This window comes from Zea mays, chromosome 7 (assembly GCF_902167145.1).
Source record: "Zea mays cultivar B73 chromosome 7, Zm-B73-REFERENCE-NAM-5.0, whole genome shotgun sequence".
Classification (NCBI taxonomy): Eukaryota; Viridiplantae; Streptophyta; class Magnoliopsida; order Poales; family Poaceae; genus Zea; species Zea mays.
Window position 1 is genome coordinate 143,871,360 of NC_050102.1, and position 71,733 is coordinate 143,943,092.

Here is a 71,733-nt window from a genome sequence, read left to right on the forward strand (position 1 = left end):
AGCGCGCCGGCGTCGTCTTCTTGCTCGGGGTCAGCGTGTCGCGGGGGGACGGCGCTTGCCTTCGTCTTGAACACGAGGTCGACGTCCGACGTGCCTTCCGTCGGGGCGTCGGGGGCGTCGATTCGCTCGACGGCCAACGAAGCGCGGCCTCCCGCTTGGCCTTGATGGCCCCGCCTCCTCCTCCGTTGGCGGGGGAGAGAACGGAGCGAGCTCGAATGTTGCTCTTCCACCACGCGGGGAAGATGTCGTCGATTCTGCCGCCGGCGGGCGGGTTGTCGGCCGCCATTGTCGTTGTCGCGCGGCGGTGGAAGAAGTATCATGTCGTAGCTGCCGTCGAAGGACATGAACTCAAGAGTCCCGAAACGAAGCACCGCCCCGGGCCGGAGAGGTTGCTGGAGACTGCCCATCTGGAGCTTGACGGGGAGCTGTTCGTCAGCACGCAGCGTGCCCCTACCTGGCGCGCCAACTGTCGGCGTTTTGAGACAGGGGGGTCCCTAAGCCGACGAGTGAGTGTGCTGCGTGCCCCAGCCCAGATGGGTCGAGCGCGTGGGCGAGCGCGAAGGGGGGAGAGGCGAGGTGGCCGGAGCCGAGCGTGAGAGAGGTGGAAGTCCCGCGGCCTTCGTGTTCGTCCCGCGCCCAGGTCGGGTGCGCTTGCAGTAGGGGGGTTACAAGCGTCCACGCGGGTGAGGGAAGCGAGCGGCCCCAAGAGAGCGCATGTCCCGTCCTCGGTCCCGCGCGGCCAACCTTCCCTCAGAAGGCCCTGGTCCTCCCTTTTATAGTCGTAAGGAGAGGATCCAGGTGTACAATGGGGGGTGTAGCAGAGTGCTACGTGTCTAGCGGAGCGAGAGCTAGCGCCCTAGGTACATGCCAATGTGGCAGCCGGAGAGGTCTTGGCACCTTGCTGGCGTGATGTCGTGGCTGTCGGAGGTGCGACGGAGCCTGGCGGAGGGACAGCTGTTGGAGCGGTCGAGTCCTTGCTGACGTCGCCCTGCTTCCGTAAGAGAGCTGGGGGCCGCCGTCGTCACAGAGCTTGTGGAGCGCCATCATTGCCCATCCGGTGGAGCTGGCCGGATGGGACGCCGGTCTTGTTCTCCGTGACCCGAGTCGATTCGGGGTAGGACGATGATGGCGCTCCCTGTTGACGTGGCGGGTCTGTGCCCTAGGCAGGGTGACGTGGGGGGCTCCTCCGAAGCCGAGGTTGAGTCTGTCTTCTGTTGCCGAGGCCGAGTCCGAGCCATGGGGTCGGGCGAGGCGGAGGTCGTTCGGCCGAGGCCAGGGCGGAGTCCGAGCCCTGGGGTCGGGCGAGGCGGAGTTTCGTCGTCTTCCGGGTCTTAGCCCGAGTCCGAGCCCTTGGGTCGGGCGGAGCGGAGTTCGCCGTCTTCCGGGTCTTAGCCCGAGTCCGAGCCCTGGGGTCGGGCGGAGCGGAGTTCGCCGTCTTCCGGGTCTTAGCCCGAGTCCGAGCCCTGGGGTCGGGCGGAGCGGAGTTCGCCGTCTTCCGGGTCTTAGCCCGAGTCCGAGCCCTGGGGTCGGGCGGAGCGGAGTTCGCCGTCTTCCGGGTCTTAGCCCGAGTCCGAGCCCTGGGGTCGGGCGGAGCGGAGTTCGCCGTCTTCCGGGTCTTAGCCCGAGTCCGAGCCCTGGGGTCGGGCGGAGCGGAGTTCGCCGTGGCGCCTTTGGCAAGGCCTGACTGCCTGTCAGATTCACTCTGTCGAGTGGCACCGCAGTCGGAGTGGCGCAGGCGGCGCTGTCCTTCTGTCAGACTGGTCAGTGGAGCGGTGGAGTGACGGTGGTCACTTCGGCTCTGCCGGGGGGGGGGCGCGTGTCAGGATAAAGGTGTCAGGCCACCTTTGCGTTAAATGCTCCTGCAATTTGGTCAGTCGGTGCGGCGATTTAGTCAGGGTTGCTTCTGAGCGAAGCTAAGGCCTCGGGCGAGTTGGTGATGCGTCCGCCGTAAAAAGGGGGGCCTCGGGCGAGACGGAAGTCTCTCGAGGTCGGCTGCCCTTGGCCGAGGCTAGGCTCGGGTGAAGCGTGATCGAGTCACTCGTGTGGACTGATCCCTGACTTAATCGTACCCATCAGGCCTTTGCAGCTTTATGCTGATGGGGGTTACCAGCTGAGAATTAGGCGTCTTGAGGGTACCCCTAATTATGGTCCCCGACAATTCTCAACTTTTTTTTTCTAATAATATAGTTTACTTTCTAAAATACATGATTTAGGACTTAATTGTTAGAGCCCAGTTTGTTTTTAGTGCCCTAAACAAGTTAATGTTGTAGTATTTAAATTTTGAGACACTATATTAAGTCACTTTGTTGAAGATGCTCTAAGTGTTACTTCATTCGTCTAAATCATAAGTTGTGTCACTAGGTGTGTCCTATTTTATTTTGAGTAGATATACTGTTCTAATAAAACCCGCATCTAAAAAAATTTCTAAGGCGTTATACCTCTAGAAATCGATAAGGTTGTCCAGTGGACCTCTCCATTTTTGAAAAATCACTATCTTTTTGTCTAATTTATAAATTCTAGAAAATTATTTTTACAATCAGTTAGGATTCAACGTTGTCTGTAGAGATGACTGGTGTCGTTCAGCGCTAGTCTCTATAAACCAATAATGGCGACTCGATCTGGAGGACACCTCTGCTACAAGTATACTTTTAAAACCATCAATCCTATGTTCCCAAATACACGCAAAACATGACTACTTTTATCTATTGGAAAAAGTTGAAGTATCAAATTCATTTATCGTGAGAAAAACGTGGTCTCTCTCTCTCTCTCTCTCCATGTATACTACTGTCATAAGTATATATACCTTAATTAACCGTCCCTGCAGCTTTCCCGCCAATTATGGAGTTCACCACTGGTGACTATTTCCTCTAAATTACTAGCATATCGGGTGTTGCTGTCAGCTGCCACAGTATGCGCGCGTGTGTATCATTTGAGTCTTTCCTCCGCAAAGATGCTTTATTTGCGAGTGCAAGGGCGGGAAGCAACGGCCGGCATGGTGACTACGCTCAGCTCCTAGCCATGCGTCTCTCGCTCGATCGACGCGATTTGATTTTCTTTTCGTGTTGACGAGAGGCAAAGCGCCCGCGCACAACCACAGTATCCCAAAGCTACTTCTGAAAGCTAAGGGCACTTGTAGCATCTCTTTGAGTATGAATCACACGGAAGCGACGACCAATAAATAAAAGCGTTTTGGTTAATGGTGGGGATGGACATCACCATGCATGCATTATTCACCAGCCGGCTAGTGATGCAAAACCAACGGCGGATTTCGATCTATGGGGATCCGGCCAGGAGAGACAACCATCACCATGCTGTGATGGATTGGAGTTTTCTTCACGTAGAAACCTAATACGCGCGTTTTAGAAAATTAAAATACAGTAGACTGTTGAGGTGTCATTTAAATTTAAAGTAGTTATTTTTTATATAAATACTTTACCAAGTCGGGAACATCAAAATTTGATACTACACATACACTTTGACTTAGACAGTGTTTGAATGTACTATAGCTAAAATTTATATAAATGCTTTACCAATTGGCTAAAGAATTGCTAGTGAAATTAGGAGTGTTTGGTCTCTAGGGACTAATTTTTAGTCACTCTATTTTATTCTATTTTAGTTCCTAAATTACTAAATACGGAAACTAAAACTTTATTTTAGTTTTCGTATTTGACAATTTAGGGACTAAAATGGAATAAAATTGATGGACTAAAAATTAGTCCTTAAAAACGAAACACCCCTTAGCTAGCTAACAAATAACTAGCTAACTATTAGGTAGACTGATGAGATATCTTTAACTATTATTAGCAGCTAATTATTAGCTCTAGTGCATTTAAATACGTCGTTAGATTAAGCATAGTATGAAGATTTTCGAGAAAATAATACAGTTTAAATTTGGGGCTCTAATCAGCTATATATTTTACAACTGAAAAACGGCAAAAGACGCCTCCTCATCTCACCCATGCTCCCTCGTAAGGCATACTTTGGGTACTCTAGTATTGATACCCAATTTACATATATTGAGGTGGATAAGGTGTAACTTAAACTACTTTACACTTCAATCCAACTTAACATATATGGATCGATGTTAATACTAGAGTATCCAAACAAAAGCTAAGGCTAGGTCCTGACCGCTACGACCGTCGGTCGGTGAGCCTACCGATCGATGGTATGGTCGGTACCCACTACGTTGGGACTGTCGAATGGTATGGACCACCGCTCATTAGAGTCCGGGTCAGTGCCGATTAGAGATGGCAATGGGTACCCGAAACCCGAAACCCGATGGGTTTTTACCCCATTAGGGTACGGGTTTGGGTCAATTTTCATACCCATAGGTTTGTTAATGGGCATAAATCTATACCCGACGGGTTTTATGGGTACGGGTTTGTTCCTATAGTACCCAAACCCGTGAACCCGTGGGTTTTTTAAACCCGACCAAACCTAGTGCATATTGTCATTTTATTTTATAAACGAACAACAAACTTGTTATTCCTTATTTACTTCATAATTTTTATCAATTGGTGAATGTATCGGTAGTCGGTGATAGTGTTGCTTGCTTGCTATTATAGTTTTACTAGCGTTATATATGTGGTGGATGGATAACTTAGTGCGAGGTCACATAATTATACAACTTATTATTTGTATTTCATTCTCTATACTAATAATTTTTATACCAAATCATGAACTCATTGTTCATTATATAGATTTTGGATCATGATATTATTAATCATTACGATACTTATTGATTATGAGAAGAACAAGTATATTGGAGATGAAACCCGCGGGTAACCCATGGGTACCCGCTAACCCGATGGGTACGGGTTTGGGCAAAATCTCAAACCCGTCATGGGTACGGGTTTTTTAATGGGCATAGATATTTTTCACGGGTACGGGTTTGGGACGGCAAAACCCAGCGGGTTTGTACCCGTTGCCATCTCTAGTGCCGATTAAGCCAAATCAATACTAATCGTCTCGTGCTGACATGACTACCGATTGCTTCACATCATTTTATTCATTTAGATTTTAAAAATATACATTTTTGAATTAACCCTATAAATAAAGGGGATGTTTGTGTTTATTGGCACTCATCACTCTATACTCTACAAGCCTTCTTCTCTATTTGTATCATTCCACTCTCTGCCTTACTATATATAGACCCAAGGTGGTGCCTAGCCTAGATATGTTTACCGACTTGCTCAACGAGAAATCTTCATAATGTCTCAAGACTCCTACCGGTGCGGGGCATATCTTCTTCGATGGTCTTTCCCTCGTTCATCATCAGCGAGTTGATGTTCCTACTCGTCATCGTTCCCTGATTATGCAACCTATGTTTCTATATCCGTATCGCAGGAGCATTTAATGCAAAGGTGGCCTGACACCTTATCCTGACGCACGCCCTTCAGTCGACTGAGCCAAAGTGACCGCAATCACTTCGCCGCTCCACTTACCAGCCTAACAAGAAGACAGCGTCGCCCGCGTCGCTCCGACTACTGTGCCACTCGACAGAGTGAGGCTGACAGCGGCCAAGTCCGGCCTCGGGCGCCATAGGAAGCTCCGCCTCGCTCGACCCCAGGGCTCGTACTCGAGCTCGGCCCCGGAAGACGACGAACTCCGCCTCGCCCGACCCCAGGGCTCGGACTCGGGCTCGGCCCCGGAAGACGACGAACTCCGCCTCGCCCGACCCCAGGGCTCGGACTCGGGCTCGGCCCTGGAAGACGATGAACTCCGCCTCGCCCGACCCTAGGGCTCCGACTTGGGCTTGGCCCCGGAAGACGACGAACTCCGCCTCGCCCGACCCTAGGGCTCGGACTCGGGCTTGGCCCCGGAAGACGACGAACTCCGCCTCGCCCGACCCCAGGGCTCGGACTCGACCTCGACCTTGGAAGACAGACTCGACCCCGACCTCGGAGGAGCCTCCGCCTCGCCCGACCCAGGGCTCGGACCGACCGCGTCACAGGGGGGGGCCATCATTACCCTACCCCTAGCTAGCTCAGGCTACGGGGAACAAGACCGGCGTCCCATCTGGCTCGCCCCGGTAAAGAAATAATTATGGCGCCCCGCGTGCTCCATGATGACGGCGGCTCTCAGCCCCTTACGGAAGCAAGGAGACGTCAGCAAGGACTCGACAGCCCCGACAACTGTCCTTCCGCAAGGCTCCAACACTCCTCCGACGGCCACGACATCACATGAACAGGGTGCCAAAACCTCTCTGGCTGCCACGACGGCATGTACTTAGGGCACTAGCTCCTCTCTGCTAGACACGTTAGCATACTGCTACACCCCCCATTGTACACCCGGACCCTCTCCTTACGCCTATAAAAGAAAGGTCCAGGGATCTCTTACGGGAGGGTTGGTCGCGCGGGGGAACGGGACGACGCGCGTAAGCCTCTCGCTCTCTCCCACGCGGACGCTTGTAACCCCCTACTGCAAGCGCACCCGACCTGGGCGCGGGACAAACACGAAGGCCGCGGGATTCCCCTTTTACGCCTGTCTCCCTCCGGCTTCCCCCTTCGCGCTCCGTCTCGCGCCGACCCATCTGGGCTAGGGCACGCGGCGACAGTTTACTCGTCGGTCCAGGGACCCCCGGGGTCGAAACGCCGACAGTTGGCACGCCAGGTAGGGGCCTGCTGCGTGTTGACGAACAGCTTCCCGTCAAGCTCCAGATGGGCAGTCTCCAGCAACCTTTCTAGCCCGGGACAGTGCTCCGTTTCGGGAGTCTTGAGTTCATGTCTCTCGACGGCAGCTATGACATGATACTCCTTCCTCCGCCGCACGACAGCGACAATGACGGCCAACAACCCGCCCGCCGGCGGCGGAATCGACGACGTCTTCCCCACGTGGCGGAAGAACAACATTCGGGTTTGTCCCGTCGCCTCCCCCGCCGACGGAGGAGGAGGCGGGGCAACCAAGGCCAAGCAGGAGGTGGCACCTCGTCGGCTATCGAGCGAGTCGACGGCGCCGGTGCCCCAACGGGGGACACGTCGGGCATCGACCTTGCGTCTGAGACGAAGACGAGCGTCGTTTCCCCGCAACACGCCAACTCCAAGCGGACGGACGACGCCAGCACGCTCGCAAAGGACTTGCTGGGCGTCACCCTCGTACCCGAGACGACGGTGCAGTCTGCCCCTGACGCGACTTCGTCACCGCCTGTCGACCAGGAGGTACCGACCGATCCCCATCTCGTGCCTTTTGGATTCAGCCTCGACCCACCAAGCGACGTCGCTTCGGTGGAAGCCTTCATAGAGGCATGTTCAAACCCTCCGGGGTATCGTACGCGGTCACCCTGGGACCGGCTAACGGCCGTCTCGACCTACGGACCCTTGGGTTCCGAGGAAGATGACGAGCCCGACTTCTGTTGGGATTTCTCCGGACTTGGTAACCCCAGTGCCATGCGAGACTTCATGACCGCATGCGACTACTGCCTTTCCGACTGTTCCGACGGTAGCCGCAGCTTCGGCGACGAGGACTGCGGCCCAAGTCGTGAATGTTTCCACGTCGATCTAGGGGGTCCCGGCGAAGGCAACCATCTTGGTATACCGGAAAACGGTGATCCCCCTAGGCCTGCGCCTCGCGTTGACATCCTTCGGGAGCTAGCTGTGGTCCCAGTCCCTACAGGGGGTCAGGACATACAGCTCGAGCAAATCCGCGAGATGCAGGCCAGGCTCGACGAGGGAGCAGGAACACTTGAGCCATTCCGGCGGAACATCGGGCAGGAATGGGCAGGCCAAGTTTCGGCCGGAGAAGCGCGTCATCTACCCCAGGGCATCCAGCACCGCATCGCCGACGATGTCAGGGCACACTACACGACGGTTGATCTTTAGCGACCCTTATTAGGGACCGACGGTTGGTCGCTAAAAGTTATGGACCGACGGTTGGTCGCTAAATGCTTTTATAACGACGGTCTGTGGGTCGCTAAAAGTCTAGAAATTTATCGACTTATGGTCGGTCGCTATAGAGGTAAGTGTGGGACTGATGGTGGGTCGCTATAGGGGTACGTGATTTTTGTGTTTCTTATTTACTCCACTCTAAAAAACCGAAAAAAACCGGAAAAAACTGAAATACGGCCTGGCCCACGTGTCAGGCAGCAGATGAACCCTAAATCCCTAATAGCAATCCAGCACATACCCTTCTGTCCTTCAGTCTTCACGGCTTCAGCACATCACCGTGGTCCGTGACCCGTCTCCCCCAGCCGCCCAACCCCACCCTCGCTCGCTCGCCCCTAGGCCCCAGCCGCCGGCAGCCGCCCAGCCCCACCCGTCTCCCCCAGCCGCCCAACCCCACCCTCGCTGGCTCGCCCCTAGGCCCCAGCCGCCGGCAGCCGCCCAGCCCCAGGCCCCAGCCCCGCGGCCAGCCGCCTCCAGGCCCCACCGCGGTCCGCGCCTCCGCCGGCCGCCGCTCCGCGACACCGTCCAGCGCGCCCACTGCCGGACTGCCCCAGCCCCAGGCGCCCCGCCGCCCCCACCACTCCATCAGGCCACCACCACCAGCCGGCAGGCACCAGGCACCACCGCTACATCGGCTACATCGGCTACATCAGATTCAACTCCCACGACACCGGCTCCCAAAGACGGCTACATCGGTTTCTTCGTGCAGTGTAAGTGCTCCATATCAATGTCACTTAGCCAGATCTGTATTCTTGACTATTGTTTGCTGCCCACACTAGACACGTTGCTTTTTTTGTTTGCTGCCCACACTAGGCACATTATTATTTGGTGCTAAAATTATTATTTGAGGTTGTTGGAATGTTAAATTATTATAAATTTCTGTTACTATTGGATTGTGTGAGAGGGTCGATCGATCAGCTAGTAGAAGGGCATGTTAATGGTACATAAGTGCTGCCCTCATTGCTTTGCTAGCTCTTGCAGAACGCATCATATACTACGGTCGTGTTAGCCTGAGTTAGTGAAGGTTGTGCAGGCACACCTAGGTATGGATAAATCCTACATAAAGAGTATGGATAAATCATGGATCACAAGTGAGGCTAGGTACAAAGCAACTTTTCATAGCAACTCTTATGTTTTTCTATAGTTATATTGATATGTAACATAGGAACTGTATGTAGGGAGACAAAGGTTTATAAACAAGGGGTGAATGGTTTTCTAGCTTTTGCATTTAGACATTCAGCAATAGGAAACAAGATACTATGCCCTTGCAAGAAGTGTGTTAACTCGTTTTGGAGAGAGGCCGGTGAAGTGTGAGAACACTTGATATGTGATGGTTTTCTAAAAGGGTACACAACATGGACCTTACATGGAGAAGCTTCGTCCTCTTTTGTGAATCATGGTAACAATGATGATGAGTTTAGCGAGCATCCTACAGAAGATGATGCAATATCTGAGTTGTTAAAGGATTTAGCTTGTGGTTTAGATGATGGAGGGGATATGGAGGATGATGGGTCTTTTGAGGAACCTAATGAAGACACAATAGCCATTCGTAAGCTAGTAGAAGACAATAGTCAAGAATTATATCCGGGTTGTCAAAACTACTCAAAGCTACGTTTCCTAGTTCGTTTGCTTCACATCAAACTTCTTGGAGGATGGACAAATAGAAGTTTTGATTTGTTGGTAGATTTACTTGTTGATGCACTTCCAAAGGGTTCAGCACTTCATAGAAACTTTCATGAAGCAAAGAAAGTGGTCAAATCTGTAGGAGTCGGGTACACTACAATTCATGCATGTGAAAATGATTGCATTCTATTTTGGAAGGAGCATAAAAAACTTGATTCATGCTCGGTATGCATTCTCTATTGTTTGTGGACTGAAAGAGCCAAAAGGATATGTTCGTGTTTTGGGTTTAGGCCCTACTCCTCAAGATATTGGCACTCCAGAGTTGAAGTCTTATACTGCAACAAGACTACAAATGGAGATTCTTGCTCGTACAAAGGTTCAAAGTGAGAAGGCTGCTTTAGAAGAGCGTGTACTTGAGCTACAGACTCAAATTGAGCAAAGGGCTCAACCAGACCGGGCAAGTGAAGAGCCCATGTCACATCGCGGCTCTACTTCATTTCAACATAAGGTATTCAATATTTTCATTCATGTTGCTTTATCCTAATTTTCTAGATTCCTTGTACTATGCTATGAAATTGTGTTTCTTAAGGTGATGAGGAACAAGTTTGCTGCTGAGGATGAGGAAGACAATGAAGAATATTGTGCTTCTAAAGATGAGGAATTAGATGATGAGGATGATCAAATATTTCATCAGATGCAAGGTGCAAACTCACCAAGATCTACAAGGCACTTTGCTGAAGCTTCACACTCTAAACATGATGATCTTGTAATGCTCTCATTCATTTCATACATTTTCTAACCTTTATTTTCATAAACCCTCAAAAACATTGAAGTAAATTATTCTTAATCATTTGCACCAGGTTGGAAAAGATGTCATATTATATGCTATGTTGAGATCTGATTTGCCTGTGGCTAAAGGGACAATTGTTTGTACTAAACCAAGCACCACAGTTGGAGGCCAGATCCTTGGAAGGCAATATTGTGAAGTTATTGTAACTTGTGTGATAAAACGAGATACAGTTTTGCCTCGCCCTTGTGCAAATGTGGAAACTATGGCTGATGCTTACATGATGTCAGTTGCATGGCCGTACAAGAAAGTAATATTCTATATCTTATCTTGTTTATATTTAGATTTATATGAGCCATCAACTTAATGATGATTAATCTTGATTGCACCAGCTGAAGTTGGTGCATAAGGCTGCAACACCATCTAGTGGAGGTAGATAAGGCATCAAAACTGTATTTTTATTTGCAAATGTAGCAACAATATACTAATTTGATGTACTTTTTTCTAGGGTGTTCTGGATAAAGAAAGCTTGTACCTTAAAACAGGAGGATACAAGAAGCTGGAGTGGTTGTCTGAAGGCTTTTGAACTGCTTGAAGCATTAGTGTAGCTTTGGTGCTTTTGTGACTGATCAGCTCTGGAGCAGCTAGAGTGATGTAGTTGTGGGCTTTTGACCAATAGCTGGAGTGATATGAAACATTAGTGATGTAGTTGTGGGCTTTTGAACTTCTTCAAGCTGGAGTGATGTCGCTGTGGTGCTTTTGTGACTGATCATCTCTGGAGCTTTTGTGAATGATCTAGCTATTTGTAAATGATCTAATTGTGAATGATATTATAATTGTGATGCTTTTGTGATCATATAATTGTGGTTCTTTTGTGTTTATGTGATGGATCTATGACTGTGATACTGATTAAATGTGTATGTCTTTATGATTTGTGTATAAAAATCTGTGATTTGTGGTGCTTAATTAAATGTATATTATTATTAACAACAACTGTAACAAGGGCGACTTGCTGTTGGTTGCTAAATATATAGTATGACGACTTACGGTTGGTTGCTAAATCTGTAGTACAGCAACCCACGGTTGGTCGCTAAATATACAATATTAGCAACGGACGGTCGATCGCTAAAAAGATGTCGGTCGCTAAAGCCTTTAGCGACGGCACCTACAGCGACGATCCTTATGGGTCGCTAAAGGTTTTTAGCGACCAACCGTAGGTCGCTAAAAGCCGCTTTAGCAACCAACCGTAGGTCGCCGTAAGTGAACCGTCGTGTAGTGGCAAGGCCACCACCGGCTTCCAGCGAGGTCGGCCAGAACCTGGCTGCAGCAGCAATACTTCTCCGCACGATGCCAGAGCCATCAACCACCGAAGGGCGGCGTATCTAGGGAGAGCTCAAGAATCTCCTGGAAGACGCCGCGGTCCGACGGGCCGAAAGCTCTGCCTCCTGAAGGCAGGGGTACCCCTCGGAGCATCGCGCCGCGACTTCCCGATTCATGCGGGAAGCCTCGGTCCACACCGGGCGCACACACAACACAGCGCCTGCGGCCCCGGGACGCCTCGGCAACGAGCACCATCACCGCAACCGTCGAGCCCACCTCGACGAGAAGGTGCGCCGAGGCTACCACCCCAGGCGTGGGGGACGCTACGACAGCGGGGAGGATCAGAGTCCCTCGCCCGAACCACCCGGTCCGCAGGCTTTCAGCCGGGCCATACGACGGGCGCCGTTCCCGACCCGGTTCCGAACCCCAACTACTATCACGAAGTACTCGGGGGAGACGAGGCCGGAACTGTGGCTCGTGGACTACCGGCTGGCATGCCAACTAGGTGGAACGGACGATGACAACCTCATCATCCGCAACCTCCCCCTGTTCCTCTCCGACACCGCTCGAGCCTGGTTGGAGCACCTGCCTCCGGGGCAGATCTCCAACTGGGACGACCTGGTCCAAGCCTTCGCCGGCAATTTCCAGGGCACGTACGTGCGCCCTGGGAACTCCTGGGATCTCCGAAGCTGCCACCAGCAGCCGGGAGAGTCTCTCCGGGACTACATCCGGCGATTCTCGAAGCAGCGCACCGAGCTGCCCAACGTCACCGACTCGGATGTCATCGGCGCGTTCCTCGCCGGCACCACCTGCCGCGACCTGGTGAGCAAGCTGGGTCGCAAGACCCCCACCAGGGCGAGCGAGCTGATGGACATCGCCACCAAGTTCGCCTCTGGCCAGGAGGCGGTTGAGGCCATCTTCCGGAAGGACAAGCAGCCCCAGGGCCACCAGCTAGAAGATGTTCCCGAGGCGTCCACTCAGCGCGGCACCAAAAAGAAGGGCAAGAAGAAATCGCAAGCGAAACGCGACGCCGCCGACGCGGACCTTGTCGCCGCCGCTGAGTACAAGAACCCTCGGAAACCTCCCGGAGGCGCCAATCTCTTCGACAAGATGCTCAAGGAGCTATGCCCCTATCATCAGGGGCCCGTCAAGCACACCCTTGAAGAGTGCGCCATGCTTCGGCGCCACTTTCACAAGGCCGAGCCACCTGCGGAAGGTGGCAGGGCCCACAACAACGACAAGAGGGAGGATCACAAGGCAGAGGAGTTCCCCGAGGTCCACGACTGCTTCATGATCTATGGTGGGCAAGTGGTGAACGCCTCGGCTCGGCACCGCAAGCAAGAGCGTCGGGAGGTCTGCTCGGTAAAGGTGGCGACACCAGTCTACCTAGACTGGTCCGACGAGCCCATCACCTTCGACCAGGGCGACCACCCCGACCGCGTGCCGAGCCCGGGGAAATACCCGCTCGTTGTCGACCCCGTCATCGGCAACGTCAGGCTCACCAAGGTCCTCATGGACGGAGGCAGCAGCCTCAACATCATCTACTCTGAGACCCTCGAGCTCCTGCGGATCGATCTGTCCTCGGTCCGGGCGGGCGCGGCGCCTTTTCACGGGATCATCCCCGGGAAACGCGTCCAGCCCCTCGGACAACTCGATCTGCCCGTCTGCTTTGGGACTCCCTCCAACTTCCGAAGGGAAACTCTCACGTTCGAGGTGGTCGGGTTCCGAGGAACCTACCACGCAGTGTTGGGGAGGCCATGCTACGCCAAGTTCATGGCCGTCCCCAACTACACCTACCTCAAGCTCAAGATGTCGAGCCCCAATGGGGTCATCACCGTCAGCCCCACGTACCGACACGCGTACGAATGCGACGTGGAGTGCGTGGAGTATGCCGAGGCCCTCGCCGAATCCGAGGCCCTCATCGCCGACCTGGAGAGCCTCTCCAAGGAGGCGCCAGACGTGAAGCGCCATGCCAGCAACTTTGAGCCAGCGGAGACGGTTAAGTCTGTCCCTCTCGACCCCAGCAACGACGCATCCAAGCAGATCCGGATCGGCTCCGAGCTCGACCCCAAATAGGAAGCAGTGCTCGTCGACTTTCTCTGCGCAAACGTCGACATTTTCGCGTGGAGTCCCTCGGACATGCCCGGCATACCGAGGGATGTCGCCGAGCACTCGCTGGATATCCGAGCTGGAGCCCGACCCGTGAAGCAGCCTCTGCGCCGATTCGACAAAGAAAAGCGCAGAGCCATAGGCGAAGAGATCCACAAGCTGATGGCAGCGGGGTTCATCAAAGAGGTATTCCATCCCGAATGGCTTGCCAACCCTGTGCTTGTGAGAAAGAAAGGAGGGAAATGGCGGATGTGTGTAGACTACACTGGTCTAAACAAAGCATGTCCGAAGGTTCCCTACCCTCTGCCTCGCATCGATCAAATCGTGGATTCCACTGCTGGGTGCGAAACCCTGTCTTTCCTCGATGCCTACTCAGGGTATCACCAAATCAGGATGAAAGAGTCCGACCACCTCGCGACTTCTTTCATCACACCTTTTGGCATGTACTGCTACGTTACTATGCCATTTGGTTTGAGGAATACGGGTGCGACATACCAAAGGTGCATGAACCACGTGTTCGGCGAACACATTGGTCGAACGGTCGAGGCTTACGTCGATGACATCATAGTCAAGACGAGGAAAGCCTCCGACCTCCTTTCTGACCTTGAAGCAACATTCCGGTGTCTCAAGGTGAAAGGCGTAAAACTCAATCCCGAGAAGTGCGTCTTCGGAGTACCCCGAGGCATGCTCTTGGGGTTCATCGTCTCCGAGCGAGGCATCGAGGCCAACCCGGAGAAAATCGCGGCCATCACCAATATGGGGCCCATCAAGGACTTAAAAGGCGTACAGAGGGTCATGGGATGCCTTGCGGCTCTGAGCCGCTTCATCTCGCGCCTCGGCGAAAAAGGCCTACCTCTGTACCGCCTCTTAAGGAAGGCCGAGTGCTTCACTTGGACCCCCGAGGCCAAGGAAGCCCTCGGGAACCTGAAGGCGCTCCTCACGAACGCACCCATCTTGGTGCCCCCGCTACCGGAGAAGCCCTCTTGATCTACGTCGCCGCTACCACTCAGGTGGTCAGCGCCGCGATCGTGGTTGAGAGACGAGAAGAGGGGCATGCATTGCCCGTCCAGAGGCCAGTCTACTTCATCAGTGAGGTATTGTCCGAGACCAAGATCCGCTACCCAAAAATTCAGAAGCTGCTGTACGCGGTGATCCTGACGCGGCGGAAGTTGCGACACTACTTTGAGTCTCATCCGGTGACTGTGGTGTCATCCTTCCCCCTGGGGGAGATCATCCAGTGCCGAGAGGCCTCGGGTAGGATTGCAAAGTGGGCAGTGGAAATCATGGGCGAGACAATCTCGTTCGCCCCTCGGAAGGCCATCAAGTCCCAAGTCTTGGCGGACTTTGTGGCTGAATGGGTCGACACTCAGCTTCCAGCAGCTCCGATCCAACCGGAACTCTAGACCATGTTTTTCGACGGGTCGCTGATGAAGACCGGGGCAGGCGCAAGCCTGCTCTTCATCTCGCCCCTCGGGAAGCACCTACGCTACGTGCTACGCCTCCACTTCCCGGCGTCCAACAATGTGGCCGAGTACGAGGCTCTGGTTAACGGGTTGCACATCGCCATCGAGCTAGGGGTCCGACGCCTCGACGCTCGTGGTGACTCGCAGCTCGTCATTGACCAAGTCATGAAGAACTCCCACTACCGCGACCCGAAGATGGAAGCCTACTGCGATGAGGTTCGGCGCCTGGAGAACAATTTCTACGGGCTCGAGCTCAACCACATCGCCCGACGATACAACGAGACTGCGGACGAGCTAGCTAAGATAGCCTTGGGGCGAACAACGGTTCCCCCGGACGTCTTCTCCCGAGACCTACAGCAACCCTCAGTCAAGACCGACGACACGCCCGAGCCCGAGGCACCCTCGGCCCAGCCCGAGGCGCCCTCGGCTCAGCCCGAGGCACCCTCGGCTCAGTAAGAGGCACCCTCGGCCCCCGAGGGTGAGGCACTGCGCGTCGAGGAAGAGCGGAACGGGGCCACGCCTAATCGAAACTGGCAGACCCCGTACCTGCGATATCTCCACCGAGGAGAGCTGCCCCTCGACTGAGCCGAGGCTCGGCGACTGGCGCGGCGCGCCAAGTCGTTCGTCTTGCTGGGGGACGAGAAGGAGCTCTACCACGCAGCCCCTCAGGCATCCTCCAATGATGCATATCCATCGCCGAAGGCCAGGAGCTCTTACAAGAAATACACTCGGGGGCTTGCGGTCATCACGCAGCGCCCCGAGCCCTTGTTGGAAACGCCTTCCGACAAGGTTTCTATTGGCCGACCATGGTGGCCGATGCCACTAGAATTGTCCGCACCTGCCAAGGGTGTCAATTCTACGCAAGGCAGACCCATCTGCCCGCTCAGGCTCTGCAGACAATACCCATCACCTTGTCGTTTGCTGTGTGGGGCCTGGACCTCGTCGGCCCCTTGTAGAAGGCACCCGGGGGCTACACGCACCTGCTGGTCGCCATCGACAAATTCTCCAAGTGGATCGAGGTCCGACCCCTAAACACCATCAGGTCCGAACAGGCGGTGGCGTTCTTCACCAACATCATCCATCGCTTTGGGGTCCCGAACTCCATCATCACCGACAACGGCACCCAGTTCACCGGCAGAAAGTTCCTGGACTTCTGCGAGGATCACCACATCCGGGTGGACTGGGCCGCCGTGGCTCACCCCATGACGAATGGGCAAGTAGAGCGTGCCAACGGTATGATTCTGCAAGGACTCAAGCCACAGATCTACAACGACCTCAACAAGTTCGGCAAGCGATGGATGAAGGAGCTCCCCTCGGTTGTCTGGAGTCTGAGGATGACGCCAAGCTGAGCCACGGGCTTCACACCATTCTTTCTAGTCTATGGGGCCGAGGCCATCTTGCCCACAAACTTAGAATACGGTTCCTCGAGGGTGAGGGCCTACGACGACCAAAGCAATCGAACAAACCGAGAAGACTCACTGGACCAGCTGGAAGAGGCTCGGGACATGGCCTTACTACACTCGGCGCGGTATCAGCAGTCCCTGCGATGCTACCATGCCCGAGGGGTTCGGTCCCGAGACCTCCAGGTGGGCGACTTGGTGCTTTGGCTGCGACAAGACGCCCGGGGGCGGCACAAGCTCACGCCTCCCTGGGAAGGGTCGTTCGTCATCGCCAAGGTTCTGAAGCCCGGGACATACAAGCTAGCCAACAGTCGAGGCGAGGTCTACAACAACGCTTGGAACATCCGACAGCTACGTCGCTTCTACCCTTAACATGCTTTCAAGTTGTTCATACACCTCATTCACATACAAAGTCTAACCATCAAGGAAGGGTCAGCCTTTCCTCGGCAAAGCCCGACCCTCCCTCAGGGGCAAGAAGGGGGGAACCCCCTCTGCGTCAAAATTTTCCTCAGAAAAGATCTTTTCTGCCAGAACGTCTTTCGTGCTTTTCGGCTACTTCGAAAGTGGGATCCTGAAAACGACGGAGTACACGTAAGCAGCCAAGGCTGACCGAGCCGAGGGACTCCTACGCCTCCGGGATACAGATACCTCACTCATCACCTTCTGCGATAAGTAACTCACGCTCGGATAAGCGATTCCGCTGACCGAACAAGTCTTAATGCTCGAAAACTCTTCTGCCGAAACGATTTTTCGGGCCTTCTCGGCTACATCGTTAGCAGAATCCTATGGATGAGTAAGAGTGCACGTAAGCGGCAAGGCCGACCGAGCCGAGGGACTCCTACGCCTTCGGGATACGGATACCTCACTAATCACCTTCCGTGAAAAGTAACTCTCGCTCGGACAAACAATTCTGTTACCGACAAATAAGTCCGGATACTCAAAACAAGAGGAAAAGAAACGCAGCTTTACAACACAGCGACAGTATGTTTGGGCCTCAGCGGCCGAGGAAAACATACGCACACTACAAGGTAAACCGATCCTGCAGGCTCGGACCTTGACGGAAGGGGAGCAGCAGCACCCTCGGCGTCAACTCCACCTTCGGCGAAGTCCGACCGAGCCTCGGACGGCAACGCGGTCGGAGGATCTCCACTCCGAAGGACGACGTCAGCACCACGCCCGGGCCATCGCCGCCAGGGTCTCCTCCAGGAATCCGGCCCGAGCAAACGGCTCGGCCAGCCTGAAGCCTCAGCCAGCTGTCCCCCGAGGACATCAGCCCGGCTCATGGCCTCGACAACTTGACTCCGGCGCTGGTCCCGCCAGTGGACGGCCCGGCCAGGCTCCGGCCGACGAAGACTTCTTTTCGAGCCGACTCCGCCTCTGTCCACACTGACACCGCTGCCCCCGGCTTCGGCTCGTCGAAGAGCGGCCGAGGGTTCCCTTAACTAAGCAAGAGAAGCCTCGGGCGGCAAGGCCGACCGAGCCGAGGGACTCCTACGCCTCCAGGATATGGATACCTCACTCGTCACCTTCGCACGAGGCAACTCACACTTGGTTAAGCGGTTCAGTTAGTCGACAGGCAAGTCCTAGTGCTCGAAATGAGGAGAAAACATGGCTCCGTGCCAAAAATACATACATGTTTAGGCCCCGACAGCCACAATGAACAGACACCGGCACTCAAGGTGCCATTATAAACGGAGCTCCGGTTCCACCTCCGCAGGTACGAACAACCCCCCACGATTGGAGGGCCTGCGGAGCAACAGAAGGCCGACGGATGGCTCGCCGCCGCCCGCTCCAGCAGCAGCGACAACGACTTCTGCTCCGAGCGGCCGAACAGCAGCAGCGATGACCTCAGGGCCGATGCTGCTGCCATAAGGCCCTCGCCCACGTCCCCACTCGAGGGGCGAGGACGAGCAGAAGGCCGTAGAGTTGGAGGTCAGTCCGCGGGCGGCACCGACTATATCGTCGGCGGAGAAACCTCTTCCGGCTGCCGCGGCGGAAGGTGGCACCGGAAGCAGTGCCGAAGCCGCTCGGACCGGAGAGCCGGACACGCGGCAGCTGCCAGCGCCACGAACGGCGAACGCCCTTCCCCCCGATCACTAAGGGAAGGAGCGGGCCGCTGTCCGCGCGGAGACCGACCCCAACTCGGCGCACTCCCCTCCCCAGCACTGATGATGAAAATCCTTGAAGCTGAGGGAGGGGCAGAGGCCGCAGCCCGATTTGCTTCTCCCCACCATCGAACTGGTGGTCACCGTCTTGGGTGACCACGGCGAGGGGATGCAGCCGGGCTGCCTGATGAAAATCCTTGAAGCCGAACGATGGCTGAAAGGTACCAACTTCCGCGAAGTTGCGTTCCTCCAACGACGACAAGGCAGAAGAACTGCGAGTGTTCCCCATCCGGGGGCTCGGAAGGTGGAAGGACGCGATGCATAAGGGGAACGCGAAGACATGGTTGCCTTTCAGGGGGGTCACCCTCCTTTTAAAGGCAACTCTCCCCACTTGCGTCCTCAGCCGTCGCGGACTAAGTCTTCTCCAACACGCTCCAAGGTTCTCCCCCTACGACACGGGGGCTGGGTCCCACGCGTCATGCAAGCTGGTCCAGGGCGGAAGAAGCCAAACCGCCGCGCGCGGTGCGCGCAACTGCCCAGCGGTTACGAGCATTCCTCCACTTTCGCCCAGACCAGCGGGTGAAAGGGCGGACCGCCATGCAGGCGGCATGCAACCGCACTAAGGGGGCGCACTCTTTCGACTTCGACGCGTCCAGCATGGAAGCCCAGGCCCACACGTCATGTAACCGGCGCGCCGGTTACCACGTACAAGAAACTGCACCGCCACTCGCGCCACTACCGTGCCTCCTCGACTGCGGAACCGGTACCGCTACTCGAGGCGACCCTGCGCATGACCCAACAGTGCCAACCAGGCACATCGGTCACGAGTCAGTCAGCCACGGGAGAAGGCGCGACGGTCGATACGGCCAGAAATGGGCCGGCAGTAATGACGGTGGCGGGCGGGCGGAAGCAGCCGTCACATCGTCAGCAAGCTCACGCCCCCTCCTGGGACAGCGAGAGGACCCTCTCCCACGGCGTGAAGACGGCGCGCCCGTGCTCCGTCCCTCGAATGGCTCGCGCACGCGCAACGGCTGCCCCGCGAACCACTCGTCCCGTCGCATTTACTCCGCGGCAGGGCAGGCGGCACCTTTGGCAGGCGAAGCAGGCGACACTTCACCTCCGCCATAATGACCGCGTCAAAAAAGGTGCGCCACGTCGTTCGATTTCGTATCCTTTTCCTCTTTCTCTCTCTTACAACAGGGACCGGGAAAGGGGATACCCCGAAGGGCATCCTTCTCCGCGAAGGAAGCGAGCCCCGAGCCCCCTACTGATCAGAGGTTCGAAGGCTGGCCCCTCGGAAGGATTCAACAGCCGCCTCAGAGCACTCGGGCTCAGCGCCCACTACTGGTCAGAGTTTCGAAGGACGGCCCCTCGAACGGGTTCAACGGCCGCCTCAGGCCACTCGGGCTCCGCGCCCACTACTGATCAGGGGTTCGTAGGCTGGCCCCCGAAGGGTTCGACAACCACCTCAGACGCAGAGCGAGGGATTACCCTGGGTACGTCCGATACATAACCAAGGCTCGGGCTACGCTCCCGAGGTACCCTAGGACATTTCTGAGACCCACGGGAACGATCTTGTAACGGAATCCCACCAGAGGGAGGCATCGAGCCCTCGGACCCCGTCGAAAGGGGACCGGGTCCGGCAAATCACCCGCAGGTACTTTTGGAGCGCGCCTCCGGGCCACTAGCCGACCCCTAACGAATGGGGCACGGGCGTCCACTCGGATTACCCGTTAGCAGCTCACTGGAGACACCATGTTCGGCGCCCTCCAAGGGCAACATGGCGCTTTTCCCCCCTCCTCCTTGCGGAAAGGCGACGCAGGGGCGTATGTAAAAAAGTCAAGTCTGTCCTTGACCGTCCTCTCGCTCCGTGCGGAGGCTCGGGGGCTGCTCTCGCAAAACCGACTCCGGCCAAACTTTTGACAGCGTCAACAGACCAGCCCGAAAACTCGGAACCCGACCATGCACCCGGGCTACCATCAGATCGCATGAGGGAACAACCAGACCGGCCAAGGCATCGCGAAAGGCATTAAGACCTCAGAGGAGTCAAACCACTCCTCCGAGGCCTCGGGGGCTACACCCGGCGGGTGCGCTCGCGCGCACCCACCTGAACGAAAACGCAACCGAGAAAGGCTGGTCCCCTTGCAAAAAAGTGCGATAAAAGCCTCCAAGCGAGTATTAACACTCCCTTCGAGGTTCGGGGGCTACTGTCGGGGACCATAATTAGGGGTACCCCTAGGACTCCTAATCTCATCTAGTAACCCCCATCAGCACAAAGCTGCAAAGTCCTGATGGGTGCGATTAAGTCAAGGCTCGGTGCACTCAAGGGGCACGACCTCGCCTCGCCCGAGCCCAGCCTCGGGCAAGGGCAGCCGACCGCGGAGGATTCACGTCTCGCCCGAGGGTCCCCTCAAGCAACGGACACACCTTCGGCTCGCTCGAGGCCCAGTCTTCGCCGAGAAGCAACCTTGGCTGGATCGCCACACCGACCGACCGTATCGCAGGAGCATTTAATGCAAAGGTGGCCTGACACCTTATCCTGACGCACGCCCTTCAGTCGACTGAGCCAAAGTGACCGCAATCACTTCGCCGCTCCACTTACCAGCCTGACAAGAAGACAGCGCCGCCCGCGTCGCTCCGACTATTGTGCCACTCGACAGAGTGAGGCTGACAGCGGCCAAGTCCGGCCTCGGGCGCCATAGGAAGCTCCGCCTCGCTCGACCCCAGGGCTCGTACTCGAGCTCGGCCCCGGAAGACGACGAACTCCGCCTCGCCCGACCCTAGGGCTCGGACTCGGGCTCGGCCCCGGAAGACGACGAACTCCGCCTCACCCGACCCCAGGGCTCGGACTCAGGCTCGGCCCTGGAAGACGATGAACTCCGCCTCGCCTGACCCCAGGGCTCCGACTTGGGCTTGGCCCCGGAAGACGACGAACTCCGCCTCGCCCGACCCTAGGGCTCGGACTCGGGCTTGGCCCCGGAAGACGACGAACTCCGCCTCGCCCGACCCCAGGGCTCGGACTCGACCTCGACCTCGGAAGACAGACTCGACCCCGACCTCGGAGGAGCCTCCACCTCGCCCGACCCAGGGCTCGGACCGACCGCGTCACAGGGGGGGCCATCATTACCCTACCCCTAGCTAGCTCAGGCTACGGGGAACAAGACCGGCGTCCCATCTGGCTCGCCCCGGTAAACAAATAATGATGGTGCCCCGCGTGCTCCATAATGGCGGCGGCTCTCAGCCCCTTACGGAAGCAAGGAGACGTCAGCAAGGACTCGACAGCCCCGACAGCTGTCCTTCCGCAAGGCTCCAACGCTCCTCCGACGGCCACGACATCACATGAACAGGGTGCCAAAACCTCTCTGGCTGCCACGACGGCATGTACTTAGGGCACTAGCTCCTCTCTGCTAGACACGCTAGCATACTGCTACACCCCCCATTGTATACCTGGACCCTCTCCTTACGCCTATAAAAGGAAGGTCCAGGGCTATCTTACGGGAGGGTTGGCCGCGCGGGGGAACGGGACGGCGCGCGTAAGCCTCTCGCTCTCTCCCACGCGGACGCTTGTAACCCCCTACTGCAAGCGCACCCGACCTGGGCGCGGGACAAACACGAAGGCCGCGGGATTTCCCTTTTACGCCTGTCTCCCTCCGGCTTCCCCCCTTCGCGCTCCGTCTCGCGCCGACCCATCTGGGCTGGGGCACGCGGCGACAGTTTACTCGTCGGTCCACGGACCCCCCGGGGTCAAAACGCCGACACCACTGCAACACCCCTCCCACGGGGCCACTGCCCCGTCATCGTGCCACCATGTTCGCGTTGCTTCCCCGCCCGCCACACCGTCACCGCGCCAGGACGTCGACCCCATTCACCAGCGCCGCTGTGGCACTCCCCTATCGGCATGCTGTCGTGCCACCCCGCTCTGGACATCCGCTGCGTCGCTTTCTTGCCATTGTGTCGTTGTGGTCGTGTCACTGCACCACCATGCACCATTGCACCCCTAAAACCAACGGCTACCCGGCGTCTCGGCCCAGTAACCCGTCCTCGACCACCACCTCGTCCCACCTTGACATTTGTTGGTAATGGTTTTTGTTTATTTCGGTATTTTTAATGGGTGGATATAGATTAACTAAAAGGGAATAGTGGATTAGATTTTGATGGAGATGACAATGAAACTAAATGGAACAATGTACTCATTTTTGGCTTAAGAAAGATTTGGTAGAACATATTTAGAATAAGTTTGTGTTGTCGTCGATCTAGACTTTGAGATACACTATATGTAAGCATTTTAATGTGTATGGTTTATCATTTAAATGTATGTGACTATACTCATAAATAGTGAAATTAATTAGTGCACATTTTTGGTGCCACGATCGCCTTTGATCGCTCCCAGCTACCCTCACCCACAACGTTTGATCGCCCTCACCTCTGCTCGTGCCCGTACCATGTTGCCCAAGTACGTATCCACCCTATGACGAAGTGTTTAATTGTAAATTTTTGTGTTAATATTACATTGTTAGAGTAACAAAACTCACACATCACCCGTTTCGGATCGACACTTCTCACGTGAATAACACATTTGAGATTTATCGGTCCGAAATTGAACCTTATTTGGATAGCCTAGGAGTGACTTAGGGATGAAAACGGTCGGAAACGATATTTATTTGGTAAACAGATTTTTGGTCATTTTACTTTGATTGCGAATAAATAGGATATAGAATCTACTATACAAATTTGTATTCTTGTTTTTAACATTGAGCTTGTAAAGATTCATAAAAGGTAAACCTTAAATTCATCCTATATTTTCTCAAATGATAGTGTCGGCGTTTCAAGACAGGGGGTCCCTAAGCCGACGAGTGAGTGTGTTGCGTGCCCCAGCCCAGATGGGTCGAGCGCGTGGGCGAGCGCGAAGGGGGGAGAGGCGAGGTGGCCGGAGTCGGGCGTGAGAGAGGTGGAAGTCCCGCGGCCTTCGTGTTCGTCCCGCGCCCAGGTCGGGTGCGCTTGCAGTAGGGGGGTTACAAGCGTCCACGCGGGTGAGGGAAGCGAGCGGCCCCAAGAGAGCGCCTGTCCCGTCCTCGGTCCCGCGCGGCCAACCTTTTTTAAGAAGGCCCTGGTCCTCCCTTTTATAGTCGTAAGGAGAGGATCCAGGTGTACAATGGGGGGTGTAGCAGAGTGCTACGTGTCTAGCGGAGAGAGAGCTAGCGCCCTAGGTACATGCCAATGTGGCAGCCGGAGAGGTCTTGGCACCTTGCTGGCGTGATGTCGTGGCTGTCGGAGGAGCGACGGAGCCTGGCGGAGGGACAGCTGTTGGAGCGGTCGAGTCCTTGCTGACGTCGCCCTGCTTCCGTAAGAGAGCTGAGGGCCGCCGTCGTCACAGAGCTCGTGGAGCGCCATCATTGCCCATCCGGCGGAGTTGGCCGGATGGGACGCCGGTCTTGTTCTCCGTGTCCCGAGTCGATTCGGGGTAGGACGATGATGGCGCTTCCTGTTGACGTGGCGGGCCTGTGCCCTAGGTAGGGCGACGTGGGGGCTCCTCCGAAGCTGAGGTCGAGTCTGTCTTTCGTTGCCGAGGCCGAGCCCGAGCCCCCGGGTCGGGCGAGGCGGAGATCGTTTGGCCGAGGCCAGGGCGGAGTCCGAGCCCTGGGGTCGGGCGAGGCGGAGTTTCGTTGTCTTCCGGGTCTTAGCCCGAGTCCGAGCCCTGGGGTCAGGCGGAGCGGAGTTCGCCGTCTTCCGGGTCTTAGCCCGAGTCCGAGCCCTGGGGTCGGGCGGAGCGGAGTTCGTCGTCTTCCGGGTCTTAGCCCGAGTCCGAGCCCTGGGGTCGGGCGGAGCGGAGTCCGTCGTCTTCCGGGTCTTAGCCCGAGTCCGAGTCCTGGGGTCGGGCGGAGCGGAGTTCGCCGTCTTCCGGGTCTTAGCCCGAGTCCGAGCCCTAGGGTCGGGCGGAGCGGAATTCGCCGTCTTCCGGGTCTTAGCCCGAGTCCGAGCCCTGGGGTCGGGAGGAGCGGAGTTCGCTATGGCGCCTTTGGCAAGGCCTGACTGCCTGTCAGACTCACTCTGTCGAGTGGCACTGCAGTCGGAGTGGCGCAGGCGGCGCTGTCCTTCTGTCAGACTGGTCAGTGGAGCGGTGGAGTGACGGCGGTCACTTCGGCTCTGCCGGGGGGCGCGTGTCAGGATAAAGGTGTCAGGCCACCTTTGCGTTAAATGCTCCTGCAACTTGGTCAGTCAGTGTGGCGATTTAGTCAGGATTGCTTCTGAGCGAAGCCAAGGCCTCGGGCGAGCCGGTGGTGTGTCTGCCGTTAAAAGGGGGGCCTCGGGCGAGACGGAAGTCTCTCGAGGTCGGCTGCCCTCGGCCGAGGCTAGGCTCGGGTGAAGCGTGATCGAGTCACTCGTGTGGACTGATCCCTGACTTAATCGTACCCATCAGGCCTTTGCAGCTTTATGCTGATGGGGGTTACCAGCTGAGAATTAGGCGTCTTGAGGGTACCCCTAATTATGGTCCCCGACAGTAGCCCCCGAGCCTCGAAGGGAGTGTTAGCACTCGCTTGGAGACTTTCGTCGCACTTTTTTGCAAGGGGGCCAGCCTTTCTCGGTTGCATTTTGTTCCGGTGGGTGCGCGCGAGCGCACCCGCCGGGTGTAGCCCCCGAGGCCTCGGAGGAGTGGTTACACTCCTTCGAGGTCTTAATGCCTTGCATAATGCTTTGGCTGGTCTGGTCGTTCCCTCATGCGAACTGGCCGTAGCCCGGGTGCACGGTCGGGGCCCAAGCTCTCGGGCTGGTATGTTGACGCTGTCAACGGTTTGGCCGGAGCCGGTTTTGCGAGAGCAGCCCCCGAGCCCCTGCACAGGGCGAGAGGACGATCAGGGACAGACTCGGCTTTTTTACATACGCCCCTACGTCGCCTTTCCGCAAGGAGGAGGAGGGGAGAGCGCCATGTTACCCTCGATGGGCACCGAACATGGTGTCTCCGGTGAGCTGCAAGCGGGTAATCCGAGTGGACGTCCGTGCCCCGTTCGTTGGGGGTCGGCTAGGGGCCCAGAGGCACGCCCAAAAGTACCTGCGGGTGATTTGCCGGACCCGGTCCCCTGGCGACGGGGTCCGAGGGCTCGATGCCTCCCTCCGATGGGATTCTGTTACAAGATCGTTCCCGCTGGTCTCGGAAATGTCCTAGGGTACCTCGGGAGCGCAGCCCAAGCCTCGGTTATGTATCGAACGTACCCCTGGTCATCCCTCGCTCGGTGTCTGAGGCGAATGTGAACCCTTCGGGGGCCAGCCTTCGAACCCCTGATCAATAATGGGCGCGGAGCCCGAGTAGCCTGAGGCGGCCATGGAACCCTTCGGGGGGCTGGCCTTCGAACCCCTGACCAGTAGTGGGTGTCGGGCCCACGTGATCTGAGGCGACTGTTGAACCCTTCGGAGGGCCAGTCTTCGAACCCCTGATCAGTAGGGGGGGCTCGGAGCCCGGTTCCTTCGCGGAGAACGATCCTTTTCGGGATATCCCCCTTTCCCGGTCCCTGTTGTAAGAGATAGAGAAAGAGGAAAAAGGAAAAGGATACGAAATCGAACGACGTGGCGTACCTCTTTTTGACGCGGTTATTACGGCGAAGGCGAAGCGTCATTCGCTTCTCCTGCCAGAGGCGCCGCCTGTCCCGCCGCGGAGTTAATGCGACGGGGCGAGTGGTTGGCGGGGCGGCCGTTACGCGTGCGCGAGCCGTTCGAGGAACGGCTGTTTCGCTTCGCGCTTTTTGAATCCCGCGTCCGGTCCGGGCGGTGTGCTGGAAACGGTTTCGCCCTGGCCTTCATATACTTGAGAGGGGGTCCGGTGACGGTTCTTTGCTCTGCTCCCTTCTTTTCCCTTTAGGTTTTCGCAACCCGGGAAACTTTAGTCGGAGAAGAGAGAAAACCGCCCTCCCTGCCCCCCGCGCCGCCATCTCCTCCATTTTGGTGATGGCGGATCGAGTGACCATAATCCCCCCACGCGATCCGTGGCCCTTCTCCACGGTGACGGCGAGTGATCTGGAGGAGCTGGTCGGCGAGGGTTTGCTCCGCCCCCTCACCGACAAGCAGCGGCCAGAGTGGATTCCTCCCGTGGGCGGAGCCGCTCCGTCCCCACCGCCGGGGTACGTCGTGAGCTTCGTCTCCTTCCATGAGCGGGGATTTGGTGTGCCGACGGGCCGCTTTATGCGGGCCATCCTATTCCACTATGGGGTGGAGTTGCACAACCTCTCCCCCAACTCCATCTCGCAGGCCGCTATCTTCGTAGCGGTATGCGAAGGGTACTTGGGGATCGCCCCTCATTGGGATTTGTGGACTCATCTCTTCCTCGCCGAGCCTTTCGCCTTGTCGACGGGGGAGAGGAGGATCCGTGCAGCGGTGCGGGCCGGCGGCTGCATTCTCTTGTTGAGGCAGTCGCGGGCGTTGCAGTACATTCCTGCCATTCTTGCGTCTTCGAACAAGGGGTGGCAGCGCCGGTGGTTCTACCTCCGGAATGACGGTGAGTTGCTCCCACCGTTCTCCCAGCGAGTAGTTACTGCTGCCACCGACGCCTGGCGCCACGGGACCCCGTACGAGAGGCAGAAGAATCTCGAACCCCTTCTCCAGGCCCTGAAGGAGTTGCGGGAGGGGGGACTTACCGCTGCGGGAGTGATCGCCGCTATCCACCGTCGGAGGGTGCTTCCATTGGCGGAGCGGCGGCTGCCGCTCTGGGAGATGACCCCGGAAGCTGACTGGGAGGGCTCGCGAATGTCCCCTAATCCTCTCCCCTTCAACGCCCTCCAATGGCGGGTGTCGGCTGCGATGGGGAAGCCGGACCCTCACGCATACTCCCAGCTTCGGATGCGCCCCGACCAGGGGTGTGTAACTTTGGTGAGTGTTCGCTCCTTCCTTCTTCGTATATCGGGTCGCTCCGGGTCCTTATGATCGGGTTCCTTTCTCCCCTCCTTTTAGGATGTGGGGTGGCACAAACCCTCCCAGCCACGGGTCCCGGAGGACGCGGTGGACCGTGCAGCGCGGCGGGTCGCCGCGGAGGAGAAGAAGAAAAAGAAGGACGCGGAGAAGGCCCGGGCCCGCGAGCGGAGGCGGGCTCGGGACGCCTTGGAGAAGCGCCGTCGCCAGCAGGAGAGGGACGGACTCCCGAGGGAGCCGTCGCCGGAGACGCCCGACGACGATGATGACGATGATGATGATGAAGAGGATGACATGGCCGCCCGTCTCGGCCTCAGCCCCGGCTTGGGGCGTGGCCAGGAGCCGTCGGGCCAGCCCCCGAGCGGGCCGACTCCGTCAGCCCCCGAAGTAGGGGCGTCGGGCTCCCGACCCGAGGCACGGGGGCGAACCGAGAGGTCACCTGACCCCTCAGCCGGAGGAGCTGAGGCAGCTCCGGAGGTCCAGGCCAAGGCGTCTGTTCCCCAGGGGCCGCCGCTCGTGTCGGCGGCGCATGGGGGTGACCCTCAAGTCGTCGCGGCCGTGCCCAGGGAATCTGCTTCCCGGGCGCCCCAAGCAAGGGTGGTGCCGAAGGTGCCGGCGAAGCGGACCTCGGCGGCTGTTTCGGGAGCCGGGATCCAGGAAGGCTCCCCCCAGGCGCGGTGGATCATGGCCCGAAGTGGGTGAGTATCTCGGAATGTCTTCGTCTTGGCTTCCCATTCATATGTCTCGGTCGTGATCTTTCTTTCCTCCTTTCTTTTTTTTATATCCAGCAAGCGAAGTCATGGCCAGACCGACCTGGCACCCCGGAAGGCCCTCAAGACGGCGCCGGACTGTGTGGCCAGCGCCATTCAGCCGACCCTTTCGCGGGGTACTTCACCGCAGGGGGCTCGGGCATCGCCAATCTCTGAGGAGCGGGCTCCCGAGGCCGGCTCTTCAGCCGAGGCGGCTATCGTGGTTGAGGAAGCGGCTGACGCCCACGTGGCCCTGAGGTCGCCTGTCGTGCCGGCCATGCCGGCGCCTGCCACCGCCGAGGTTGCCGCCGTCCCTGTCGAAGGGCGTCCAGTTGCCGCCAGCGTCGGGATGGCTGATGCGTCGGCGCCCAAGACCTCAGAAGAGGTGGGCGTGGACGCGCAATCCGTCCAGCCGGGTGACAGCCTCATCGCTGTGCGGCGGAGCCCCGAGGCCCGGCGCCCGTTGCTCTGATTCCGGACCCACGAGGCCTCGGACCCTGTCTTCGTTCTCGATGATGAGCAGGAGGACCAGTCCTGGGGTGAGCTCCGCGAGTGTGCAGAGGCAACGGTGGGGTCGCTCCGGTCGTCGCTGGAGGTTTTCTGCAGAGACGTCCCCAAAATCCTCCAGGTAGCGGTTTCGGGCATACCTTTTTTCCTTCTGTGAGCGAGACACTCGTCGTGACGCCCTGTTTCCTTTCCCCAGGATCTGACGGACCGGAGCGCCGCCAAGTCGTCGTTCATCCGCCGCGAGGTTGATGTCTGGGGCTCGCTGCGATCCCTGAGGTCCTCGCTCGCCAGGGCTACCGCGCGCCTTTCTCAGCAGGATGCCAAGGTGGCGGACCTCCAGCTGCTCTGCGCCGACCTGAGAGCCGAGGCGGCAGCAGCGCGTGCGGAGGCGCAACGGCAGCGATCGGAGCTCGTCCAGGTCGTCGAGGAACGGGACCGATCTCAGGGCCGGGCTGCCGAGGCCGAAAGCCGAGCTGAGACCCTCGCGGCTGACTTAGCCGCGGCCCAGGTCGCGGCCTCGGAGCATCGTGCCCGAGCCGGAGGTACGTCTTGGTCCTCCCTGGTTCTTGTTCTTGTCCGTTTCCTTTGCTTGTGCTTGAGGTATTTCTCCTGGTTGCTTGCAGAGCTTGAGTCCGTCCTTGACGAGTCCGCCAAGGCGCTCGCCGAGGCGCTTGCCGGAGCTGCCGAGCAGAGGGAGGCGGACCTCGCGGCCATGTCCGAGGCCGTCTCGGACTTTTATCGTGTCCTCGGCTCCGGCGACGTCCCTTCAGGAAGCTCCCCTAGAGCCGCCTTCGAGCCTTGGGTGATCACGCGCGCGGCAGAGTCCGCGAAGCGCTACACCACGGCGTCAGGCGGGCCTTCGCCGTGCTTGCTTCCCACTACGTTGTGGACCTAGAGCGGGTTAGTGAGGGGTACTGTCTTCCTGACGAAGACGATGCTGCCCTAGCGGAGGTCCAGCGGCTTGACGCGGTCGCCGCGGGTCCGAGCGCGGTGCTGGCGGCCACCTTTGAGGCGGAGATCCTTCCCCCTGCGACGTCACCGGAGGCCGAGATGGACCCCACCGACGGCGGGGATGGAGCTGAGGGCGCGGCTCCTTCCCAAGGCGGCGCCTAATTCTCGTTTGAACAATTTCTTGTTGGATGTGCGTCTCACCGCGGCTGCTGAGGCCTAAACACTTTGTCTTTCTTGCATGAAGTCGTACTCTCCTTTCTTTCCATCTGCATGTTCGTCCTGGCTTGTCAATAATAGGGTGGCTTCTCGAGTTGGGCCATTCTTCGTGGCAGGTGATGAGTGAGGTATCCCTAACCCGGAGGCACGGGAGTTCCTCGGCTCAGTCGGCCTTGCCATTTACATGTACCCGCGTTCGCTCCTCGAGACCCTGCTTCTGACATAGCCGGGAGAACGCAAGAGGCCCCTTTTTTGATTGAAAATTTTTGACACGGAGAAGTATGCCCAATCTTGACGCAGAGGGGTTCCCCCTTTTTAGCCCCCGAGGGAGGGTCGGGCTCTGCCGAGGCGAGGCCGACCCTTCCTTGATGACCGAGGCGCAGAGGCTGCCTGACGGATCGGGCTCCGGCCCGGATATCCAGCGAGTGCTTGGCGACATCCCTCGGTATGCCGGGCATGTCCGAGGGACTCCGCACAAAGACGTTGGCGTTTGCGCGGAGAAAGTCGACGAGCACTGCTTCCTATTTGAGGTCGAGCCCGGAACCGATCCGGATCTGCTTGGTGGTGTCGCCACTGGGGTCAAGAGGGATGGCCTTAACCGTCTCCGCTGGCTCGAAGTTGCCGGCATGGCGCTTCACGTCTGGCACCTCCTTGGAGAGGTTCTCCAGGTCGGCGATGAGGGCCTCGGCGTACTCCACGCACTCCACGTCGCATTCGAACGCGTGTTTGTACGTGGGGCCGACGGTGATGACCCCGTTGGGGCCCGGCATCTTAAGCTTCAGGTAGGTGTAGTTGGGGACGGCCATGAACTTCGCGTAGCATGGCCTCCCTAGTACGGCGTGGTAGGTTCCTCGGAACCCGACCACCTCGAACGTCAGGGTCTCCCTTCGGAAGTTGGAGGGCGTCCCGAAGCAGACGGGGAGGTCGAGTCGTCCGAGGGGCTGGACGCGCTTCCCAGGGATGATCCCGTGGAAGGGCGCAGCGCCTGCTCGGACGGAGGACAGATCGACGCGCAGGAGCTTGAGGGTCTCGGCGTAGATGATGTTGAGGCAGCTGCCCCCATCCATCAGGACCTTGGTGAGCCTGACGTTGCCGACAACGGGGTCAACGACGAGCGGGTATTTCCCCGGGCTCGGCACATGGTCGGGGTGGTCGGCCTGGTCGAAGGTGATGGGCTTGTCGGACCAGTCAAGGTAGACTGGCGCCGCCACCTTCACCGAGCAAACCTCCCGGCGCTCTTGCTTGCGATGCCGAGCCGAGGCATTCGCCGCATGCCCTCCGTAGATCATGAAGCAGTCGCGGACCTCGGGGAATTCTCCTGCTTGGTGATCTTCGTTCTTGTCGTCGTCGCGGGCCCTGCCACCCTCGGCGGGTGGCCCGGCCCTGTGGAAGTGACGCCGAAGCATAACGCACTCCTCGAGGATGTGCTTGACGGGCCCCTGATTGTAGGGGCACGGCTCCTTGAGCATCTTGTCGAAGAGGTTTGCACCTCTGGGGGGCTTCCGAGGGTTCTTGTACTCGGCGGCGGCGACAAGGTCCGCGTCAGCGGCGTCGCGTTTCGATTGCGACTTCTTCTTGCCTTTCTTCTTGGCGCCGCGCGGAGCAGACGCCTCGGGAGCCTCTTCCGATGGGCGGCCCTGGGGCTGCTTGTCCTTTCGGAAGATAGCCTCGACCGCCTCCTGGCTAGAGGCGAACTTGGTGGCGATGTCCATCAGCTCGCTCGCCCTAGTGGGGGTCTTGCGACCCAGCTTGCTCACCAGGTCGCGGCAAGTGGTGCCGGCGAGGAACGCGCCGATGACATCCGAGTCGGTGATGTTGGGCAGCTCGGTGCGCTGCTTCGAGAATCGCCGGATGTAGTCCCGGAGCGACTCCCCCGGCTGTTGCCGGCAGCTTCGAAGGTCCCAGGGATTCCCGGGGCGCACGTATGTGCCCTGGAAATTGCCGGCGAAGGCTTGGACCAAGTCGTCCCAGTTGGAGATCTGCCCCGGAGGCAGGTGCTCCAACCAGGCGCGAGCAGTGTCGGAGAGGAACAGGGGGAGGTTACGGATGATGAGGTTGTCGTCGTCCGTCCCACCCAGTTGGCAGGCAAGGCGGTAGTCCGCGAGCCACAGTTCCGGTCTCGTTTCCCCCGAGTACTTCGTGATAGTAGTCGGGGGTCGGAGCCGGGTCGGGAATGGCGCCCATCGGATGGCCCGACTGAAGGCCTGCGGACCGGGTGGTTCGAGCGAGGGACTCCGATCCTCCCCGCTGTCGTAGCGCCCCCCACGCCTGGGGTGGTAGCCTCGGCGCACCCTTTCGTCGAGGTGGGCCCGACGGTCGCGTCGATGGTGCTCGTTGCCGAGGTGGCCCGGGGCCGCAGGCGCGGTGTTACGCGTGCGCCCGGTGTAGACCGAGGCTTCCCGCATGAATCGGGAAGTCGCGGCATGAGGTTCCGAGGGATATCCCTGCCTTCGGGAGGCAGTGCTCTCGGCCCGTCGGGCCGCAGCGCCTTCCAGGAGATTCTTGAGCTCTCCCTGGATTCGCCGACCCTCGGTGGTTGATGGCTCCGGCATCGCGCGGAGGAGCATCGCTGCGGCTGCCAGGTTCTGACCAACCCCGCTGGATGCGGGCGGCGGCCTGACCCTGACATCGTTGGCGACGCGGTGCTGGAGACCTTGGGGCAGGTGACGTATTTCTCCGGCCAGGGGTTGGCCCGCCCATACCTGCCCGACGTCCCGACGGATCGGCTCAAGCGCTCCTGTTCCCTCGTTGAGCCTGGCCTGCGCCTCGCGGACTTGCTCGAGTTGTGGGTCGTAACCCCCCCGCCGGAGCGGGGACCACAGCTAGCTCCCGTGGGATGTCGGCGCGAGGCACCGGCCTAGGAAGATCACCATCCTCCGGCATGCCGAGATGGTTGCCTTCGGAGGGATCCCCTAGCTCGATGTGGAAACATTCGCGGCTTGGGCCGCAGCTCTCGTCGTCAGGGTTGCGGCTTCCGTCGGAACAGTCGGAGAGGCAGTAGTCACATGCGGTCATGAAGTCCCGCATGGCACTGGGGTTGCCAAGTCCGGAGAAATCCCAACAGATGCTGGGATCGTCATCTTCCTCGGACCCAGAGGGCCCGTAGGTCGAGACATCCGTCAACCGGTCCCAAGGCGACCGCATACGAAACCCCAGTGGGGTTGCACTCGCCTCAATGAGAGCGCCCGCCAAAGCGAGGTCGTTTGGCGGGTTGAGGCCGAGTCGAAATGACGTAAGATGGGAGTTAGTCGGTACTTTTTGGTCGACGAGGAGCGACGTAGTCACATCGGGGACTGGTTGCACCGTCATCCCAGGTACGAGGGCGACGTCCTGCAGGCTTTCCGCGAGCGCGCTGGCGTCGTCTTCTTGCTCGGGATCAGCGTGTCGCGGGGGGACGGCACTTGCCTTCGTCTCGAACGCGAGGTCGACGTCCGGCGTGCCTTCCGTCGGGGCGTCGGGGGCGTCGATTCGCTCGACGGCCAACGAAGCGCGGCCTCCCGCTTGGCCTTGATGGCCCCGCCTCCTCCTCCGTTGGCGGGGGAGAAAACGGAGCGAGCTCGAATGTTGTTCTTCCACCACGCGGGGAAGGTGTCGTCGATTCCGCCGCCGGCGGGCGGGTTGTCGGCCGCCATTGTCGTTGTCGCGCGGCGGTGGAAGAAGTATCATGTCGTAGCTGCCGTCGAAGGACATGAACTCAAGAGTCCCGAAACGAAGCACCGTCCCGGGCCGGAGAGGTTGCTGGAGACTGCCCATCTGGAGCTTGACGGGGAGCTGTTCGTCAGCACGCAGCAGGCCCCTACCTGGCGCGCCAACTGTCGGCGTTTCGAGACAGGGGGGTCCCTAAGCCGACGAGTGAGTGTGCTGCGTGCCCCAGCCTAGATGGGTCGAGCGCGTGGGCGAGCGCGAAGGGGGGAGAGGCGAGGTGGCCGGAGTCGGGCGTGAGAGAGGTGGAAGTCCCGCGGCCTTCGTGTTCGTCCCGCGCCCAGGTCGGGTGCGCTTGCAGTAGGGGGGTTACAAGCGTCCACGCGGGTGAGGGAAGCGAGCGGCCCCAAGAGAGCGCCTGTCCCGTCCTCGGTCCCGCGCGGCCAACCTTTTTTAAGAAGGCCCTGGTCCTCCCTTTTATAGTCGTAAGGAGAGGATCCAGGTGTACAATGGGGGGTGTAGCAGAGTGCTACGTGTCTAGCGGAGAGAGAGCTAGCGCCCTAGGTAGATGCCAATGTGGCAGCCGGAGAGGTCTTAGCACCTTGCTGGCGTGATGTCGTGGCTGTCGGAGGAGCGACGGAGCCTGGCGGAGGGACAGCTGTTGGAGCGGTCGAGTCCTTGCTGACGTCGCCCTGCTTCCGTAAGAGAGCTGAGGGCCACCGTCGTCACAGAGCTCGTGGAGCGCCATCATTGCCCATCCGGCGGAGCTGGCCGGATGGGACGCCGGTCTTGTTCTCCGTGTCCCGAGTCGATTCGGGGTAGGACGATGATGGCGCTTCCTGTTGACGTGGCGGGCCTGTGCCCTAGGCAGGGCGATGTGGGGGCTCCTCCGAAGCTGAGGTCGAGTCTGTCTTCCGTTGCCGAGGCCGAGCCCGAGCCCCCGGGTCGGGCGAGGCGGAGATCGTTTGGCCGAGGCCAGGGCGGAGTCCGAGCCCTGGGGTCGGGCGAGGCGGAGTTTCGTCGTCTTCCGGGTCTTAGCCCGAGTCCGAGCCCTGGGGTCGGGCGGAGCGGAGTTCGCCGTCTTCCGGGTCTTAGCCCGAGTCCGAGCCCTGGGGTCGGGCGGAGCGGAGTTCGTCGTCTTCCGGGTCTTAGCCCGAGTCCGAGCCCTGGGGTCGGGCGGAGCGGAGTTCGTCGTCTTCCGGGTCTTAGCCCGAGTCCGAGCCTGGGGTCGGGCGGAGCGGAGTTCGCCGTCTTCCGGGTCTTAGCCCGAGTCCGAGCCCTGGGGTCGGGCGGAGCGGAGTTCGCCGTCTTCCGGGTCTTAGCCCGAGTCCGAGCCCTGGGGTCGGGAGGAGCGGAGTTCGCTATGGCGCCTTTGGCAAGGCCTGACTGCCTGTCAGACTCACTCTGTCGAGTGGCACTGTAGTCGGAGTGGCGCAGGCGGCGCTGTCCTTCTGTCAGACTGGTTAGTGGAGCGGTGGAGTGACGGCGGTCACTTCGGCTCTGCCGGGGGGCGCGTGTCAGGATAAAGGTGTCAGGCCACCTTTGCGTTAAATGCTCCTGCAACTTGGTCAGTCGGTGTGGCGATTTAGTCAGGGTTGCTTCTGAGCGAAGCCAAGGCCTCGGGCGAGCCGGTGGTGTGTCCGCCGTTAAAAGGGGGGCCTCGGGCGAGACGGAAGTCTCTCGAGGTCGGCTGCCCTCGGCCGAGGCTAGGCTCGGGTGAAGCGTGATCGAGTCACTCGTGTGGACTGATCCCTGACTTAATCGTACCCATCAGGCCTTTGCAGCTTTATGCTGATGGGGGTTACCAGCTGAGAATTAGGCGTCTTGAGGGTACCCCTAATTATGGTCCCCGACAGATAGATATAAAATTCGGTATGGATTCGAAAACAAATTCAGTATTTTTTTCACTTTTTTGTTGTAAGGAGCAATAATACATAAAACAATTTATGTAATATTTTATTCTTATTTGTAATAATGTTCTTGATAATATAAGAAAAAATCAACATCAAATTTTATACATATCTATTTTGAAATATTAAATTTATTCTAACAGTTCAGATTACCACTTTCAAAAATACCATATGGACGAGGTTATTTTTGTTACATTTCAATAGTTATATCTATTTGGTTACATATAATGCTATAAATTTCATTGTGTTCCTTACATGTGGACTTTGTTATTTATTGTAGGATGATGTGGCTATGGAGTTTATCAAGGACATATTTGCTTCCGGCGATAACCAGCATTAATGCAACAATCCTCACCTTTCACCGCAAGAACAATAATTGCCCATTATCTTCTGAAATACAGCTATTGAAATTTGAAGATCAATAGCTTAGCCCATGACCACTAAGCTCAGCTGGATCACTTCTTATGCACACAGAAGCATTTTAATTATGCTAGTTTAGTCAGAATGTATAATTCTTCAGTAGATGGTTGCGCTTATATATATTTTGGTATTGTGCACTAAACATTCTATGATAGTCTAGATCTCTGGTACTATCATGGCGAAATATTTATGTCAAGTGCAATAACCTTATCCGTGATCCTGTGGGATGATGAGGTATTTCTGTTAACTGTCATGATCACAGGTTCATTTTCGTCTAGACCGTGTGCGCAGGCTAATCCTTAGACGCATTCGGCCTTTATGCTATTTCATACTTATATCTATGCTGTTTTTTGTACACTACCTTAATGCTAATTTTTAGGTGTATCTATGGTCAATTAGCATCTATGTTGCGCTCCTCGTTTTTCGTGATGTCAAAGCGACCAACCACCTAGGTTCATACACATATGTTATGTCGCGTTCGTATGTTGCTTGCGTCATCATAACCCATCTGGCCGTCTCTTAGTTATAACCACCCGTATTTACGCTTAAAATTTAAGATTTTATTATATTTTTGTCTCAATGGAATTTATGGTATTTCTTGTTATGTTTTAAGCTTTCACTAAAAGCGTGGAGCCCCCCCCCCCACCAACCCACCCCACGTGTCATGAACTGGCTGGGCTGCCACCCGCGCGAGCCGAACTCGCCTCGTTTTCGATCTAGTGGGTCGAGACTTACTGTAACTATTAGGGCCTGTTTATTTCAGCTTATAGATTATATAATCCGGATTATAATCTAAATTATATAATCTAGATTATAATCTAGACATATTATAATCTATATGTAGTTGTTTGGTAGTCTAGATTATACAAATGTAGATTATTCTTAAAGACACTAATATCCTTGTTTGTTTATTTTTGGTGAGCAAACAAGTATGACATATATTGTAATTTTTATTTACATAACCATGGGTGGTGAGTCTTTTGCTAAAAAAAATCTCAAATAAGCTACTCTTGAGGAGATTATGAGATTATCATAATCTGAGCTTTAGATTATATAATCTGAACCCATAATCTAGATGTTTGTTTACCTATTAGATTATTTACGCTGAATTATATAATCTAGAGAGATTATAATCCGAAACAAACAGGACCTTAGTCCTGAGCCTCCTTTAGAGAGAAAGAGCTGCCAAAAGCCTGGTCTTGACATGAGAAGAGCTCCACACGTACAGATCCGCGCTTGTTAGTCACCTAGCTCGCGTGCGTGGCCATAAGCCTATAAGTACCCTCATTGGGCGTCAAGGCAAGACCCGTGACTCTAAAGAAACCTATACTACTGTCTCATATGTCATATGTCCTTCCTCTGCAACTCACCAACCTACACATGCAAAGAGCTTCAGCCACAACAGAGCCCTATTGTAAATCATCCTTGATAATAAGCAGCGTACGTTATTAGCTCTCCCATCCACCGACTCCAAGATGAGGATGCGCAAGGCCCCGGAGCTGCTGAAGAAGGCGGCGACTGTGTTCAGGAGCAAGACTGACACCCTAAGAACAAAGCTCTTCATCCTGGCCTCGCTCCGCCGCAAGATAGCAACGGTCCGGGCAATCTCTCGCAGGATACATGCGCTGGTGTCATCGTCGGACCGGGAGAATCAGGCCAGGTTGGAGTATGGCGACGATAGGGCGCTTGTCTTGCAGAAGGTGGCTGCGGGGATCCAGCAGGCGCCAGCTGATACTAATACTGATTGTGAACAAGATGGTGTGGTCGATCTCTCTGAGGTGGCGATGTTTGTAGAAGATGATCACGATTACTACCCTGACTGGACGCACTCATTGTTCGATGACGAATATTATGACGACGACAAGGATGACGACGATGGAGAAGAAGGCCACCGTGACGATGATCTCGGTGCACTTGATGCGCTCGACGAGCCCTCCGTCATCGACATCATCAGGAGCAACCGGAAGGTGGAAGGTTTGGAGTTCGTCATGGAGGATGAGATTGACCAGGCCTGTGACATGTTCATAAAGAGGTTTCGGAAGAGGATGAATAGGAGCTTCTAGTGCATGATCCTGTTTTCTGTAAGGACAAAAGAGAGTGCTACTAACTAGTTGAGTGACAATAGAAGGTGGGTGGAATTTATACCGTGGTGCAGTAATAACTAGATACGAGAGAGCATGCACGAAGTTCTAGGTTGATGCAAGGCATCGCCGTTTGGTGTAACAGAGAGAGTGGTTTTCCTCTAATGATGAAATACATGAATATAATGCTCTTCTTCCATTTAAACATAGAATGGTCGCTATCACTTCTACTAGCTGGAATATGAAGTGTATTGTGTGTATTGCTTGAGTTGTTCCAACTTCCATGCCTCTTGTGTTCGTTTCTCATTTAATTACTATCTAGAACCATGAATAAATTTTGCACACAAATGAGAAAATCTCACCATTTTAGCTAAACTTTTTGATAAGGGCTAAAAATCTTCCCGATTGGCTGGCTTCTCCCGACAGCCTAGCTGTGTGAGCCAGGCAAGCTGTTGGCTTGGCTGGCTCCGGAGATGTGACAAATCTGCTCGTATCCATAGAGTCTGGCCCGAGTGCTTTGAATATCGTGCGAATCTTTCTCCGCACCACACACAGGCAACCAAACATATACCAAACCTAGCTCACAACAATCAAACAGCAGCTCAACACCACGTGGAAACTACCTTCATTCATTCAGTCTACATATAAACACCAGCTTAATTAGGAAAAATGTGCGACTGATTTTCGCTTCATCCATTTCATATAACATAGGTCTTGGCATCCTATCGCTTGCCCCGAAATGATGAACGCAGGCATCAGCCAGTTCGTGAAAGCAAATGTGATGGGTTCAGTGCTTTTTCTTAGGAAACTTGCATGTTTTTAGTACTTTAAAAGCCTGATTTGACTATAGTTGGTCAGCTTTAAACCTCCAGTGACCTGTGATGGTCCAGCAGCTCAGTCGGCCCCCAAGCAGGAAGTGCTTGACACACTACTTATGTAGTGATGATGGGTAAGTTGCTCCAACCGTTCACTCATATTTAGTTCATAAAAAAAGGCCGATAAAGTCTGCCAATGGAGCAATGCAGCGTTACACGGACGATTAGCACTAAATGGGACGATTTCGATATGTAAAAGATTTAGTACTCGACCGAAAGTAGAGCTCTTTAGCGAACTATATAAGAGTATAGTAATGCAGGGGCACCATATAATATGATCACTATACACGGGCGCATATATATATCCAGTATGATTAATATAATCCAAGTGCCTCTAGAAATCACAAATAATTCAACCATGAACTACTAGTACAGAGAAGCTCTATAGAGACGGTTCAAACCTATTTTCACTTGCGTTTTTTAGAACCGTCAGCATTGAGGCAAGTGGAAATATGTTTTCAATATCGGTTTTCTAAAATTAGCCGCAGTGGTAGTTTTCCCATCTTGTTTCAAATTTTCCAACAAAATTGAATTTTATATACACACAAATAGGGAGGGTGTATTGGAAGCCTAGGACTTCCAATCGTTACAGAAAGCCCCAGCCGCCCCTCTGCATCAGGTCAATCTCCCCACATGCCCCGATCCAACACCCTAATCGCTGTGTGGGACGCTCGCCATAAATTGCGGTTATGTTTTTTCGTAAATAACATAAATAGTTCATAAAATAGCGTAAATAATTCATAGAGATAGCATAAAAACACAAGTCGGTCACTGAAACATGTCCCACACCAGGCACATGCATGCATTTCTTATTTTTATGATAGATTCGATAATTATGGCAGGTCGTGTGAGTTTTCATTGCATGTGCGCAAATTTTGGATGGTATTTTCGTTTACACTGCATACGCGCAAAAATTGGATGTCAGGTATCGCGCGAAGCATAAATCCTTATAGAAAGTTGCATAAATACTTACATTGTGCATCATAATTGATGAAAAAGTTCTAATATGGGCCCAACCAAACGCCCCGTGGAAAATATGGGCAGTTTTATGGCAGGTACGATTTGGTGGCGGAAATTAGGGGCGGTTTGATCAGGCGCACATGTGTGATCTAATTTTATGGCAAGGCATAATTTTATGACAGGTACATTTTTTTGATTGGTTTTAGATTCGAAAATTATGATAGGAATAAAAAGCTGGCATGCGATACAATGGTGGACGTATCTCCAGGTTCGAGCATAAAAACCTTCATTTTTGTGCGTAAAAACCATAAGTTTTGATCGTAAACACCGACCCAAGTGAGAGACGTTGGTAACTCTGATGCGGCCACCATAAATCAGGGGATTTGATTATGGGAGTTAATTAAGGGATTTGATTTTTTATGGTAGATACGAACAACATAAATCAAGGGATTCCCTTTTTTACTATGCACGCAAAAAATATGCATGTGAGACATTGGTAGGCGCATTCCCAGGTTTGAGCATAAAAATCCTTTATTTTGAGCATAAATAGTGATAGTGGTAGGCGTAAAAATCCACAATGTTTTTACAATGGTCAGCGTGATATCACGTTTGACATCCCATAACAAATGTGCGCGAATCCAGGTGGTTACCGTAAAAAACCAAGCCACGTGAGAGATGTCGTATTCATCATCATAAAAATCCTCAATAGAAAGCATAAATAGTGTAGGTAGTAGGCACAAAACACAATCTTGGAAGGCATAAACAAGAATCAGGGATTTTATCGTCGGAGGACGGCCTTGAGGCCACCGAATCGGAGGTCGTCCTCAGAGTTCGCTGGATCAGAGGTGGTCGTTGTCGGAGCATGGGACGTGCTGGATGGGAGGAGGTCGTCGTCGTCGGATGCCCCTCGGGCAGTCGCCGCCGCGCTCCAAGCGGTCGCTGTCACCGTCGTTGATCGCACCTCAGGCAGTCACGGTGGCGGCCGTCATCGCTCGTCGTCGTCAATGTCCGGCCACCTGAAAGGGAAATGTGCCCTTGGGCCATTTCTATAATGTTTTAGTGATTAAATGCACAACACGATTGATTAAGTACTTATGTGATAAATAAAGTGAGAAGTGAAAGTCATATAACAAGGTGTGTTTCTAGACGTAGTAAATTGGTTTTTGAATACGAACATGTTTGTCCTAGTGCTAGAAACAGTGTCAAGACAAGAAGATTTGAATTGGAAAAAGGTTGGCTGTGGACAGCCAACAACTGCTCGGACCTGACGCACCGGACTGTCCGGTGGCCCCAGGCTGGCTCGGCGTCAACTAGGCGCTCTTGGGAAAAAAGAAGGCGACGTGGCTATAATTCAGTGGACTGTCCGGTGGTGCATCGGACTGTCCGGTGAACCAGTGACGCCAGCGGCCAACGATCGGCCGCGCGAGCAACACGTGACACATGGTCGCGCCAACGGTCGGTTGGGCACACCGGACTGTCTGGTGTGCACCGGACTGTTCGGTGCGCCAACCGATCCCGAGGACCAACGGTCGAGTGCGACAGATATGGAAGGAGATCGCGCACCGGACTGCTACAGTAGCTGTCCGGTGGTGCACCAGACTGTCCGGTGCACCACTCGACAGAAGGAAGGAATTGCCTTCCAAGATTGTCTCCAACGGCTCCTAGCTGCCTTGGGGCTATAAAAGGGACCCCTAGGCGCATGGAGGAGTAAATCAAGCATTCTCTAAGCACACTAAGACATCTAGAATCCGCTCCCACACATTTGATTCGTTGTGTTAGTGATTTGAGCTCCATTCGAGTTGTGATCTCCCTGTGTTGTCATTTGAGCTCAAGTCTTCACTTGTGTGCGTGGTTGTGCTGCGTATTTGAGTCTTGTGTGTGTAGCTCCCATCCCTTACTTCTGTGTTTCTTTTGTGATCATCATTGTAAGGACGAGAGGCTCCAAATTGTGGAGATTCCTCGCAAACGGGAGAAAGACTATAAGGAAGAAAGTCGTGGTATTCAAGTTGATCATTGGATCACTTGAAAGGGGTTGAGTGCAACCCTCGTCCATTGGGACGCCACAACGTGGAAGTAGACAAGTGTTACTTGGCCGAACCACGGGATAAAAATCGCATGTCTCGTGTGTTGCTTCTTGTGATTGTTTTGTTCGCACGAGCGTGTTACATAGCCACTTGATTTAACTAACACTTCAATAATCAAGTTTGTAGCTATTTAGTATTTGATTTTACAGGATCACCTATTTAACCCCTCTAGGTGCTCTCAATTGGTATCGGAGTCGTACTCTTCATCTAAGGGACTAACCGCCCGAAGAGATGGATCCTAAGGGAAAAGGGATGGTGGTCAACGACAAGAAGGAGTACCTCTTCAACGAGCCAAGAGATGACAAGCCCACTGACTCAGGCTCGAGTCACAAAAAGAGGGACGGGAAGAAGAAGAGGCGCATCAAGAAGATCATCTACTACGACAGCGATGCGTCTTCCTCTTCACCAAGGGACGACGACGACTCCTCGTCCAAGAAAAAGACGGTCAATCAAAATTATTCTTTTGATTACTCTCGCATGCCCTATAATTCAAATGTGCATTTACTATCAATTCCCCTTGGAAAACCTCCACACTTTCATGGAGAGGACTATTCGTTTTGGAGTCATAAAATGCGTAGTCATTTATTCTCTCTCCATCCTAGCATATGGGAAATTGTAGAAAATGGGATGCATTTTGATAGTACCGATAATCCTGTGATTATTAATGAGCAAAACCATAAAAATGCCCAAGCTACTACTGTTTTGTTAGCATCTCTTTGCAGGGATGAGTATAACAAAGTAAGTGGCTTGGACAACGCCAAATAGATCTGGGATACCCTCAAGATATCACATGAGGGAAATGATGCCACTATGATCACAAAGATGGAACTAGTGGAAGGCGAGCTGGGAAGGTTCGCGATGATCAGGGGAGAAGAGCCAACTCAGACCTACAACAGGCTCAAGACTTTGGCCAACAAGATCCGAAGCTATGGAAGCACAAGATGGACGGATCATGATGTCGTCCGACTCATGCTAAGGTCATTTACTGTAATTGACCCCTATCTTGTCAATCGTATTCGTGAAAACCCAGGTACACCAAGATGACGCCTGAGGAGATCCTCGAAAAAATTGTGAGCGGGCGCATGATGGTGAAGGAGGCGCGATACGTTGATGATGCGCTAAATGGTCCACTGCCCATCTACGAGCCGTAACTCGTTGCCCTCAAAGCAACGAGCAGTAGGGAGACACTACCGAGCAAGGTAGCACAAGTGGAGGCTGCCGGGCTCAACGAGGACGAAATGGCGCTCATCATCAAGCGCTTCAAAACCGCCTTGAAAGGACACAAGGAATACCCAACAAGAATAAAACAAGGGGAAAGTGCTCCTGCTTCAAATGCAGTAAGACTGGTCATTTCATAGCACAGTGCCCCGATAATGATAATGACCAGGGACAAGAAAAGTACGGGAAGAGGGAGAAGAAGAAAAACTACAAGAAGGCGAAGGGCGAGGCACACCTTGGAAAGGAATGGGATTCTGACTGCTCTTCATCTGACTTTGACGATGAAGGACTGGCAGCCTCGGCCTTCGACAAGTCTTCAATCTTCCCCAACGAACGTCATGCATGTCTTATGGCTAAGGAGAAGAAGGTATGTATTCAAGATACTCCTAAGTACTCTTCTTCTAGTGATGAGGAATCTTCTGATGATGAAGTAGATTACTCTGAATTGTTTAAGGGTTTAGATAGAGCTAAGGAAGAGAAAATTAATGAATTAATTGATGCTCTAAATAAAAAAGATAGACTGCTAGAAAAGCAAGAGGATATTTTATACGAGGAACATGACAAATTTGTTAGTGTGCAAAAATCTCTTGCTTTAAAAATTAAGAAAAATGAAGTGCTATCTTCTGAGTTGTCTATTTGCCATGAATATGTCTCTAGTTTAAAGAATTTAAATGATGAATTAAATGCTAAGCTAGAGGAAGGTAATAAAACTAGTTCATGTGTAGAGCATGTTATTATTTGTAATAGATGTAAGGATTTTGATGTTGATGCCTAATTAAACAATGAGGTGGCAAGTCTTAGTGCTCAACTTAAGACTTGCAAAGTTGATTTTGATAAATTACAATTTGCTAGGGATGCCTACACTGTTGGTAGACACCCCTCAATTAAGGATGGACTTGGTTTTCGAAAGGAAACCAAGAACTTAACAAGTCATAGGATTCCCATTCTCGACAAAGAGAAAAGGAAGGCCCCTATGAGTAGTAGTCCTCAAAGGAACCATGCCTATATTTATGATAGGAAATTTACTAGTCATACTCGTAATAATGGATGTTATGATCATGCTACTTATAATGACTCACATGCTATGTTTGCATCTAGTTCCACTTGTGTTCATGGTAGAAGTAGGCCTAGGAGAAATCATGTTGTGTCTCATGCTCCTAGGAGAATGTGCAATGGACTTTCTACTATTTATCATGCATGCAATACTTCTTTTGTACTTTCATGTAAGAATGCAAAAGTAATTGCTAGGAAGCTGGGATCCAAATGCAAGGGAGACAAGACTTGTATTTGGGTTCCAAAAGTTATTGTGACTAACCTTGTAGGACCCAACAAGAGTTGGGTACCTAAAACCCAAGCTTAAATTGTCTTGCAGGTTTATGCATCTAGGGGCTCAAGCTGGATCATCAACAGCGGATGCACGAACCACATGACGGGGGAGAAGAAAATGTTCACCTCCTACGTCAAGAACAAGAATTCCCAGGATTCAATCATCTTTGGGGATGGGAACCAAGGCAAGGTCAAAGGATTAGGAAAAATAGCCATTACATCCGAGCATTCTATCTCTAATGTGTTTTTAGTTGAATCACTCGGGTATAATATGTTATCTGTGAGTCAATTGTGTAACATGGGTTATAATTGTTTATTCACAAATGTAGATGTATCTGTTTTTAGAAGAAGTGATGGTTCACTAGCTTTTAAGGGTGTACTAGAAGGCAAGCTCTACTTAGTTGATTTTTCGAAAGAGAATGCCGATCTAGATGCATGCTTAATAGCTAAGACTAATATGGGCTGGCTTTGGCATCGCCGTCTAGCACATGTTGGGATGAAAAACCTTCATAAGCTTCTAAAGGGAGATCATGAGTTAGGACTAACCGATGTCTGTTTTGAGAAAGACAGACCTTGTGCAGCATGTCAGGTAGGGAAACAGGTGGGAAGCACACATCACGACAAGAATGTGTGATGACAACATCAAGACCACTGGACCTCCTTCACATGGATCTTTTTGGACCCGTTGCCTATCTAAGCATCGGGGGAAGTAAGTATGGTCTTGTAATTGTTGATGATTTTTCCCGCTTCACTTGGGTGTTCTTTTTACAGGATAAGTCAAAAACCCAAGGGACCCTAAAGCGCTTCTTAAAGAGAGCTCAAAATGAGTTTGAGCTTAAAGTGAAAAAGATAAGGAGCGACAATGGGTCTGAGTTCAAGAATCTACAAGTTGAAGAGTTTCTTGCGGAGGAAGGCATCAAGCACGAGTTCTCCGCTCCCTACACACCACAGCAAAATGGTGTGGTAGAGAGGAAGAACAGGACGCTTATTGACATGGTGAGAACGATGCTTGGAGAGTTCAAGACGCCTAAGCGGTTTTGGTCGGAAGCTGTGAACACAGCCTGCCATGCCATAAACCGGCTCTATCTGCATCGCCTCCTCAAGAAGACCTCCTACGAACTTCTTACTAGTAACAAACCCAATGTTTCTTATTTTCGTGTATTTGGGAGCAAATGCTACATTCTGGTGAAGAAAGGTAGACATTCTAAATTTGCTCCCAAGGCTGTAGAAGGGTTTTTTAATAGGATATGACTCAAATACAAAGGCGTATAAGGTCTTCAACAAATCATCAGGATTAGTTGAAGTCTCTAGCGACGTTGTATTTTATGAAACTAATGGCTCTCCAAGAGAGCAAGTTGATCTTGATGACATAGATGAGGATGAAGTTCCGACGGCCGCAATGCACACAATGGCGATAGGTGATGTGCGACCACAGGAACAACAGGAGCAAGATCAACCATCTTCCTCTACAATGGTGCATCCCCCAACTCATGAAGATGACCAAGTACTTCAAGAAGAAGGGAAGTATCAGGGGGAGCACAGGAAGATCAATTGATGGAGGAAGAAGCACCACGGGCCCCTCCAACCCAAGTCCGAGCAACGATCCAACGAAATCACCCCGTCGATCAAATTCTGGGTGATATCAGCAAGGGAGTAACTACTCGCTCACGCTTAGCTAATTTTTGTGAGCATTACTCGTTTGTCTCTTCTATTGAGCCTTTCAGGGTAGAAGAGGCCTTGCAGGATCCGGACTGGTTGTTGGCCATGCAGGAAGAGCTCAACAACTTCAAAAGAAATGAAGTCTGGAGCCTGGTGCCACGTCCAAAGAAAAACGTTGTGGGAACCAAGTGGGTGTTCCGCAACAAGCAAGACGAGCACAGAGTGGTGACAAGAAACAAGGCTCGACTTGTGGCAAAAGGTTATGCCCAAGACGCAGGTTTGGATTTTGAGGAAACTTTTGCTCCTATGGCTAGGCTAGAGTCAATTCGAATATTGTTAGCCTATGTCGCTCACCATTCTTTTAGGTTGTACCAAATGGACGTAAAGAGCGCTTTCCTCAATGGGCCAATCAAGGAGGAGGTGTACGTGGAACAACCCCCTGGCTTTGAGGATGACAGGTATCCCGACCACGTGTATAAGCTCTCTAAGGCGCTCTATGGACTTAAGCAAGCCCCAAGAGCATGGTATGAATGCCTTAGAGATTTCTTAATTGCTAATGCTTTCAAGGTTGGGAAAGCTGATCCCACTCTTTTTACTAAGACTTGTGATGGTGATCTATTTGTGTGCCAAATTTTTGTCGATGACATAATATTTGGTTCTACTAACCAAAAATCTTATGAGGAGTTTAGCAGGGTGATGATGCAAAAGTTCGAGATGTCGATGATGGGCGAGTTGACCTACTTCCTTGGGTTCCAAGTGAAGCAACTCAAAGACGGCACTTTCATCTCCCAAACAAAGTACACTCATGATCTTCTCAAGAGGTTTGGGATGAAGGACGCCAAGCCCGTGAAGACACCGATGGGAACCGACGGGCATGTTGACCTCAACAAAGGAGGTAAGTCTGTTGATCAAAAGGCATACCGGTCAATGATAGGTTCATTACTTTATCTTTGTGCTAGTAGACCGGACATTATGCTTAGTGTATGCATGTGTGCTAGATATCAATCCGACCCCAAGGAGTAGTGTCACCTTGTGGCCGTTAAGTGAATTCTAAGGTATCTAGTTGCTACGCCTTGCTTCGGGATATGGTATCCAAAGGGGTCTACCTTTGACTTAATTGGGTACTCAGACTCCGATTATGCCGGGTGCAAGGTTGATAGGAAGAGCACATCAGAGACATGCTAATTTCTAGGAAGGTCCCTGGTGTCCTGGAGTTCCAAGAAACAGACATCAGTTGCCCTATCCACCGCTGAGGCCGAGTACGTTGCCGCAGGAGAGTGTTGCGCGCAACTACTTTGGATGAGGCAAACCCTCCGGGACTTTGGCTACAATCTGAGCAAAGTCCCACTCCTATGTGACAATCACTACAACATAACTTGTTATATGAGGCGGTTAATTTTCAGTTAGTAAGACGCTTATGAAGTGTCCAAATTTAATGGAGTCGCAAAAGATGTCTCGCATTTAAGATGGTTATAACTGTCTTAAAAGATACTATATAAGACAATTTTTAATTCATAACCGTTTAAAAAGGTATTTGGTTAAGTCGTTTTGTCCAATAAACCGTCTTGAATTAGGTTTTTGTTTAAGACACAAGGTATTTATCAAACTGTATAGAATATCCTATAATAATAGACGCTTGTGTTGCGTATTTGAGTCTTGTGTGTGTAGCTCCCCTCCCTTACTTTTGTGTTTCTTTTGTGATCATCATTGTAAGGGCGAGAGGCTCCAAATTGTGGAGATTCCTTGCAAACGGGAGAAAGACTAACGAAGAAAGTCGTGGTATTCAATTTGATCATTGGATCGCTTGAAAGGGGTTGAGTGCAACCCTCGTCCATGGGACGCCGCAACGTGGAAGTAGGCAAGTGTTACTTGGCCGAACCACGGGATAAAAATCGCGTGTATCGTGTGTTGCTTCTTGTGATTGTTTTGTTCGCACGAGCATGTTACATAGCCACTTGCTAAATCGTGTGTATCAAGTTTGTGGCTATTTAGTATTTAATTTTACAGGATCACCTATTCACCCCCCTCTAGGTGCTCTCACCACCGCTCATACCTCAGACAATCGCCACCGCCGCCATTCGTGCCTTGCGAGGCCGCAGCCGCCTCCACGCCCAAAACCCTAATCCCTGAAGTCTAGGACTGCTTATATTGATATTGAAAGCAACATGGAATTAAATTATATCATACATTTATATACATAAAAGTTTTGTGTTTACGACCATATATGCATGACACATTCTATACATCAAAGTTTTCACCTAAGCTCTAATAACTATCTCGGCAAAGATTTAGTCTACTAATTTTTGTTAGTACTCTAAACTCTGGCCTAGCTAAGATACTAATAGTCGTGATATTTTACTTTACATGGAATGACTTCTTTCAATATGAATGAGCACAGGTAGCTCGAGGCTTCAAAATGGTAGAGGAAGCCCTCGTTGACCAGCCCCGCGACCTAGTTGGACCGCACCGGCGTGTCCACCCACACTCCACGCCTGTGTGCACCAGGTCAAACCTCCCCCATGTTCGTCAGTCAAATCACCGGTCCAACATCCTAACCCCCCGCGTGGGATGCACGTCATAAATTACGGTTCTGTTTTTTTTTGCACAAATAACATATAAATAATTTACAGAACACACGTATATAGTTAATAGAGATGGCATAAAAACATCGCCCAGCCACTAGACCCGTGCACACGCGCAGGCGCATGCGTGCAGATCCTATTTTATGGTAGATTCAATAATTATTGCAGTTCATGTGAGTTTACATTGCATGTGTGCAAATTTTGGATCACATTTTCATTTTCACTGATTGTGCGCAAAAATTGGATGACTTCATAAATATAGGATCGCTACAACAACCATGCAGGTAGGTTCGTTAGAACAAGTTTATGATATATACTAATACGAATTATGCTACACAATGTAGTTATTTATGCAATTCAGTACACTACGTAAAAATCTGTTTCCATCAGCATGTGCAAATATTTAGGATGGCAGGAATATACGATGAAAGGAAATGGAATGGCATGCATAAAACAAAAAATCTCATTTAAATACTTTATTTCCTCCGTAAATATAGGATCACTTCAACAGTCATGTAGCAAAGCTCGTTAGAACCAGTTTATGATATATAATAATATTAATTATGTTGCACTATGTAGTTAGTTATGCAATGCGATGCATTATGTAAAATGTGGTTCACTGGTGGACGCATCTTGTTGGGGACTTGTTCTCAAATGCTATGAATTAAGAACAAGGCAACATAAAATGTTAAAGGTTAATATCCTTCGCCTATGAAACATTATTCCCTTGAGGATAATGAACCTTGAACGAAGGTTGGTGAAAACATAACTACAAAGCTCATAGCTTCGTAATAAAATTTTAATAGATCGTATAAGATAACATAACATAAAGGATATAAAAAGGGTAAATAAATCATAGACGAATTATATTATATCATATTTACTTAATGTATCCAATTATCGAACAATAATACCTCTGCCTTGACAAAGGTTGGTTCTTGAAAGATGCTATTGCAATTAACAGAACGCGTGAACAGCAACGGAATACTGTTAACTATTTATAGGCACAGGACGCAGCCTGTGAGGAATTACAAGTATGCCCCTTATGAAAGCTTACAACATTGACTCAGACCTTTATGGACTAAAAAGTCATTCTATCTTTAAGTCGGTTTATAATGTCGAAGCTTCATGAAGAGGAACCTTCGGCCATCTCATACAAACAGCTTCAGCCGAAAGCCGCTTCTCCCTTGAAGACCTTCGGCGACGAAGCATAGACCCAACAGTAGCCCCTTTCGCGGTGCTAGATCGTTTTTCGTAACGAGCTTGATCCGTGAAAAAAGTCTCTTAAGCTTCGGGGAGCCGAAGGTCCAAAAAACACCTTCCCTGAGCTCGTTGCCGAGAAACGATTTAATTTCCCAGCACGTAGCGGTCCCACCTTGCAGAGTTACTGTTTGTCCCTGCGGTCCACCGCGCAGCGAGCGCAAGCGGGTGTCCGCCTGGTGTAAAAATTCTGGCGCTTCGCCTTCTTACCTGCAGCACTATATAAATAGACGAGTAGGTGTGAAGTTACCACAGCATTCATTGCTATTTGCACTGTTTTCCTGCCAAAATTTTTAACCATCGCCGAACCTTGTCTGTCGGAATCGAACGAAGCTCCAGTTTGAAGCCTGCTTCGGAGGAAGAAAATATTAAAGTTTCACAAGTTCATAATTAAATGGCCAGAGTCCGCTCTACCGCCAGGGTTGAGCGCGAGGGGGACGAAACTGAAGCTTCGGAGACTCTCCCTATCTCCGAAGCCATGCAACGATCCGGGCTAGTGACTTCGGAAAAGATCCCTCATGATGATGCAGAACAAGCAGAACAAGCAATCGCTGAAGCAGAGGAAGAAGATATTGAGGAAACTGATTCTGAAGATGATTATCGCATTGCCATGTCAAGCAAGCCGAGCCACTTGGACTTCGGGAAATCTACTGTTTCGAAGGCTGATCTGTCCAAGATGGTAAAATCGGGCTTTTTCACTGAAAATCAGAAGAAGCTTTTGCGCTTTGGGGGAGAAGAGACTACCCCAAAACCGGAGAAAGATGAAATTGTTATTTTCAAAAGCTTTCTAAAGGCTGGATTAAGGTTCCCCCTACATGGGATTATTGCAGAGGTGTTGAAAAGGTTCGGCATCTATTTTCATCAGCTGACCCCTAACGCTATCGTTAGGCTTATTGTTTATATCTGGGCACTCCGAAGCCAATCAGTGGAACCATTTGCGGACAGCTTTTGCCGGGTTCACGAGTTGCATTATCAAACAAAGGCTAGAAAAGATGGATTGCACGATAATTTTGGTTGCTATAATTTCGCCTATCGGAAGACTACAAAGTTTCCTGTAATTAGCTACCGAAGCAAGTGGGCAGCAGGCTGGAAATCAGAGTGGTTCTATGTCAAGGTTGACGACGACAAGGAAAAGCTTGTACAAAGCCCGCTGGAATTAATCTTCGGAGAAACCCGACCTCGCTGCAACATGACACCCGAAGGTCCAACACAACAAGCAATGAGTGAATTCATAATTATTGCAGAGCATATCAGCACAAGGGACCTGGTTCAAGAGTTTTTAGCATTCAAAGTTTTTCCCAGTTTGAAAGAATGGGAAATGCCGAAGCTACAGGAGGAAAAGAAAGAAGGTGAACTCGTACGTTTACCTTACTATTTCAAGTTTAAAAAGTACTTTAAAGCACCTTGCCAAGAGTGGCTAGATACGATTGAAGCAATGTGTAATGAAATACTTGGCAATTATTCCAAAAAAGAAGATCAATTGATGACCGCAGCCTTCGGCACCCGTCCGAAGCGAAGGCTAAATCGAGTGTTGGACGCCTTGGGCTTTGATTACCCTGATTATGAAAATCTGAACAAGGGTGCTGGGGGCCAAAAAAGAAAAAGGATAACTGAGGCCATGAATGAAGAAAAAGAACCATTAAAAAAGAAAATTCCGAAGAAGAGGAAAGCTTCTTCTCCGAAGCAACAAATATCCGAAGCAGAAGAAACCCCCGCATCACCTTCTGCTGCTGTCGTTGAGGAAATTCTGAAGGTAATGACCGAATCTTTACCTGCGAAGCTAAGTCCACTGGGCCCTCAACTGACAAAGTTTTTTCAGAAGGACAAGGAGCCCGAAAAATTGAAGAAAACAATCAAGGCGAAGAAACAAAGAATTATCACCGTGACAGAGGTGATCGACAAGACGCCGCCAAGAGCTTCAGCCCAGAAAATACCAGCGGCTGCAGAGGGGACAGATATTGAAATTGCACCTTCGGAGGCAGCAGCTGCTGAAGCTGCCTCAGCTGAAGATTTGAACCTGGAGAGCACAATTAAACACATTGACCAAATACTGCTAGACATGGCTGCAGAAGAGGCTACGACCGCCGCCGAAGAGGTCGTGACCGCAGCGTCGGGGAAAGGAAAAGAAATCGCTGATGAAGCTTCAGAAAACGAAGCCTTCATGTTCCAGAATTTAGTTGGAGAACAACTATCAAAAGCTGAAATAGAAGAGCTTAGAGAGTATGCTAAATCCTGTGGATACAAGCCTGGGGCACTCCTCTTCGGAGGCGTTGATGATGAAAATTTAGATTGTATTCGAGATCAAATAGGAGCCAAAGTTATCAGTACTCTGTCCAAGAGTATCGGCTTTCCGAAGCTAGAAACAGACATCAGCCGCTACCGACGACAACATATCGTCGGTAGTTTATTTTACTCCAACTTCAAGGTGAACTACTTTTACCTTAGCTCATTGTTTCTAATAATGAAAACATGTCTGACGAAGGTTGTTCTTGTGCAGAGTATGCTGTTGAGCAAAGCCTTGCAAATGCAGCAAGATTTTGAAGATAAGAAGCACGAAGTTATAATTGAAAATTTGGAAAACAGAATAAAGGAGCAATCGGATGTTATTGAGAAAAAGAACTTTGAGCTCCAGGCAGCCGAAGGTTCGTTGGCGGAAGCTGAAGCAAAAATAACAGAACTGAACACGAAGCTTCTCCGCCAGTCTGAACAGTTCGAGCGAGAAAAGCTAGAGCTTACTGCAAAACTTGAAGCCGAAGCTCAACAAAATTCAGATTTGAGAAAACTACTGACAAGTCTTCAAGAAAAATGCTTGGAATTTAGCAACAAATGCATTCAACGATTAAGAAAGATTTTTTACTCAGTTGGAGCCAGCAGTGAAAAATTCACCCCCTCAGCTGAAGATCTACCGAAAACCTTCGAACATATTGAGGGGGAGATTGACGAGCTCGACGAAGTCATAGCTGGGCATGGTGACTTCTGTGCCTGGGTGGCTTCTTGAGGCACTGCTGCAGCTTTCCTGAAGGCTGGCTGTGATCATGGAAAAATTGTCAATAGGCCAAATTTCAATCTATCACCATCAATACTGGATGACATTCCTGATCTCGCCCGAAGTATCTCGAATAGATTTGTAAAAATGATATGGACAAAAGGTGGGCGAGAAAAGGCTGGAGACGAAGCTCGAAGCCACCTTGAACCAGTAAGAAACCATACCTTGTGCTTACCTTTTACTGCAAGCTTGATTTTGACTTACAACGACCTTATTCATGTAGGATGACGAAGCCGAAGCTGATGATCAAGAATGATGCCGAAGCCGAAGCTCCTTGGTGATTAGATAGTAGACTGTAGACAGTACTTGAGAAACTTTTGAGATAACTTTTGTAAATGTAACTAAAACTTGTCTTTAACGAATTCAGTTCATACCTTGTTATATACCCTTAACCTTCCATTGATGTATGAGAAATGCTTTGATGTGGACGAAATTTTCTTTTGAGCCGAAGGCGAAAAAACACCTTCCCTTCTTTTCGTACGCAGCGAAGCATAAAAAACAACATTTTCCTTTTTCCCGAAGCTCTCCTTTTTGTACTTATGCCATGGAGATGATTATCCTACGTATGCCTGGATGAATGTTTATGAATGCAAATGCTATGATGTAATGTGATGTGCAAATGAACGGCCAAACATGTATTCCGAAGACATACTCATAGCCATTATTTTTTTAAGAACAATCACACCTCAGCTCTGCATTCCCTTAGGAACGACTTTGGAGCTTCTTCGCCTTTACTTTTGGCGGAATCAGCGTTGACTTTTCGCTGTAAGCTCTGCATTCCCTTAGGAACGACTTTGGAGCTTCTTCGCCTTTACTTTTGGCGGAATCAGCGTTGACTTTTCGCTGTAAGCTCTGCATTCCCTTAGGAACGACTTTGGAGCTTCTTCTCTTTTTACTTTTCAGCACTCGATGGTGCGTTCTCAGCTTTTACATTTACATTCCTTGGGGGATTTTACTCTTATAGAATTAAAAAAGAAAATTACATGTGCTGGCCCCATTAAAAACCTTTCTCCCCCTTCGGAAAGGAAAAGGGTGCCATGAAAGAAAAATAAAAAATATGAAAAATTACATCGAGTTATACATAATATCGCCGAAGCTCATCCGCATTCCAAGACCTAGGAATGTCGTTGCCGTCCATATCCTTCAACCTGTATGAACCGGGTCTTGACGAAGATGCTACTAAGAAAGGTCCATCCCATTTCAACTGCAACTTGCCCACTGTTTCTGGGTTGGCCACTCTCCGAAGCACCAAGTGTCCTGGCTCAATATTCTTTAACCGAACCTTTCTATCTCGCCATTTAATTGTTTCGGCTTGATATTTATTGATGTTCTCCACGGCTTGCAGCCTGATTCCTTCTAAAGCATCTTTTTCCACAGAATAAGCAGCTTCGAAACCAGATTCTGCCGAAGCCATTACCCTTATTGATCCGGTTTTAGCTTCCTCCGGAGTTATTGCTTCGTCGCCGAATAATAACTTGAATGGAGTAAATCCTGTAGATCTTGATGTTGTTGTATTGTGGCTCCACACCACTTTAGTTAACTGATCTGGCCATTTTCCCCTGGGTTGATTGAAGATTAACTTCATTATTCCTGTCATTATAATGCCATTGGCTCTTTCAACGAGTCCATTTGACTCCGGATGTCTGACTGACGCAAAATGGATCTTCGTACCAATCTGATCACAGAAATCCCTAAAAGCTTCGGAATCGAACTGTGTTCCATTATCCACAGTAATAGCCTTTGGTACCCCGAAACGGCAAACAATATTCTGCCAGAAAAACTTTTGGACGGTGGCCGAAGTTATTGTGGCTAAAGGCCTTGCTTCAATCCATTTAGAAAAATACTCCACCGCCACTACAACATATCTTAGGTTCCCCTGGGCTGGTGGTAACGGACCCAACAAGTCAAGGCCCCACCTTTGCAATGGCCAAACGGGTTGTATGAGTTGTGTTAGGGACGAAGGTTGTTTTTGTTCTCGTGCACATTTCTGACAACCTTCGCACTTTTGAACTAATTCCGCTGCATCCGAAGCTGCCTTCGGCCAATAAAATCCTTGGCGGAAAATTTTTCCAAGTAACGGCCTGGATCCAATGTGAGATCCACAGAGGCCTGCATGTATTTCTTTCATCAACTCTATACCTTCGGTTCTGGATAAACACTTGAGTAGCGGAGCACAAACTCCATGCTTGTACAACTCCCCTTCTATCATGACATATGGACGAGCTCTTGCCTCTATCCTCCTGTTATATGCTTCGTCATCTGAAAGGAATTTGCCCTGAAGATAAGAGATGATCTCAGTTCTCCAATCTTCGCTATACACAGGAGATATATTGAGGACTGCTCTTTCAAGAAGTTCCGCCGAAGGTGCTTTTATTGTTTCGAAGAACACATCCGAAGGTAAGGGCAGCCCCTGTGCTGCTGACTTAGCTAACAAATCAGCATGCTCATTTTGCCCTCGAGGGATATTTTTGACAGAAAATCCCTCGAAGGAAGCTTCAATTCTTCGAACCATATCCAGATATTTTTCAAGCTTCGGATCCTTAGCCTTGCAACTCTTGTCATTATGACCCGAAACAACCTGGGAATCAGTTTTGAGTATAGCCCTTCTGATTCCCATTGCTTTTAGCTTCCGAAGACCTAGAAGCAAGGCTTCGTACTCGGCAATGTTATTTGTGCAACTAAAATCAAGCTTTGTCGCATAACAAGTTTTGATCTTGGAAGGCGAAACCAACACAGCAGCCGCTCCTGCTCCGAAGGTTCCCCAAGATCCATCACAAAACACTGTCCATGCTTCGGTGTCTTTATTTGCTTCTTCCTCCTGAGCCCCTGGCGTCCAGTCAACAATGAAGTCTGCCAAAGTCTGGGACTGAATCGAAGATCTGTGAACATATTCAATACAAAATTCATTGAGCTCTGCGGCCCATTTTCCAATTCTTCCAGTAGCTTCTCGATTCCTCATAATATCCTTCAGAGGTTGTGAAGAAGGAACAATTATGTTGTAAGCTTGAAAATAGTGCCGAAGCTTCCTGGATGCCATCAAAACAGCATATAACACCTTCTCTAATTCTGTGTAGTTTTTCTTTGATATACTGAGAACTTCAGATACAAAATATATTGGGACCTGTTTCCTGGCTTGACCATCAAGCTTCTCCTGGACAAGTGCTGCACTTACCGCTGAGTGCGAAGCTGCCACATATAATAATAAAGGAGCCCCTGGCACAGGTGGAGTTAATGTTGTTAAATCTATTAAATACTGCTTCAGGTCTTCGAAGGCCTTCTGCTGGATTGGTCCCCATTGAAAGACTTCGGCTGACTTCAGCACTTCGAAGAATGGTAAGTTCCTCTCTGCTAATCTGGATATGAATCTATTGAGAGATGCCAACCTTCCTGTCAATCTTTGAGCCCCCTTTTTTGTAGTTGGTGGCTCCATCCGAAGTATAGCTTCGATCTTACTTGGATTGGCTTCAATCCCCTTTGTTGAAACCAAACATCCTAGAAATTTTCTCTTCTTTACTCCAAAGACACATTTTTCTGGATTCAACTTTAGACCAGCTTGTCTGAAACTGGCGAAGGTCTCCTGCAAGTCAGCAATATGATTCTCCTGCTTCGTGCTTTTTACAATGATGTCATCAACATAAGTTAGCACATTTCTGCCTATCTGAGACTGGAGAACCTTCGCAGTCATTCTGCTGAAACTTCCTCCAGCGTTTTTGAGCCCCTCAGGCATCCGAAGATAACAATATGTGCCACTTGGAGTTATGAAGCTAGTCTTTGGCTCATCTTCCTTCTTCATCCAGATTTGATGATAGCCTGAATAACAGTCTAACAGACTCATGAGCTCCGAAGAAGCTGCTGCATCAACTAAAGAGTCTATCCTTGGCAATGGGAATTCATCCTTCGGACAAGCCTTGTTAAGATCTGTAAAATCGATACACATTCGCCACTTGCCATTAGCCTTTTTTACCATAACAGTGTTGGCTAGCCATTCTGGGTACTTTACTTCTCTGATAACTCCTGCACTGAGGAGTCTTTTGACTTCGTTGCGAGCACCTTCGGCCTTATCATCTGACATCTTCCGAAGCCTTTGCTTTCTGGGTCTGAAGGATGGATCAACATTGAGCGAGTGCTCAATAACATCCCTATTAACTCCGCAGAGATCATTAGCTGACCATGCAAAAACATCTTTGTTGTCGAACAAAAACCTTATCAAGGTTTTCTCTTGCTCTTCGGATAATTGAGAGCCTAACAGCACCTTCTGCTCTACTATGTCCTCACATAAGAGCATAGGCTTCGGCTGATCTGCTGAAGCTGCTTTCTCCCTTCTGAATTTGTACTGTTCACAAGCTTCAGCTCCATCTATGTTATGGATTGCTTTTGAGTCGGTCCAATTTCCTTCGGCCCTTCTTGCAGCTTCCTGACTTCCATGGATAGCAATGGGTCCCTGATCCGAAGGTATCTTCATGCAAAGATAGGCAGGATGAAGAATTGCTTCGAAAGCATTGAGGGTGCCACGACCAATAATTGCATTGTAAGGGTATTCCATGTCAACAATGTCGAACACAACTTGCTCAGTTCTAGTGTTGTTGATGAATCCGAAGGTTACTGACATGGTGATCTTGCCCAATGCTACAATTTGTCTCCCCCCGAAGCCACAGAGAGGATGTGTAGCATCATGAATCTTATCTTCTGGCTCTTGCATTTGTCTGAAGGCCTTAGCAAATATGATATCAGCTGCACTGCCTGTGTCAACCAAGACATTGTGGACCAGAAATCCTTTAATAACACAAGAGATAACCATAGCATCGTTGTGTGGGTAATCCTTGAGCTGAAGGTCCTCTTGGGAGAAGGTAATAGGAATGTGAGACCATCTTGACTTGATGAAGGGTCCTTGCACCCCAACATGTTGTACCCTTCTCTGTGCTTCCTTCTTTTGTTTCTTGTTAGCTGGCTCTGAAGACGAACCACCTGTGATTGGGAGCACCAGCTTCGGGTCCGAAGCAGCTCCAGCTCGGTCGTTGAACGAAGCCATCAGCTCAAAAAAGTGGAAGTGAGTTCACCGGAGGTGGGCGCCAATGTTGGGGACTTGTTCTCAAATGCTATGAATTAAGAACAAGGCAACATAAAATGTTAAAGGTTAATATCCTTCGCCTATGAAACATTATTCCCTTGAGGATAATGAACCTTGAACGAAGGTTGGTGAAAACATAACTACAAAGCTCATAGCTTCGTAATAAAATTTTAATAGATCGTATAAGATAACATAACATAAAGGATATAAAAAGGGTAAATAAATCATAGACGAATTATATTATATCATATTTACTTAATGTATCCAATTATCGAACAATAATACCTCTGCCTTGACAAAGGTTGGTTCTTGAAAGATGCTATTGCAATTAACAGAACGCGTGAACAGCAACGGAATACTGTTCACTATTTATAGGCACAGGACGCAGCCTGTGAGGAATTACAAGTATGCCCCTTATGAAAGCTTACAACATTGACTCAGACCTTTATGGACTAAAAAGTCATTCTATCTTTAAGTCGGTTTATAATGTCGAAGCTTCATGAAGAGGAACCTTCGGCCATCTCATACAAACAGCTTCAGCCGAAAGCCGCTTCTCCCTTGAAGACCTTCGGCGACGAAGCATAGACCCAACACATCTTGAAGCGTCCCCAATCCTCTGGGACTCAAATGTGATTCAATTACTAGTCCCAGGAGGCTAGTAAACACATTTATACATCAGATGATTACAGATCTGCTTAAACGATACAAACCTATAAAGGTGGCGAACAACTTTAAGAGTTGGTCCACAACTCGGGACATATCATCAGAGTGGGGCTGAAGCAGCCCGATATACGCAGTGAAGCAAATCAGCGGTCCAACAGCCACAGGCAAGGTTGGGAACAGTCGTAACTCTTACCCGATCTCCTTTTTCTGAAAAACAACAAATAAGCAAGGGTGAGTACAAACGTACTCAGCAGCCCACCTTCACCCACGGAATGGGGAAATCAGATATAATGCATGGAATATGTGGAGCTCAGGATATTTTGCAGAAACAGCAATATTTTATGCAGGGTTGTTTTTGAAAAACATTTTGTATTTTGCAAAACGCATCCTCTCCAAAAGGAGCAGGAAGTTTTTCAATATTAGAACAAAACCCCCTGGACTAAACCATCCAGGTATCTCAGCAGTTTCCCACTGGTTTTCCTTTTCAAAAACTGCTACTGGACTTTCCGTCCACCATAGCTCACGGCTCAACCGCCGGACCTTTTAAAAATCACTTTTCTCAAAAGCAGCTTTTTTTGAAAACAAAACATTAATTGCCATACCATACCAGACTCGTCCGTACCAGTGGACACGGACTATTCGAATAGGTTTTCAAACTCTGCGCAGAGGTGTACACTTTACCCACTAGTCCGGTTTCTGCGATCTCACCGTCGTGAGACCCGAATGCCAAATCTCTTTCTTTCCTCGCACGTCCTAACCTTAACGGTTATACCGGAAGGAGTCAGGCCACCACCATGTCGAAACCGGACAAAACATTCCCCCTCCTTATCCTCCCGGTGCTCCCCAGCCTTCATAACCCTGGGGTTGGACCGTACGAGTTCAGATTGAGTGACCGCCCACACAGTCTCGAGTGGTTGTACTTATCATGAGTACAGGTAGTGAAAGATGACAAACCAGTCCTTATATGAGGGGACAATCCTTCTGCTCACACCTAAACCAGCTGAGCCTTCACCTTAAGCCCTCCCCTAAACCAGGGAGTCCCTGATTATCCCACTCACAAGGTGATAAGGGTGAAAACCCTTCATCATACACATTTTGAAAAGCATTTTCTTTTGAAAACTCACACCTTTTCTCAAATCATTTGTAACAAGTATATCAAGTATTGATTGCGGCAAGCGGCTTGGGTGGCCATAATAACTTGTCTCAAAATCATATCATGCATAAAATAATAGGTTGAGGGTTGTGGTTGTAAAAGCATAGGTAATTTATGCATCAAAGGGATCCAGTGAGCTTGCCGTGCTTATCCGGCGAAGCGGGAAGAAGAGCTCGCGGAACTGGCTTCTGGCTCCTGGCGTAGACTTGTAGATCTGGCCTCCACGAGACAGTACGAACGCTCCGATAACTATGCAACATGAACAAGCAAACATACAAACAAGCAAGTATACCAACAAATATTTAGTATAGTGGTCTGAATAGAGATATATGGATGGGTAGAGCCTTGAGTAGAATCTGTGTCATGTGGTGTTGAGATACTACTAGTGGTGGAGCGGAGGTGCTTACCAGGAGGGTGGACTGGAGGCGAAGCGACACTGTGCGTGTAGCCGGTAGAGCGGAATAACTGAGTGGGTGGGCGTTTGCCTTGGCTGAGGGTGTTGAGTGTGTGTGGAGAGGGAGAGGGTAGCTGGGTGTATTTATAGCTGGGTGTATGTGGTGTAGCACAGTGAAGTTCACTGTTGGTGAGAATAGTGACGAATGAATCGTCTGACTTAGTCTGAACAGAGAGATTATAGGCAGAATATGGGATAAGAGTATTTTAGGAGTTTTCTGGATTATGAACCATGTTTATGGGATGACATGGTTGGATAGGGAATAATTCGATAAGAATTTAGAAACGAGAATTATTGGAATCTGAGTTTGGTAGCATGGTTCGAAGGAATCTCAAGTTAAGCGTGCTCAACTTGGAGAAACCTAGGATGGGTGACCAGATGGGAAGTTCCCACTGGAAGGAAAATCACAGTCACCGGAGTTTGTATAACTGGGATATGGGTCTGGCTGGTCTTAGGTGGACTGGACAACATGATGGATGAGTAGTTGAAATTTGGGGTGATCGGATGATCGATGAATAGTAACAGTGAATAGTAACGACAAATAGTAACGGTAAAAAGTAACGGTAAATAGTAACGGTAAAAAGTAACGGTAAAAAGTAACGGTAAATAGTAACGGTAAAAAGTAACGGTAAATAGTAACGGTAAAAAGTAACGGTAAACGGTAAAAAGTAACGGTAAAAAGTAACGGTAAATAGTAACGGTAAAAAGTAACGGTAAAAAGTAACGGTAAATAGTAACGGTAAAAAGTAACGGTAAAAAGTAACGGTGAATAGTAACGGTAAAAAGTAACGGTAAAAAGTAACGGTAAATAGTGATGGTGAATAGTTCGTATGAACGAACGATGAACGATGGATAGGAACTATGAACGAACGACGAACGATCGAATGATCGAACGAACGAACGATCGGAATTTCGGCAGCATAACGGCAGGAAAAAGATTATTTGGACGAACGAACGGACGAACGATCGAACGATCGGACGAACGGACGAACGAACCATGAACGATCGGACGAACGATCAAACGATCGAACGAACGAACGATCGGAATTTCGGCAGCATAACGGCAGGAAAAAGATTATTTGGACGAACGAACGGACGAACGATCGAACGATCGGACGAACAAACCATGAACGATCGGACGAACGATCGAACGATCGGACGAACGAGCGAACAAACTAAGAACAGGGGGACGAACGATCGAAGAACGACCGAACGATCCTTGTGCTAGTGTGTGCTTGTGTGGAACATGGAGTGGGTGTGTGTGGGGGGGAGAGTTGCCATGAAATGACTTGGGGTGGGATGAGAGGAGGCCCTTGCCCCTCTATTTATAGCCATGGTGGGGGGATTAGGGGGAGGGATGAGAGGATTAGTGGGAGGATGAGAGGATTAGTGGGAGATTAGCATGGATTTGTCTTATATGAGTGTAATTAGCTTGTAGAGCTCACCGTATGACACCGGAGGCATACGTATACGTATGAGCATGAGAAAAGTTATGGAGAAAATATTTGTATGGACTTGAAAAATGATTCTGAAGGTATTTCTTAGGAAGAAAATACTTGGACATATATCGGTGGAATATTTGGGCAGTATTTCTGAAAGAGTTTGAGGGTGATCACTGGGGAAATATTTTGAGGAGGATTTTAGAGAGAATATAGACCACTATATTTTATTTGCTGATATCAACTTGCAAACAAACATTTTGAAATGAAATTTGAAATTCATTTTGAATTTAGGGCGAGTTTGAGAAAATTTCAAGATTTGAATTTTTGGGATGCTACAAATCTACCCCACTTAAAAGGAATCTCGTCCTCGAGATTCGGCTTAGAAGGGTTATGGGCATAGCTTTACTTCAGCTACATATCTTCACTTTGCAACTCTTCGAGGAGATGGAACTTCAACAAAATCTGGCCTTTCAGGAGCATCCGGTTGCTGATTGCAAACGCTGATTCTGGTACTCAAAGATCATCTTCAGGCTTCTAGCTTTCGCTTGGCAACTAGCTTATTGAAGAAGCAACGATGCCAACACGCAAACCTTTCTCTTGTGAACTCCCACATGGATTCCTTCCTTGATTGGTCTTCTGGTGCTTCATCAACAAAACTTGGGTGACCACTTCTCATCCAGAAACTTATATGCTTTGATGATCTGGTCCTCCACAAGCTTGCTATAGGCCTTCTTCTTTTTCTCCAAAGCAGGAACTTGCTGGAACACTACCCCACTTAAAAAGAATGAGGGTACATCTCTTGAATCTTGGGGATTTGAACTCCTTGAAGTACCACATAACAAGGGTGTTACGGGTCCTTCTGCTGCTGTTGTTGCTTGAGCAGGCTGCAGAGAGATGACTGACATAGGGTTGATTCTGGGAGAACCTTCTTCTTATCTTCTCTTCATTATCTTCTTTTCTCTTCTCACTTTTCACTGCCTCTTTCTTTCTCTTTGCTCTTCCCACTGGAGGATTCTATCGATGAGTATTACCATCATACAGAGGAGGAAGCCAAAGACTATGAACCATGTACAACAGTCTTCAACCCAAGAATCACCAAGCATTGTGATCTTAAGGGCGAGGGAGTGGGAAAATGGAGTTGCTTGCAATTTGGCAGAGGGGATTTTATCGGGGCTGTTTTTGCTTTGAGCAAGATGTGAGTTGAGGGAGCTGGTGGGGGGGGGGGTTTATAGGCGAGCGGGGGTGTTTGGTTGCGGAGTAGTGGTGATGGAGTAGGTGCTACGCGGCAGCGGGTGCGATAAGGGGAGGGGGGTCTGGTGTTGCCGGCGATGATGGTGGCGGTGGGTGCGCTGCAAAGGTGGCGTGGGCGGCGGTAGTGCGCTGCAAAGGGAGCATGGGCGGCGGTGCTAGTGCGCATGGAGGCGGGCACACATGCGGGGGGCACGGGTGAGTGGTGGGGTCGATGACCCTGATGTTTGTGGTCTGTGGTTCCAAGAATCTTTGCCTCTCTGTATGGTAATAACTTCTTCTGTCCTCTTTTCCTGTTTACTTTGACTCAGGGGCAGTGCTTTGATTCTCACGGTCGGTCCTTTTGACTGAGCGACTGGATAGGTTCCGCTGTAGCTTATTCCAGGCTTCAAGGGTAAGCTTCCCGGTATCTTCTTGGGTAAGGCACTTTTCTCTTCAGATGGGTTAAGATGAGAATGGAAGCATAAGGTAAGGATTAGCTCTAATTTGTGATCTATGTTTTTAGAGAAAACCTTTTTAAGAAAAACGAAAAGAAAACACACAAGCTCAGCAATGATAAGCACAAACAAATCAAATGTTTTGAATAAGGGAAGAATAGAGTTTTTTCAAAGCACGGACTACTCAGATTCGGGGGCTAAGCATAACTATTATTGCTTGGCTCCTGAATTGAGAACTAGGCTAAATGCAACTTATGAGCACTAACGTTAAAGCATCACATATGCACTCAAAAGGGAAGAAAACATCAAGCGAAATTCATTTTGAAATGCCCTAGGGGGCCACACAATTAGAGTTTTGCAAAACACGAGTCTACACGATTACCTCTCATACATGCAGGGCTCTAGCCAAAGTGAAGAAAAACTTCACTACCCAATGCATGCAGAGGACTGGGCATAACTAACTTCAGACTAGGCAGCTTCTCTTCTGGCAAGGCTGGCGCACAACTTCAATCTGAGACATCTCCTGGATGGGTTAAGAGGGAGCTGATGTTGATGACTTCTTCTGGCGGCAACTGAGATGGCAAGACGGGGTCGAACTCTTCTTCAAGCTGGATTGGCTCTTGTAGCTCATCAGAGGGCGGCGGTGGTGCTGGCGGGGTGCTTGTAGCTTCTTCTTTGACTTCAAGGGACGGTGCTAGAATCTTCTTCATGGTGAGGGGCTCAAACAACTCTGGCGGGGGATCTTGGGAGGACTCGGGGTGCTCTTGCTTATTCATAGCCTGAGGGAAGACTGGAATTCCTTCCAAGACTATGGCTCCTTCCAGGAGTTCCCAAGCCTGATTCTCTCCTCTGATAGAGACCGGGTGACCTTCAAGAATCTGGGGATCCTCGGCTCTCATGGGTTGAACTGGGTTGGATGAAGCGGGCTCTTGGATCCGCAGGGCTCTACGTTGGTTATGGGTTACCAAGTAGGCCTCCATCAACTTCTGGACATGCTCATCCTTGGCTTGCTTCAAAGCTTCAACAGCAATGACTTCATGACTTTCCAAGGCAGTTGCGCGGGCTTGAGCTGTGGTGAGATCCACATGGAGCTTACGGTTGAGCTTCTCTGCATCTTCTGCTCGGGCAATCATCTGACGGTGGTGCCGAGCCAAGAAATCATACTGTGCATCCAGGGTGAGCAGGTATGCAGTGAGGTACACGACTGTGGGGTCGTCCTCAAGCAGCTGCTTCCCTTCCAATGCACGCATCCTGGCCATCCAAATTGGACGGTCTCTCTGAAAGGGCGGAAAGAATCTGAGCGGTGTGTCGGCCACTTCTTCTTCATAAATCTGACACAGGGCCCTCAATGCCTTATGAGCGACGACTTGGCAGGTGTCTTTGAATCTGTGCCCAGCAGTAGTGACACTCCATTCCACATGGTGCGGACTGGATCCAATGTACACAGTCACGACACATTTCTCTGTGCCATGCTCGACGAATTCACGACCATCATACTCTGGCTGGCTCCTGATTTCGAGGCGAACTATGCATGCTCTCAACAACTTGGGGAAACCATCTTTATTCTGGCAAAAGCTGGTTTGGCAACGGACCTCCATATGACTTCTGAGAGAAGGAAAGGGGGAAAGCATTTTTGAAATGAAGGGATGAGAGCAATATTTTTTTTAAGAAAATAGTTTGGACTCAAAAACTTTTGATCAGGCTAAGGGTTACGTCCTGCGGCCAACCTAACAGCTCTGATACCACCTGAAGCGTCCCCAATCCTCTGGGACTCAAATGTGATTCAATTACTAGTCCCAGGAGGCTAGTAAACACATTTATACATCAGATGATTACAGATCTGCTTAAACGATACAAACCTATAAAGGTGGCGAACAACTTTAAGAGTTGGTCCACAACTCGGGACATATCATCAGAGTGGGGCTGAAGCAGCCCGATATACGCAGTGAAGCAAATCAGCGGTCCAACAGCCACAGGTAAGGTTGGGAACAGTCGTAACTCTTACCCGATCTCCTTTTTCTGAAAAACAACAAATAAGCAAGGGTGAGTACAAACGTACTCAGCAGCCCACCTTCACCCACGGAATGGGGAAAGATATAATGCATGGAATATGTGGAGCTCAGGATATTTTGCAGAAACAGCAATATTTTATGCAGGGTTGTTTTTGAAAAACATTTTGTATTTTGCAAAACGCATCCTCTCCAAAAGGAGCAGGAAGTTTTTCAATATTAGAACAAAACCCCCTGGACTAAACCATCCAGGTATCTCAGCAGTTTCCCACTGGTTTTCCTTTTCAAAAACAGCTACTGGACTTCCCGTCCACCATAGCTCACGGCTCAACCGCCGGACCTTTTAAAAATCACTTTTCTCAAAAGCAGCCTTTTTTGAAAACAAAACATTAATTGCCATACCATACCAGACTCGTCCATACCAGTGGACACGGACTATTCGAATAGGTTTTCAAACTCTGCGCAGAGGTGTACACTTTACCCACTAGTCCGGTTTCTGCGATCTCACCGTCGTGAGACCCGAATGCCGAATCTCTTTCTTTCCTCGCACGTCCTAACCTTAACGGTTATACCGGAAGGAGTCAGGCCACCACCATGTCCAAACCGGACAAAACATTCCCCCTCCTTATCCTCCCGGTGCTCCCCAGCCTTCATAACCCTGGGGTTGGACCGTACGAGTTCAGATTGAGTGACTGCCCACACAGTCTCGAGTGGTTGTACTTATCATGAGTACAGGTAGTGAAAGATGACAAACCGGTCCTTATATGAGGGGACAATCCTTCTGCTCACACCTAAACCAGCTGAGCCTTCACCTTAGGCCCTCCCCTAAACCAGGGAGTCCCTGATTATCCCACTCACAAGGTGATAAGGGTGAAAACCCTTCATCATACACATTTTGAAAAGCATTTTCTTTTGAAAACTCACACCTTTTCTCAAATCATTTGTAACAAGTATATCAAGTATTGATTGCGGCAAGCGGCTTGGGTGGCCATAATAACTTGGCTCAAAATCATATCATGCATAAAATAACAGGTTGAGGGTTGTGGTTGTAAAAGCATAGGTAATTTATGCATCAAAGGGATCCAGTGAGCTTGCCGTGCTTATCCGGCGAAGCGGGAAGAAGAGCTCGCGGAACTGGCTTCTGGCTCCTGGCGTAGACTTGTAGATCTGGCCTCCACGAGACAGTACGAACGCTCCGATAACTGTGCAACATGAACAAGCAAACATACAAACAAGCAAGTATACCAACAAATATTTAGTATAGTGGTCTGAATAGAGATATATGGATGGGTAGAGCCTTGAGTAGAATCTGTGTCATGTGGTGTTGAGATACTACTAGTGGTGGAGCGGAGGTGCTTACCAGGAGGGTGGACTGGAGGCGAAGCGACACTGTGCGTGTAGCCGGTAGAGCGGAATAACTGAGTGGGTGGGCGTTTGCCTTGGCTGAGGGTGTTGAGTGTGTGTGGAGAGGGAGAGGGTAGCTGGGTGTATTTATAGCTGGGTGTATGTGGTGTAGCACAGTGAAGTTCACTGTTGGTGAGAATAGTGACGAATGAATCGTCTGACTTAGTCTGAACAGAGAGATTATAGGCAGAATATGGGATAAGAGTATTTTAGGAGTTTTCTGGATTATGAACCATGCTTATGGGATGACATGGTTGGATAGGGAATAATTCGATAAGAATTTAGAAACGAGAATTATTGGAATCTGAGTTTGGTAGCATGGTTCGAAGGAATCTCAAGTTAAGCGTGCTCAACTTGGAGAAACCTAGGATGGGTGACCAGATGGGAAGTTCCCACTGGAAGGAAAATCACAGTCACCGGAGTTTGTATAACTGGGATATGGGTCTGGCTGGTCTTAGGTGGACTGGACAACATGATGGATGAGTAGTTGAAATTTGGGGTGATCGGATGATCGATGAATAGTAACAGTGAATAGTAACGACAAATAGTAACGGTAAAAAGTAACGGTAAATAGTAACGGTAAAAAGTAACGGTAAAAAGTAACGGTAAATAGTAACGGTAAAAAGTAACGGTAAAAAGTAACGGTAAATAGTAACGGTAAAAAGTAACGGTAAACGGTAAAAAGTAACGGTAAATAGTAACGGTAAATAGTAACGGTAAAAAGTAACAGTAAATAGTAACGGTAAAAAGTAACGGTGAATAGTAACGGTAAAAAGTAACGGTAAAAAGTAACGGTAAATAGTGATGGTGAATAGTTCGTATGAACGAACGATGAACGATGGATAGGAACTATGAACGAACGACGAACGATCGAATGATCGAACGAACGATCGGAATTTCGGCAGCATAACGGCAGGAAAAAGATTATTTGGACGAACGAACGGACGAACGATCGAACGATCGGACGAACGGACGAACGAACCATGAACGATCGGACGAACGATCAAACGATCGAACGAACGAACGATCGGAATTTCGGCAGCATAACGGCAGGAAAAAGATTATTTGGACGAACGAACGGACGAACGATCGAACGATCGGACGAACAAACGAACGAACCATGAACGATCGGACGAACGATCGAACGATCGGACGAACGAACGAACAAACTAAGAACAGGGGGACGAACGATCGAAGAACGACCGAACGATCCTTGTGCTAGTGTGTGCTTGTGTGGAACATGGAGTGGGTGTGTGTGGGGGGGAGAGTTGCCATGAAATGGCTTGGGGTGGGATGAGAGGAGGCCCTTGCCCCTCTATTTATAGCCATGGTGGGGGGATTAGGGGGAGGGATGAGAGGATTAGTGGGAGGATGAGAGGATTAGTGGGAGATTAGCATGGATTTGTCTTATATGAGTGTAATTAGCTTGTAGAGCTCATCGTATGACACCGGAGGCATACGTATACGTATGAGCATGAGAAAAGTTATGGAGAAAATATTTGTAGGGACTTGAAAAATGATTCTGAAGGTATTTCTTAGGAAGAAAATACTTGGACATATATCGGTGGAATATTTGGGCAGTATTTCTGAAAGAGTTTGAGGGTGATCACTGGGGAAATATTTTGAGGAGGATTTTAGAGAGAATATAGACCACTATATTTTATTTGCTGATATCAACTTGCAAACAAACATTTTGAAATGAAATTTGAAATTCATTTTGAATTTAGGGCGAGTTTGAGAAAATTTCAAGATTTGAATTTTTGGGATGCTACACATCTCCATGTTACTAAGGAATAGTAGTCTTTCTTTTATAGGTGAAATTTGACTGGATTTTAGTTTATACCCCTTCCTTGATTATATGAGACCAAAAACAAGAAATGACAAGAAAGTTCTATATGGATAAAGAAATAGAAGAAAATTACGATGTGGAAAACAAGAAAAGAATTGTGTACAATGGCATTGTACAACAATTTGGAAAAGGGATGTAGCGCAGCTTGGTAGCGCGTTTGTTTTGGGTACAAAATGTCACAACGTAAAAATCTTCAGTTTTGAGCGTAAAACCACACAGTTATGAGTGTAAATATCGAGCCAATGTGAGAGAGGTTGATAACTCTGTTGCATTGTATTCACGATCCTATTTTTATGGCAGATCCAAAAATTATTGGAGTCGCATGTATGCGATTTCTATTTTTATGCAGATACAAAAATTATGATAGATCGTGAGAGTTTTCATTGCATGCACACAAATTTTAGAGTTTTCATTGCATGCGCGCAAATTTTGGATGATATTTTTGTTTCCATAACACACACGCAAAAATTAGATGACATGAGCCACGTAGAGCATAAATTCTTATACAAACTCTTATAAATGCTTACACTGTGTAGCATAATTGATAGAAAACCTAATATCGGTCCAACTAATAGCCCCACGGGAATTAGAAACAATTTTATGGAGACGTAAAAAAATATGTCAGTTACAAACATAAGTGATTTGATTTGATTTTTTATGAAAATTTAAAATAGCATAAATCAAGGAATTTCCTTTTCAATGTTGCATGCAACAAATATGGCATCCAGTAAACTGGTGTACGAACTCCGTGTTCGAGCATAAAATCCTTCAGTTTTTAGCATAAATAGTGAATGTGGTAGGCATAAACACAATAATTGAAGGCGCAACACGAATTAGAGGAGGTAGTCGCCGGAGGACGCCGTCGAGGACACAAGATCGGAGGGAAGTCGTTAGTTGGGGAGCCCAAACTGCACCGATCGGAGGATGTCACGCGTGACCGTCGCCGTGCGCACCACGCGCCTTCCGTGGACGCCACTCGATCCTCAAGCCTCGTGCAGCGTCGTCGTTGCTCGCCCGTCGGAGGGCGCCACCGTCATTCGTGGGTTATGGTGTGCAACCGCCGCTCGGGAATGGCAGTGCGACGCCGTCGTTCGCCTGCCTCGGGAGCGCGGTTGCCGCTTACCCGTCTGCCTTGGGAGTGTCGCATCCTCGGGGCCCCGGGGTCACCGCTAGCCCGCCCGACACGGAGCCCCGACGCCGCTCACCCTTCGGTCGCGGAGCCGCCCCACCGCGCCTCCGAATATGGGAACCGCCGCCGTGACTATGGATCGAGGAACCACCGGTGTCTCAACCTCAGCCTTGGGGGTCCGTCGCTATGCCACGCTCTCGGGAACCGTGGATGTCACACGTGTCTGGGTGGGCACCGCGCTGCTCGCACGTTGGAGGGTGCCACCGTAATTCGTGGGTTATGGCGTGCCGCCGCCGCTCGAGAATGGCAGTGCGACACCGCCTGCCTCAGGAGCGATGTTGCTGCTTGCCCGCCTGCCTCGAGAGTGTCGGCTCCTGGGAGCCCAGGAGTCACCACCGCTTGCGCGCCCTGGGGCCCGACGCCGCTCGCCCTCCAATTGGGAGCCGCCCCCACCGCGCCTCTGAATCTAGGAACCGCCGCCACAACTCTGGATCGAGGAACCGCCGCCGCAACCGCAGCCTTGGGGGTCCGCCGCCGCGTGCTCTCGGACAACCGATGTTGTCGCACGCGCCTGGGTGGGCATCGTCGCTCGTGCATCAGGGCAGGGCGTCAAAAACTGAGCCCTAGCTCTGGGGCTTATTTTATAGACACCCAGAACTGGTCCGGCTCAACCGAATGGCATGTCTGGTCAGGGCTTTAGATATATAAACTATATATAATGTAATATATATAATATTATATATATATAATAAATTATATATGGGGTGTTTGGAATGGCTCCAGGTTCTAGCTTCACTGTGGAGCTGTAGTTTATAATATCATTTTAAATAATTTTTAAAATATTTTTGATCTAAATAATAGATAAAATGACTTATCTAAATGTATTTTAAAGGCTTACAACTCTAGCTCCACGATTTTCTGGAGCACCTAATGATATGCTCCACGAACTCCACCAAATTTCTTTGAGCTGGAGCTATCCCAAACAGGGCTATATATTGATATTGAAAGCAACATGGAATTAAATTATATCATACATTTATGTACATCAAAGTTTTGTGTTTAGAACCATGTATGCATAACACATTTTATACATCAAAGTTTTCACCTAAGCTCTAATAACTATCTCAACTAAGATTTAGTCTACTAATTTCTCTTAGTACTCTAAACTCTGGTCTAGCTAAGATACTGGTAGGATCGTGATAATTTCCTTCACATGGAATGACTTCTTTTAATATGAATGAGCACATATCCTCAATTATATTGTACAATGCACCTTCGGTCATGTGGTCTATCTTTTTTAGTTGAAATTTCTGTAAAGAAAGTTTATAAACATTATATATTTATACTTGATAATACATTTGCATCTTTAATGACATAAATACATAGAGACTATTATGAATAATACCTTATGTCACACCCGGATTTCAGGGGCACCAAGACCCGGGCGCGAACATAATCACCAGGTGTGCTGGGACCAAGTCTCACACATATGATGAATCATGGCACGGGATCGAATGTCACATCTTTACTACATGACAGGAGTTCTATACAAAATAAATAAATAGTTACATTATAAGGAGACAACGGTCCAGCAACCCAAAGTTGACTGGGAGACGACGGCCTAGATCTCTCTCACGAACTCATCGCAACATCCTCCATGCGCCTCATCCTGTGGTACCTGTTCTTGACCTGTGGGGGGTGTGAGACAGCAAGAGTGAGCTCACATACGTTCATCGCTCAACAAGTTGTGGGGAATAATGTGCATGAACTCGCCAAAGGTGGGAGCTCACGTGAAGTGTAAGGCTTACC

At 50.9% G+C, this 71,733-nt stretch overlaps 2 protein-coding genes across 2 annotated transcripts; both read left to right on the top strand.

The window, feature by feature from the left end:
• Positions 1-9,761: 9,761 nt before the first annotated feature.
• LOC109940841 (uncharacterized) lies at positions 9,762-10,953 on the top strand. Its single transcript, XM_020541170.2, has 4 exons — positions 9,762-10,011; positions 10,093-10,269; positions 10,364-10,600; positions 10,683-10,953. The coding sequence occupies exons 1-4, from the start codon at positions 9,856-9,858 to the stop codon at positions 10,728-10,730; spliced, it is 618 nt and encodes a 205-aa protein (XP_020396759.1). The 5' UTR covers positions 9,762-9,855; the 3' UTR covers positions 10,731-10,953.
• Positions 10,954-37,289: 26,336 nt separating this feature from the next.
• Positions 37,290-38,265, top strand: LOC103632851 (uncharacterized). Its single transcript, XM_008654573.3, has one exon. The coding sequence runs from the start codon at positions 37,453-37,455 to the stop codon at positions 38,038-38,040; it is 588 nt and encodes a 195-aa protein (XP_008652795.1). The 5' UTR covers positions 37,290-37,452; the 3' UTR covers positions 38,041-38,265.
• The last annotated feature ends 33,468 nt before the right edge of the window (positions 38,266-71,733 follow it).

Bases quoted from the DNA above. Each gene is read 5' to 3' on its own strand.
- LOC103632851 (XM_008654573.3), top strand. From the start codon at position 37,453: ATGAGGATGCGCAAGGCCCCGGAGCTGCTGAAGAAGGCGGCGACTGTG.
- LOC109940841 (XM_020541170.2), top strand. From the start codon at position 9,856: ATGGAGATTCTTGCTCGTACAAAGGTTCAAAGTGAGAAGGCTGCTTTA. The intron at 10,012-10,092 runs GTATTCAATATT...GTGTTTCTTAAG, and splicing joins CTACTTCATTTCAACATAAG to GTGATGAGGAACAAGTTTGC. The intron at 10,270-10,363 runs GTAATGCTCTCA...CATTTGCACCAG, and splicing joins ACTCTAAACATGATGATCTT to GTTGGAAAAGATGTCATATT.